Here is a 72,089-nt window from a genome sequence, read left to right on the forward strand (position 1 = left end):
AGAATCACACTAGAAAACCTTAATTCTATAACAAAAGGCCAGATACGTATTACCAAAATTTCGGGAGAAAAAAAAAAAGAAACCATAAAAGACGAAGTTTGTTTCAGAATTTCATAAAGTTGACCCACAATCCAGTTCAAAAATAGACGTGTCCCCTTAAGATCTCAAATTCGACTACAATTTCGACAGATCAAACAACAAACAAAAACCCCCAAATTCAAAAACTCAAGAAAAAAGCCCTAACTTTTTATCACCAAAATTCCACAAAACCAAAAAATCGTAACTCAAATTCGCATAACCAAACCGAGAAGACATAAATCAATCCACAAAACAACAAACCCTAACGCGGCGATCCTTTAAAACCGAATTTTTAAAAAAAATAAGTAAATAAGAACCCTAATTGACCACACGTGCAGATTACAAATCAGACTGCTATAAATCAACCAAAAATGAACCAACAAAACTATTAAATAAATTAATTTCTAAAGAAGAAAGAAGAAGTACAACAGACCTCTCAAAAGAAGACCCTCTCTCTCTCTCAGAAGACCAAAGCTCTCTCTTTCTGTAAAATTTGGGCAATCAAATGGAAAATTTGCAAGTAGATGAGGTTAATGGGTATATATAGCTGATGAGGTGTCGGCTTTTGATGGGATTGGACGGTCCAGATTTATTGGACGTGTGCTTTTTTGGGTACGGTATCCGACGGTTAATAAAGGCGTCTGTTGTGTTTTCTGTGCTGAAGTTGACGGATCAGATTTGAAGTTTGAGGTGCAGGTCCGGATCGAGAAAGGGAAATTGTTGAGTCCTATTGGTTGAAATGGGTTTAAGTAGGATCGAGTTAAAGATCAAAAACTTGTTTTAGTAAGATTTGAATTTGATTTGTTCATTTTTACTTATTATGTAAAGAGCCCTTTGACTAGTTCGGAATTAGAATTGGGGTGTCATAATTTATGCCCAATTCACGGTAGGGCCAAAAAGTTGTAAATTTCTTATAACCTTAATAAAAGTTGTAGAAATATATTTTTTAGATATTCTGGTTAGTTTGATAGGTAAGAGTTGTTAAAGGAGAAACAAATAAAGATGGACCCGAAAAAAAAAACAAAAAAAATGGCTAGACGAGAAGCATGCAATGTTCAAGTAGTAGACTAGAAACTTATGTAATAATGGTGATCGATAATTTTTTTATTTCGTGTAACTTTGATTTATGATTGTTAGTATAAAAAAAAATTATTACATTATTAGTGTATAAAAAGTTAATTTATTATTTTATTTGGAAAGCCATTTTCTTCTAAAAATTTTTTAAATTTTTTATAAATAAATTTTTTAATGACCTTCCTATCTCTCACATGTATAAGTGAAAACTTACAAGGTTTCTTGGAGCTATCCTCAAGGACCACAAGATTGGTCTATATGGAGGAGCAAATTCCGACGACTAAGGTCCACAGGACCACCAGGCCCTTTGTTTAACCAAAAAAAAAAAGTGGACACTGCATCTGGTAGGCCTGGCCCAGTACTGACTGTTGACAGTAGCCCATCATTCGTAAGTCGCTGTTGTTGGAAATTGAAGGATTGGCCCAAGACATGTTCTTACCGCTAGTTGTGATTAATATTGATGATGTTATTAAACACTACTTATAAGACGATTCCTGCTGCACTTATAAGACGATTTCATGCATGCCCAACTACTAAAGCCGGGAAAGTTGGCATTAGGCGCCCCGTGACCAATTGTGTCCACGCCTTTCGGGCACTCAACCATAAATAATGTCACAGGGATCAAAGATTTGATGGCTTTAGACCCCAGATCAGTTCATAACCACAAAATCATGCCAGCGGAGATTGCCATTGCAATGAATTATGAACAGCGTGAATGAGTTCTTGTGTGGTGTGGATGGTTTTCTGGATGTAGTCAGTCATCGAAGAGCCAAATTATGAAATATGTTGCCAATATCTGAAGATACAGAACAGATCCAGAAAATTTTAACGAATCGTAGCTCAAAAATCATCCAACAAGACAAAAGGGTCTTTTGGAAATACTCTATTTTCATGTACAACTGCTTACCATGTGAACTTCATATGTATTGAATGGGAAAATGAAAGAATTTAAACACCCCACCTCCCCCCCCAAAAAAAAACCTATTAACTCTCTGCCTGCTACTATTTTACAAGATATTTGAATAAATTCGCCACTGTATGAAAACTCTACACCCCCCCCCCCGCGGTAATACCGCTAGCTACTGTACCACTGTGCTTAACAATGAACACTTAAAAAACTCCCATCAACAAACGGAACCCAACAGCGACATCAACAATGAAATCCAGAATATTTTTGCACATGGCGTATAGATCATATCCATAGCACAAGCAAAAACAATTAACCCCACAATCTTTCTTGGCCAAATCTGACCAATGGTGCCATCTCCCTTCAGCCCATCACAAAAAAGCCAACACTGCAAACTTTCGAGAGCCATTGTAAGACACCGAAGTAGGGCAAGTCTCCACGCTAATAGACAGTGCAGGTATACCTTTCGTACATTCTTGGATTTGACAATTTCGGTCCTTAACTTGTACCGTGGAAATTAAAACACCTTTCAACCTTGAGGTGTTTTGCAATTCGAAAGACAGCTGATAACACCACCTCAGAGGAGGGAGAGAGAGAGGTGGGAAATTCAGGTAAGCAAACGGGCAAATACTGGTCGCTCATCTCCCGTAAGCAAAAGAATGTCAGCACAGCCCTGCAGAAAATAAATCTGCCAAGCAGATATTGAACCTTATATCAGTCATAATCCACATTCAAACAATGATCAAATAAAAAATCAGTCCATCTCACAAGCTCAAATAAAGTACAAAAGTATTAACCCCAAGCATTTTCTCATTCTCTCCATAAGCCACCCCTTCTTTGAACCATTCAGCTACAAACTGGGATTTCTCGTGAAAACCAGTTACAGCTGTTAATGCATGTCAATAGTGTACTGGTATTTTCCATCTAATTACTCTTTTTTTGATTTTGTGGGGTAAATGCTTCCAAGTACTTGTCAATTGAATGATTGTTCCAAGATATCTTGTGAAATTGGTTAAATGTTGGTTAGGGAGAAGATATTAATTGACGCAACAATCTCATCAAGTGGATGAGATCCAAAGACAACCAAATCAATAATTTCAGATAATTACTAGTAAACAATTTTATGGAGCCATAGAAGAATGGTAAGAATTCTACTCATTAACCAAAATATCTACTGAAATCTCACAATTTTTTTGTGGAGGAGAACTGGAAAGCGTGACTGATTACACAGGAAAGTTGCACTTTCTTCACAAGTAACCAACAAACAAAGATTCTCAAGCACAGCCGTATATATATACCGACCTAAGAATTAGACGCCGAAGCAAATGATCAGACAGAACTTGAGCCCAGACCAGATGTAGGCTTGTTGATGTGCAAAGGATTACCTCCCACTCAGAGAATGCAGTGGAGATTATGTTGTCAGCATCAGTACGGACATCCTAAAAGAGGAAACAAGAAATTAATGCACAAAAAACCAAAAACAGAAACAAGAAATGAATGCAGAAAACTAGTAAGCCACAATATAGAGGTTCCATTTCTGTATCTCACCCACCACATCATCATCTGATAAGGTGAACCCAACTAATTGGCAGAAAGCCTGAAAAGGAGCAGTTAGAAACAAGGTGAACTGGCTTCCAAAATGCATTGTGTCACTGTCAGCTGGGTTCTTAAATGATGGTCTCAGGGGAGAAAGGAATAAAGCAGGTGTTTCTCCTCTTTCTGCTCCATGTAGAACCTGAGAGCAATTGGTATGTCAGCAATTTAAAAAGGCGGAACAGAAAATAAGTATATCTCACTCCAACTCCAAACTAGCAGTCAAATGAGAATATAAAGCAGTACAATGTAATAGCATTTCAATTTAAGAGCACCTTCAGTTGATAACAAGCCTTTAAAAGAAAAACAAAACCAGCACAACAGTAATGAGCAGCTAACAAGTAGCTTAGGCTCAATTTGGCTCAAAGCTCATATCTGCTCGATTATAGTCAAGCTTGAGTTCAGTTCAGGCACACAAATGATCAATCCAATTGAGTAGTCAAGTCAAGCAGTAACAAAATGTATCAGGAGCACAGCTCAAGCCGGAAGCTAACAAGGCTCAAGTCAAGTTTGACTTTAGGTACTTCTAGTGGAGCTAGTGCTAGATAACCTGGATGTTTTGACTTGACAGCAACATACAAGGGAGGAAAAGGAAGGGGGATATGGTGGTTTCTGAAAAAGTGCAAAAATATACGGAATAGGAAAGCACTCAAATACAACACCCTGTCAAGTATATACTGAAATGTTACACACTTTAAGCCTCCTACAAGGTCAGAGATAATTAAGGAGTCTTTTGGGCCATTGGGAGTAGGGGTGGCAACAAATTGAGCTGCTAGATCAAAAGCTCGACTCTAGCTTGGTCAATTTTGAGCTCGACCGGGCTCGAGTCAAGCTCAAGCTACTTGAGTCCATTATCTAGTGGAACTCGAGCCCTCAAATATTCTGCTCAAAAGCTCAGGGCTTTTTGAGCATCGTGTGTGTGTATATATATAATTTTTTATAATTATTAAATTACCTAAAAACCTACACTCCTAAAAACAAATCACATGTCTTACCATTTTCAAGCTCAACCTCAATTTGCTCCTCAAGTGAGCTTGAGCTCCTTATATTTTACACGAGTCAAGCTCGAGCTTCAAATTTAAAGTTCATCAAGCTTGAGCTCGAGCTCAGGAAGTTTACTTTGAGCTCAAGCTCGAGTACACCAGCATTCGAGCTCAACTCAGCTCATTGCCACCCCTACTTGGGAGAAAGGATTAATGTAGACATCAAAGATTAAAAATCCTGAAAGATCAAAAGGAGCAGTGCAAATGAAGATCTGGGTGCAAATGAAGATCTAAACCAGATGCTAACATCTGAAATATCCCATACTTCTCCGGCGAGTCACTTAGACAAACTAAACGATCTGAACCGGATTCCACAGGTCAACGTTAAGCCAGATGAGTTGAACAAGTAACAGACAAAGTTTTGACAAACCTGCCTTGAATGCATGGCTGTTGTCACTATCTACGATCAAGAAAATAGGCCTTCTTGTAAAAGGAATTATATCACCAGGATACAGGTTATTTGGACCTGAAAACAAAACAAGCATTAGTAAAAGTGAATGATACGAAAATAATTGGATCTATTGCTACAGATTTTTAAAAGCAAGCAAATAGGATTTTGCCATTAAAACCCACCTCCATCTCTGCTAGGACCTAACCACAAACAACTTTCAAAAAAGTGACTTGAGTCGCCCATGCCATTAATATGGTTATCTCGCAGATAGCTACTCTTTTCATGGTAACCGTGGTTAGACTTTGAAGATTTCCTTGAACTTCCTGAGCTTTCGCTGGATGAAGCACTACCATGACCTGCATTCCCTGAAATGATCACAAACACCATACTTCAAAATATTAGTGCATGTTTTTCTTGTATCAAGTAAAAAAGTATGAATCAAAGTTTACCTGTAGCTGACAGGTACAATAGCATGACACTATCTGGTGGTAGCTCTTCACAAATGGTAGCAATAACCTGGAAGGTTCCAAAATACAAAGTAGAACACCTGTAACTAGAAGTTTAATTGGAAAAGTAGAAAAGTAATGCATTTATTGTACTTAAACATGAGAATATGCAGTGGGTGACACGTTTTTACTTATGTCAAGGGCTTACTAGATCAGCTTTTGGTCCTTATTAGCAAGGTTAAGAACTTAGACCTAGAGATTTCATTGTACTAGCATTCATTATAAAGTGTAAATCGCAAGGATTTTGCTCAGTAGACTACGGAACAAGGGAATGCTATGCAGAGGGGTAAAGTGAAAGAAGCCCAAAAGCAAGAGTTTCACAAGGGCTGAGGGGGACTAGCCAACCTTAGATATCTTCTGCACCCCACATTAGACTGAGAACCAGCAAAGGTCAGTAGCCCTTGGCTGACAAGGGTCAATGGTACAAGTGAATGCAAAAGTAACTTAAAATTTAGTTACCTATGAATCTAAGACAGGCAGCCTTAAATTGGTCAAGCGAAGCACATTAACATATGGCTAAGGGCCTTCAACAGTAATTACGGAAAATACAAAGCTAAACTTTTTCTTTGGTAACTAGAAAAGGAACTACTTAGATAATCAGATACTCCCAACAGACTCTTTCAAAGGATCCATCGACAGGTTGCGAACCACAAATTGCAAAAATATTAATAGGTTGTTGAATAGTTTTCAGCACTTACTGCTATCAATTGTGTGACAGAAGAGCGGTGAAGTATAGACTTCTTCGGGTTTGGTGGCAATGATGGATCCGTCATATCAGCAGCCAGGTTTATATTGATGAGTCCTGAAGCAGCAGAGTGATCAGCCAAAGCACCGTTCTCTTGTGATTCAACTTGATGCTTCTCATAGAAAGACCCACTAGGTTCCCATTCCAAACACTGAAGCATTCTAAAAGTGTCCAGAGTAAGTTCTGCAAATTTGACCTATAAGAGAACAGAAGAGAGTTAATAATTCCATGTATCAAGTTGGATACACCCAAGTATATCAAGAAGAAACTACCTCATGTTTGTGATAGCTTGTTAGTAGAGCTTCTCGAAACTTTAATACCTTCTTAGCATGAAAGCGGGCAACATAAGGAAGAGAGGATGGATATGAATCAAATAAGGAACAGAACCGTAAAGGTCGAACATTTATGAGGGATGTATCAGCTTTGGTAAATCGAAGAATCTCTTGCAAAACCAGCTTCCATTCTTTGAAGTTCGTAGTATCCTGTGATCAAAGGAAAGTAGATTGGTCAAGAAGTTCCTCCATTTCTGTAAGCCCAATACTAGGGAGGAATTTTCAAAATCATGTGTATGCACACACTGAAGAGAAACAGCATCAGCCCAATGTCCAACAGACATCAAGTGGAGCACAAACATCCCACCATTTCTGAGATGATAATTTCCGTATAGACAGTTATGGAAGAAATGTGATTCATCTTTGAATTCACATTCCCTGCATTAGTCTATCATTGCTTGTAGCATGAGCATTGTTGGAAAAATGCACCAAGAGACACAACTACAGGTAATGTCATTTAATCCCATTAATCTTGCTACAAAAGTAAGGACATCTCTTGCAGATTAAACTTCCCTATAAAAGGCCAATCATGCCATTGTTCGAGCAGACTAAACTTCCTCCTAAATTAGTCATCATTGCTGTTGCAAAAAGTTCCGCTAGAACTGCATGAATCTATACCCAAAGAAAAATGAACTTTACCCGGATCGTAATTATCACCTATCACAATTTCTTGGTTAAACAGATTAAGCAAATAACTATTGGGCTTGAGATTTCAGCCATGCAAGCTAACATTTTTAATTCAACTACACCAAAAAAGTACGAAAGCTAGCATACACAAACGAAATCTTAAGCTCAAAGGAAACAGTGAAATTAGAAGTTATGAAAGGTACGGTACATTCATACGCGCCGAAAACATTTAAACTAATTAGAGGGGATTCAAAAAAAGAAAGAAAAGAAAAGAAACAACAATTCATACCGGAAAAGTGGATCTACTATCATCGACAAGAGCTTTAAACTTATCAACAAGCAATTTAACCATTTCCGTCCGGTTCAAAATCAACGAAACCATCAAAAACCTCGCATAAAACCTCAACTCCTTAAATCTAACTCCTTTATCCTTCTTGGAACCTTCATCGAAGTACTTCCGATGCAAAATCGCCTCGTAAAACACGTACGCCTCGATCAAAAACCTCGCTTCACTCGTTCTCATGTACTGATTAAAATACAATTGGCCGATCCGAGACGCAATCTCCCCGATCTCCCACCTCTGGAGCCCCGACCCGATTAGCTCCGCCCGGTTCTCCTGCTGGTACTTCCATAACCTCATGTACGACTTAAACACACTGTGGAAGTAGTGACTATACGGCCCACGCGCGTACGTCGGAGCGTCGCGCACACGCGCGAATTTTCTCTCGGCATTTTCAACTAATGCTTTGAACGTCCTCGCGACGGTATTACCTCCTGATGAAGACTCCCCTGCCATCGCTCTTTCCTCAATAGAACTATTCACCCCAGCATTTCTTCTTCCTCTTTCTCCAAGTATATACCTTACCCCCAACCTTTCACATCACCTCAGCAGCAGAAGGTCGTTGCCTCTATCTGTTTCTTCGACCGTAACATTACTTCACCAGAATTTACAGCGGGCAGCCAGCAGCGGTTCTTTATAAATTCACCAACGGAATTTCAGAGGTCAGTAGCTGAAGGCCGTTTCTCCCAAAAAGCGGAAAGAACCAGAGTATTTAAGCAGCAGAGGGTGAGGGAGTGGACATCGAGATGCTCTTTGTTTTTCCTTTTTGTTTTGTTTTGTTATTAATATATTTACGGACCTTTTTGGGGTCAGAGCTTTTACAGTGGCGGCGTGGGTGGGTGGGTGGGTTCGGATTCTGGTTATGGTGGGACTGGGTGGGGCGGCGGAGACAGGGTGGAAGAATCGTTGAAGTCCGGTGGGGAAGCGGGAGCTGATGAGTTTCTGAGGAATTTTTAGTGTGTGAGTGCGTGTTTTGGTATCTGTCAGAAGGTGTTCAGAAGCAAGGGTGGCAAAATGACTGTGTGTGTGTGTGTGTGAAAACTGAAAATGCGGGTTGAGTTGGGGATTGTTGTGGTAGCGGAGAATTGGAGGACTGGGACGGGTCAATGGGGGATAGAAAGGGGCCCAATATTATCTGGGTGGTTGGTTTGACTGCTAAGCGTGGCCCACTGGCCCGTGCGTTTGGATGGTTTCTATTTTCCCGTGTTTTATTATACTTTATTCCTCTGTATTTTACATTCAGGCCAAATTTATCCAGGAATATATTGATAATGAAAAATTGAAAATGATTTCTTTCCATTCCTTTTAGATGTATGAAATTTTGTTTATTAGCATTCTGAGGCTCCTCTTGGGTGACTTTAAAGAAAATGTCTCATGCTCTGGGCACTTTATGATCTTTTTATTGATACTGCATCGTCTTTTTTGGGGGTGCTAGCAAGTCAAGCTACTCGCGAGCGCTTGATCAAAAGCTTGACTCGAGCTCGGTAAAATCGAGCTCGAGTTCGAGCTCGAGCTACTCGTTAAATTTAACGAGTCGAGTTCGAGCTCAAGAAATAAGTACTTGAATGTTCGCCGAGCTTAATCGAGTTTTCATATTTTATTTTTATTATATATTTTTATTATATATTTTTTAAAAAAATTATAGATTTATTTCAAAACTCGAGCTCGAGCCGAGTAGCTCGGGCTTGATATTTACTCGAGCTCAAACGAGTCGAGCTCGAGCTCGAGTAGCCCAAATTTTGATCGAGCTCGTGCTCGAGTATGGTGCTACTCGAGCTCGACTCGGCTCGATAGTACCTCTACGTCTTTACATGCTTTTAGAAAAATTATTAGTCAGATAGAGTGCTATTAAACGATACTCTTTTAGAATATGCAAGCATAGGGGTCGAAATCAAGAAAGAAGTGGTATATACATTAGTATGAGTAATTTCAACTGATCAGTGCAAAAAATATTAAAGAATGAGCGAATATGAGATTAATCTATGAGGAGGCTTAACATTTAAGATAGTCTTGGTTTTGACTAGCACTGAGAAAAGAAAAAACATTTAAGGCCCGTTTGGACAGTCATTTTTCGTCGGAAAATTGCGTCGTTTTCTGTGATCACAATTTTCTATTACCTTTTTTCTTCACATACATCAAATTGCTACAGTAATTTTCCTACAAAAAATCCGAGAAAATGCAATCCAAACAAGGCCTAAAGAAGGGGTTTAAGCCCTCCAAAGATGAGATTTTGGAACTTGTCAGTGTTAGAATTTTTTTAGTTGTTGTAAAATGAATATGTCGTGAACAATATCATGTGATTAGTGGGGCTACAAGAAAAGGAGAAATTGAATATCATTTCTTTAATTTCCTCTCTTTTTTTTTTTGTTTGATGGGGGATGGGGGTTTGGAAGGGTGTGGGGGGGGGGGTTTAAAGAATCAAAAAAAGGGTAACAGGCAAAATGTCCAAATTGTGGTTGATATTAGGTGCACAAAGCCAAATGAGTAGCTGTAAAAGGAACCAAATGCAGCACAATTCTTTGTTTAATGGTGAGTTGGTATTGCATTTGGTTCGTTTACCATTATCGATGAGAAAGTCGCCAGTTTTCAGTTGAAACTTTAAAGTGGAGAATAACATCTTCCAAGCCGATGCAAGTCAAGTTCAAATGTTGAAGGCCTAAAGCTGGTCTCTCTCTGTCATCAAATTAGAATAATCAATAAATTAGAATACGCTGGTCTCTCTGTCAAGAAATTAGAATAATCTGAGAATTTTCAACTGTATTAATTTCTTGCCATATGGTCAATTCTTTGGACTTCTTAAGTGAAATTCATGACACCAATATAAATATATATTCAGTTAGTCAAATGTAGCACCAGATCCCAGCCACTATTGGAAGCACCCCAACAGACCCTTTATTTTTCTTTAGATTTCAGAAGTTTAATCAAGAATGGAGACCTAATGGCAAAGGTAAAACCACACTGGATTTATTTGCATATGTTTTGGTTGAATTGGAGTCACAAAATCTGATTGCAGGTATATTCATCAAATCAAACTTTTTGAGATGGATACCTACTTCTTTTGCCACTGGGCAAATTTTTTGTGACAGCCCTTTTGCAAAACAGATGCATACAAATTACAAGCATGTGGGCATGGATCTCAGTCGTTGAAGATTGTTCATCAGCAGATCACAACAGTATAAGCTTGGGTCCCTTCAACTGAGCTGTTTCCCTGCCAAGACACCCCAAGTTTTCAATGTGCAGGCTAGGGAACAGGGATCAGGAATTGTTGTTGGTGTCTGGCTTTAAGAAAAACAACAATCACGCAAAATTATTGTTCACGTTTGATTCATAATATAAGAATTCAAGCTTTCGTTCAATGGTAGTAAATAACTGAGAATTTCAGGTCGATTTTGAGCTCAAGTTTGAGTATCTTGCATGGGGTAATTAGTCATCTTTCTTTAGCAAACTGAAATTCAAATTTTGTAATAAGCTCTCACATAGTTGGTGTACCGTTTCTTATAATGCGATGTACGTGAAATACAAAAAAATTGATTAAAATATAAAAATATGGTTAAAAAATAGTGTTTATGATGCAGACAGAATAATATTTAAGAAAAATGTGTAATCAAATATAGTCAATATATTTCAAAGCCCATAAAATCCTTAATGTAAGTTATTCATGGACTATAATCAAACCAAGTTAAAAATAATAATAATAATAATAATAATAATAATATCAAATTAACTTTCTGAATGGTGAGCTAAGTTTGGCTTATTTAGTGATGATAACGATCAAAGCAATTCATTCAATTTGAATAACGAGTTTGAGCTAAAAGAACAAGTTACGTCAGGAAATATAGCAATGGTGACTTTTTAACTTGACCAAGTCATTCATGAAATTTTATTCAAATATGGTTATAAACTATTGTCACTTCCATGATGCCGTTTTTCATGTCACCTTTACGTCTGTTAATTGTTTTCCCCATTTTTTTTTTTTATACAAAAAAGTTTTAGTGGATTAGATTTTAGTCATCACTACGGATCAGGTTATGCCATCGTGATCATAGGATTTTTATAAATCGTTAATCAACACAGTTGTCACATTGATAGTGAGATTCAAACATACGACTTTTTATGAAAAAATGATCTGTTCTTACCAATTTAAGTCAACTTGTAGTGGTCATTATGTTGCTGTTACTTGGCATAGAAATTCTAACGAATACAGGTTGTACATTAATCCACTTCTTGACGTAAAAGCCCAATTTTGCCAAGTCTCGGAGCTTTTCTTTTATAGGTATCTTATCCCAAGAGGGAATTGCATTGTAAGATCCGTAGTCAGTGCAGTTTAATAATTTAAACTTAATAGATTTAGATCTTAATATATTCAGATCGTTTGATAACTAAAAATTGAACATATAAATTAATTAAGTGGCATTGAATTTTCTAAACGAAACGCATTTTCAAAATTAAGTGATAAACTATTCATTTATTATTGAATGTGATATGCACTCAAATATATTAAATTTAATATTTAACAATTCAATAACTTAATGGATTCAAACTTCACATTTCAGATTTTATACTTCAATTTTCAAATTTCAATTTTATCAAATGCACTCTAAGTCCCAATTAGACCAACCAAAAAGCCTTAAAATGAAAGCTGAACCATTATTCTTATATTTCTTGGAAGAAAGAATCCAAAGCAGTTGGATACCAAGGCCAAGAAAAGTTTACCCGAGAAGGTAATAAGAAATCAATTCACCAAACCTATACAAAAGTTACATCTTCGATTGCTAGTCTTTTCCCACCTCGGCGAAGCTTTATTCCTTTTCCAATAATTACTCTCTCGAGTTGATGATCCAACAACATTTTCCAACGGATATTGTACCTTCTTATTTTATTTTTTTCTCCTAAGAGGAAAAGGATTTGCCAGTTTTTTGAGAACAATCAAAATAAGAAAACAGTTCCCTGAGATTTGTAATAGAATGATTAATGTTCACCACATGCAAAAGGGGATATCGGAATCGTTCATGGTCCAGCATGTTGAATCTGCACCACATTAATATGATCCAGCATTGTCACTTTCAACTGGCAATGAAAGCATACTTTTTACATAAAAACAAAAGAGAAACACATGATTGACACCGTATTAAGGTCTGGATTAACAAAAACTTTTGGATTTCACATTTTATTTCTATATTCACACCTTAACAATTAAAACACAAATTGATATACCGGATCAATCAATTATTCTCTTTTTCCAAGTAGAATTGGACAAAATAGAGATGGACTTTTCGGCTTAAGAAGTAATTAATCAAGAACAGTTGATTTTGGTGGCATAGAAGTCAAGTGTGGGCTCTCTCTCTTTCTTTCTTTCTTTTTTTTTTTCTTTTCTTTCATGTGTCAATCAACAATGGCGTAAACAAACATAGGCCTCGTTTGGCAAGTGAGTTTTTTTTGTGTTTGTCTATAATTTTACTGTAACTTATTGTAGAAGTTTTTTAAAAAATTTTTGAAGTGTATTTTTTTAATATCTTGAAATATATAGTTTAAAAATTTTGATAAGTTTTTTGAAATTACTATAACTAAGTTTTTAAAAAACTTGTAGCAAATAAACTTAACAAAAAACTTGTCTGGCAAACAAGACCATAAACTTGTGACATTATATTCAACAAAAGCAACCTCGAAAAGTTGTACAACCAAACATCTGGAAAGCAATACTTGTAACATAACATCATCTGAGAAATATTTAGACATTATTATTTTTCTTAGAGCAAATTATTCGGTTGGCCACTAAACTTTTGCGATTGTCGAGTTTTGGTCACTCAACTATTAAAAAATTTGTTTTTACCATTAAAATGTATAAAAGTAAGACGCGAGGTCATTCTGTTAGATTTAGCCGTTAAGTAGACAAATGCTGTAAGTGCGCCCAATTTCCAATACAAATGGCAGGGTCAATTTAGAAAATTGAAAATAGATCTTCTTCTTGGCATTGATCCGACCTTTTCTGAATATGTTAACTCTCGTTTCCCTGCCCTTTTTTGTTGACGAGCCCCTTGGTTACTCCTTGACACCTCATAGCCTTAGACCGCCATCTTTCACTTCTTTTTCTTCCTCCTCCTCCTATGAAGATGATTCAATTCTTCCATCTATCTTTTTGACTGTTAACATCCTCAACACAACAAATGCACATCTACTAGTTATCATCAACCCTTTTTTTTTTTACTTATTCTTGGGGTAACTAATCGCAGCAACCTTCATTACACAGAACCAACTCTTTTTTACTGCAAAACGCAATACAGGTAAAGCACAACCAGGGGATCTTTATCCTAAAAAAACCAATTCCAATTGGACCAAAACCAAACCAGCTCTAACCTCCTACATAAATAGCATGCCAGCCAAAAAATTGGCTTTTCTTTCTCAGTACACTATTACAAATGAGAAACCCATAAATACTATTTAAAAAAAAGAAAAAAAATTGAATTCCTCCATCTTCAGAAGCAAATCCACAACTAGGAAGCCCTACCAGCTTAGTATCTTTTCCCAATAATGATACCAATAATCACTGAAACCAGTGCCACACCCAAGATGAATTTGAAGGCCATAAAAGGAGATCCCTCTGCAGATTGAGCGTTTGTATCTGAGAACAATGTCGTTTGAGTGGAAGAGGCTTCCAACTTCTTCTTACTCTTCAATTTTGATGGGGTTGAGATGCTGGTTCCCAGATCCCTGGATTCCACACTAATGCCTCCAGCCTCCTGCAAACATTATTTGAATCAAAGAAAACGTTCGTCTTAAATAGCTCCCTCGGATATTACTACTAATAATTTAAATACAAACCTCGTGGAGTTTGATTGTCGCGTTTCTAAGCTGTTCAGGGAAAAGCAAAATTGACCCTGCCAAAAAGAAGATCTATTTTCAAACTTCCTAAATTGACCCTATCTTTTTTTTTAATAAATCGTGCGGACAGACATCATTTGTCTACTTAACGGCTAAATCTAACAGAATGGCCTCGCGTCTTACTTTTATACATTTTAGTGGCCAAAACTAGCATTTTAATAGTTGAGTGACCAAAATTTAACGATCGCAAAAGTTTAGTGGCCAACAAGATAATTTGCTCTTTTTCTTATGATGATCCTCAGAAGTGATTTTTCCAATAAGAAGTGAAACAATTTTGAAGGTATTCAAGTTTTCATTTTGAAGCCCCTCACAAGGCAGCTCGTTTGGTCACGGTTGCTTCCTTAAGGCTGTTGTCCAGTCACCCGCAAGGGTTCGAGTCCCGTGGTTAACGTGTTCGGGGGATGAAGCCTCTCCTCTCGGGCCAGAGTGGGATTAGTCGAGCCCCGTAAGGATTGACCCGGATACCCACTCCGTCAGAAAAAAAAATCATTTTGAAATATGTGCATATTAACCACCGACAACTTTAGGCCATCCAGGGAAGATATCAAGAAAAAAAAAGATCTGTAGATGTAGTGTCAATGAACTATCTAATCACTCCATTATTATATGCCTTTCTCTATAATTTTGTTGTAGAGTTGACTACCTCTAAGGCCAAAAAATTGCCATAATTATCTTAAAAGTAATGCATGATTTGTACCATGATGTCTCAAGTATCCTATTCGTGACAATAATTTCATGGTAACTTTTGGGCGGCCTATGATTGTTGATAATACACAATTATCTTTTTCTCTTACCTGCTTTTTACATTAATTGAGTGATCAAGGCCGTGATCAGTTGAGTCTAACTTTCTTGTTTTAGACACCGTTCTAGTACTAATTTTCTGCCGTTGTGACAAAAGACAAAATAAAAAGAATTAATCTTTCCTGTATCCAATTTTGGTACATCAAAACAATATTTTTATAAATTAATTTGGATATAATTGTGAATTTTACATCAGCGCAGTTATAATTTATGTTTATGCAAAAATGTATCAATTTAGTCGGCTAGACAGGATGAAACTAGAAAGGCCATGTTTCCCTAAAAAAGTTTGGAGTGGTTAAATGTCAATTGTCAAAAGCTTTGGATTGTGTGATTTCGTATACTCAAATGAATTAGTAAATTATTTCTTCTAGTTAATAGTAAATCTATTTACCATTTAATTATAATTACGAAATGCATAAAGGAAAAGCTGGCATGTCCGCTACTTCTTGAAACTCAGCTTTATGCCTCCATTTGCTTTCCCAGTTCTCAATGGAAGTCCTTTTCTTTTGCTTTATTAGGTGAAAACCCCTGTTTCCCCGTTTAAATCCTAGTAGATTGGCTTATCTAGGCTACCCAAAGGCAAGATCTTAGAGACGCGTTGATTTTTCAAAACGCACGACACGTGTCCTTTTCGATTTGATGCATTGCGAGGGGAGACTAGCCAACCGCCTTGTTAACTGTATATTTTCAGTGTCAATTACAGTTGGAATCACAATAATCACTGCACGAGTTTTTCCTAATTACTCCACGAGTTAAACTTAATGGATTCAAATCGTAACATGTTTGTATATATTTGATAACAAAAAATTAAATATTTAAATTAATTAAATGACAATGAATTTCTTAAGCAAAACTTACTCTAAAAAATAAGTGATGAACTATTAAATTATTACTTAATATGATATATATTCAAATATACCATGTTTAATATTAATAACTGAATAGATTAAAAATTCATATTTAAGTTTTCAGATTTTAATTTAATCAAATGCGTTCTTCAATTCATAACCATAGCATTAACATCATCTCAAAATATGCTTTCAAGTCTCCAAAATTATCAGCAACGGATCTGAAAAATGCAAGAAATTTCACAATTGTTTTTTATTAGATTAATCACTAAAGCATGGGAATATGGATCGAGTATCCATGTATACATATCTAATCCGTACTTAATGCGTAATTTACACAAGTTGGACAAATTTCCCATAATTTCATGCCATTAATTACTTAGGGGGCAAGCAACTAAGACAGGATAGGGGCCAGCTAGCAAGATTTGTTGGAGAAATCTTAGCCACGTGTGGCGCGGTCACCACCAATCAGAACATGGATTATGGCAAACACATATTGATTGATTATTTCTATTATTATGATTAGTATTATATTGTCTTTGGAAAAGGTGGCTGAAAATAGAGGCAGGGGCGTACATGAATGAGAAAAAGGTAACAAGAAATTAAAGACGAAGATAGAAAGACAAAAGGAAATCCAATAACTTCTAAAAGAAGTGCGAAGCGTTTTGGTAAAACACCGGGAATCTTCTAAAGCATCCGCATTAATATCAGAGAGTCAATGGTGGGAGGGATAAAACGATCATACGACATGAAGAAAGGCAAACGTAATGATGATAAAGAAGAAAGAAGAAAAGCTCCCAAATCTGACACTTTCGTTACGTTCAATCTAAAGGGGTGTGCTTTCAAGTTTTTTTTCTTGTTTTTTTAATCTGGAATAGTTCGACTTTGACCGTCGTTACAGTTTAAAACATATTTCCGAGACCATAAGTAGGTTACAGATATTCTTACACACCACTCATCACTATAGTTCTCATATATTATGAACACATGACATTTTATAAGAAAATGAGCTGTTTTTACCAATTAAATAAACTTGTGTTAGAGAAATCAACACGAGCAGGCTCGAAGTCCTATCTTCATAGCCCATGTTGCGTTAGCTTGGATCTCGAATACATAACATATTAGGGTCCATTTACATTTACAACTTTTCATAAAATACATGGAATATGTTAGTAAATTATTATTTTTATCTCATATATAACGCTACATGATGTCTATTGTATATGTTAATTTTCAAATTTGTTTGTATTTTATCATGTGTTTGATTAATTTCTACCATGAAAATTTCTTGCAGTGAAATTACGCTGTCCATTGGAAAAAATATATTAAAATTTGTGTTTGAAGAAAAACTTCAACAAATAAAATTCGAATGGAGCAGTTGCCAATCATAAATAAAAAATTGTTTTATTAAAGAAAAAGTACCACATTCTACTAAACACCCCCTTTCTTTTAAGCCGACTAGATGATGGATGATGCATCCAACTTTATTTTTATTAAAGTCGGCTTCTCGCTTTAGAGAAACCAATCGACAAATCTACAAAAGTATGACACCCAAATTGAGCAGATGGCTCAACAACGTAGGTTGGAATTGTGGTCTGCTAAATTTGACATTTGAATTAGTTTAGTGCTTTAATCATAGTACTTAGCATCTAAGTTGAGTCTATAATCATCAGTTAGGCATTAATTTGACTTCAAATTATGTACTGCATCAAGTTCTTAACTCTTAAGTAGAGAGAGAAGAATTTGGATAGCCATGTCAAACCCAAATGCAATGGGTGGGTAGCCCACGGAGAAAATCCTTGTAGTGTACTATAGACCAACGGGCTTTCTTACGTTCTTAAAGATACGGTGCTAACAAAATTGGCCCAATAAACTTAGACCCGGTTCCAATGTAACCTTTAAGTTATTTCTGAAATCGCGTTGGACCAATTGATTGAACCAGCTCAATCAAACGTAAATCAGCTGGTTGGTCCGATTTCATAAGGTTAACTTATGGAAACTAGGAGTGGAAACTAGGGGTGGGAAAAATTACCCGCCATATCCGATCTGATCTGAAATTTAGGATACCTAAGTTGTATTATTTAATCTGATCAAAAGAAGGTCGAATACCCGATTAGACACGGGGCGGGTTAGGATTACACAATTAAAATTATATATATTTTTTAAAATTTTTTTATTTTTATGCACATACTATAAAATAATATTTTTAGAACTAAATAAATAATTCTATTGAACAAATTGTATTATAAATATGAGAAACTATAGTTTATTTACAAGATTCATTTATAGAGATTATGACCTTATGGTTTATAGAAAACAGTTTAATTAACGTGAAATGTATATTTAAAAAAATGTGCTATTTATTCCAAACTTTTTATTGATTTTGAATTCTTTTAATTTGTTTTTTGTTTTTTTTTTTACTTTTTCTTGTATTCTCTTCGCATACTTGTTTCTTGATGGAAGACTTTTTTGAAAAAATCTTTATTAAATCTTAGATGAATGTGCAAAATACAAAATTAAATTAATATAATTTTTTTAAAAAAAATTTAATGGGTAAAATACAAAAAAGTCCCTTGTGATAAACCTAATACACAGAAAAACCCCCTATAATTTCAAAATATACAACATGACACCCCGTACTTTGAACTAAATTGTAAAAGTGACGGAATCCGTTAAACTTAACGGAAATGATTTATTGGAACTTAAAAAAAAATTTTATACCTAATTTTTAACAAATATACATGTTCTACCTCTTAATGCTCAATTCTCTCTATCTAGAGAATAAAACAAACGATTTTTTTGAGCTGTCTTTTGCTTAATTATATCAGGGCATTATGGTCATTTCGTCCAATTCCGTTAAGTTTAACGGATTCCGTCACCTTTACAATTTAGTTCAAAGTACGGGGTGTCGTGTTGTATATTTTGAAATCACGGGGAACTTTTCTGTATATTAGGTTTAACACATGAATTTTTTTGTTTTTTATCCAAAATTAAATGATAAGTAGGGTAGAACGGATACCTGTTGACTCGATCCTATTTCAACGGATACTCTATAATCGGGTACCGCTGATATGCGGAACGGATAAGGGTTAGAAAATTGTTGACCCGCACGGTGCTGGTCGGATCAACCAAATCGAGTACGCTTCGCGCGAGGTTGCCCGAACAGGGATGTTGATTGGCGATATATATACATATAGGAAATAAACAAATTTTATAGGAGAGCAGGAATAACAGAGATTTAAAGAAACAATCAGCAATATCTAATAAGAGTAGGAGCCAGAATGGGAATCAAAGCTGAAACAATAGGCAGACATAAGACAGATGATATTAACTAATAAAAGGCAACTCTGGTCTGCTTATTGGACCAGCAAGAAATCAAGGCAACCAAAACTCATGGTTCAAACTTATTAGTAAACCCTGATGATACAAATTGAAATAAGTAAAAAGACTAATAGCAGTATCTGTAACTAACACTTCTAGGCTAACTTGTGAATGAAACTATCAATGCAACTAACATCAATGTTCAATAGGTTAATTGTATTGACTAGTGCATCGATGAACAAGTAACTAAACTTGTCATATATGGACATCATTTGTTGGGTAAACATGTTCATGGAACCAATAACAAGAAACCAATTTTCTTAGGCAAGTTTGGCAGTCTACAAACGAGTCAAATTTGAAAGAATTAAAGGGAAAACAGAAAGGAAAAACTAAAGGCCAGTGCAGCAGAGCAAAGTATGAAACGAATGGCAAAAAAAGGCTCAAGATCGACCAGCTCAAAGCCTTTGATTAGCTTTATTAAAGAAGGAAAAGACGAGCTTTCCAATCAGCTACAAGGAAATCGTGTGTAATTTATTGCATTGTGAACAAGGGCATACATAGAAGGAACAGAGGGTCCTACTGTCAAATAACACTCGGAAGTCAGGACATAATAAGGGACCATGAATCAGTACTCATAAATCCCACTCCCCCTTCTTTTTCCTAGGGATGAGTAGAGATAACGTTTACAACTTTTCTGTTTGGCGTACCAGACAAAAGTCTAAATCCTTAGTTACTTAACTATACTAATCATATGAATACATCCTCTGTAATACATTGTCCGGAAGAACATACTGCTGGTTCAGATCACGCATCTCATATTTCATGGTTTCCAGCCGAAGATGATTCCACAGTTTTCTGCACACCTGGGCTGGCAGAAGAACGATTTGGAGCATCAGGATCCAAATCCAATCAGTCATGTCTCAGAATTCTTGATCCCCCCTCCTTTACTCCTGAAATTTTTACGTACATATATATACACATTAGCTCCCAAAAGCCAAAACCAGATGATAAAGGTACCACAACATTTCTGACATCAGTTAAGGTTCAGCAGCTAACGTGGTTGTGAATTTTGATTGCAAGTCAATATTGGTTACATCCATGCACGTATACTTGTTCTTTTTTCTAGTCAATGAATGACAGAAAACTAGGAAAATAATACAATCTTTTTATAAACACGAGTCACATAAAGAAGTAGAGAAGGGCAAGAGAGATTTGAACCAGAAATCTTAACCCCAGGAAATGAGCGAGTCTTACTTATATCTATAATCAAATACGTGCATGCCGGAAATGATTGGTAATTAATGAAGAAGTTTTGGATTGTGATTGATGAATTTAGAGAGAGTACATACCAGTTATAAGGATTGTAAAAACTCAATGATGAAGTCCAAAATGTAGAATGGAATACAACTCACAGCTGAACTTTTGCTGTGCGTCTAAACTGTGCTTCGGATCATAGTGCCTTTTATAGGCCTCTGAGTGGACTTCAAAGTCCGGATTTCATCTGAACTATATACCAACAACACCAATTATGTAGCACAACAATATAATAGTTTGGATAGCGATTTTATTTATGAAATAGACCAGTTTCCCGTGTGGATATGTGGACAGTATTAAAGGGCTCGTCCCTGTCGTGCTTCTTGGCTTATCTGCATTTACAATGATGAGTTGGTGAATTTCCTCCCACTCAAATATATACAGAGGAGGGAAAAAAAAGGCAGTGATTCCTAATATATTCAAGTTTTAAGTTTCTTAATCTCTCTGACATAATGTCCTCTAATTTTTTCTGATCCGCAAAGTCCGATTCTTTATTCTACGCAAAATTTCGCGTTTATCCGGTCCTGTGAATTCTTGTTGCGTCCATTTTAGTCCATCCAACATTTTTTAATTGAAACCGATATTAAAAATTTTTAACAAAAACAAAGTTAAATGAACAACAAAGATGAAGCAAAAAAGAACATCATTACGAGTTAATTCATTAATGTAGAAACTATTAATTTGAGGACGAGAGCTAATTCATGTTTTCGAGCTTTCATTACGAATCTGTCGGTTTCGAAAGGACAGCTTAAATCATCAGACCACTGGGCCCGCTTGATAAGAGATCTGAATTTTGAAATATTAAAATGAAGTGCGGAAGATATTAAGTTATTGAATTGATTAAGTTATAGAGTATCTGTTTAATAGCTAACTGAATTATAGTGTTGAATTGAATTATTGCAAAAATATTGTATTTTTGTCTTAAAAAATTACATTTATTTGTGCATTTAGAGAGAAAGAAATGTGTGTATGCTCGTGTTTGAGAGAAATAGAAAATAATGAAATAATTTAGATGTGGTATTTAAGTGTGAATTTTTATGCATGTGAACAAAAAAAAGAGCAAATGTGTATTTTGTATGAGAGCATATACGAGAACGTGTTATATATGCAAAAGTTATAGTATGCATAATTAATTCAAAAAAATTAGCGAAAATTTTCATTTAAAAAAGAAAGCTATGTTGTAAATTTATTATTGTGGAGCCTATCTATTTTGTTTAACTCAAAAATGCATGATCCCAGATTACGTTGCATGACATACTTTTATGGGCGTCTGTCACGTACCATATTATAGGACCATATTTTAAAAGGGTAGGTGTTGAAATTGAATGTAAACAAACTTTTGAGTCTGGGACAGATTAAAAAGGGAAGCATGACAACTTGGTTGAATGGGGTGGAGAGAGTTAGCTAGTTTGTGAGTTGAGGATAGAAAAGAAAAGATATATTATGTACATTACATTATAATAAATACATTATTAATGTACCTTCATTATTATGTACATTATTGTGTATAATAATGTATAATAATGTTATGTATAATATATAATATACATAATATGTAATAATGTATAAATGTATATTATGTATAATATATTATATTATGTATAATATATTATATATATACAATATTATATATATTATACAAATTGAAAATTTTATATTATATATTATATAAATATTTATATAATGAAATATACAATAAACATTACAAATTGAAATATTATATAAACACCATATTTATAATATTATAATATTTATAATTAATATTAATTATATTAAATATTTATTTATTTATTTATTCATATTATAAATATTTTATTTTATTTAAAATATATTTTTAATATATTTATATAAATATTATATATTATATAAATTATATATTATATATATTATACATTTATATAAATGTAAATTTATACATAATATATATATTTATGTATATTTATAATATACATTTATATTATGTATTATATATAATATAATACATTTATACATTTATACATTTAAATTAATATACATAATATTAATATATATTTATAATATATTAATTTATACATTTATATAATATTCATTTATAATTTATACATTCATAATAATATACACTTATACATTTATAAATATATTTATATTATGTATTATATATAATATAATACATTTATAATACATTTATATATTTTTATATTTTTATATAAATATACATTTATGCATTTATAATAAATATATTTATATAAATATATTTATTTATAAATATTTATAAATGTATTATAAATGCATAAATGTATATTTATATAAAAATATAAAAATATAATTTATACATTTATACATTTATATAATCATTTATAATAATATACATTTATACATTTATAAATATATTTATATTATGTATTATATATAATATAATACATTTATATATTTATATATAAATATATAAATATATTTATTTATAAATATTTATAAATGTATTATAAATGCATAAAAAATATAAAAATTATAAATTATAAAAATACTCAAAAAATATGTTTTAAAAATACCTCTAAAAATAATCCAAAAAAATCTACAGTAAAAGTTTTTCATATAATTTTTGAAAAACAACCCCAAAAACAACTAATCCAAACGGACTTGTATTTCAAAAACAAAATGCTATAGCATTATTTTTTAAAAACAACCCCAAAAACAACTAATTCAAACGGACTTGTATTTCAAAAACAAAATGCTACAGTATTATTTTTTAAAAACAACCCCAAAAACCGCTAATCCAAACGGATCCTTCATTTCTTTATAAATCTTTATTGCAATGACTAGTCAATTCTTTTTAAATCCAAAAGGGCCGAAAAAATCCTGTAGCTCCCAAACGTGGATCACGGGATTCCTCACTGTGGTACTTAGAAAAGTAACACGGTAACGTCTGAGAATTTAACTCCAGCGTTGTGCGACGAAGAATAAACAAATTCTTCTCTCGACTTTATTTGTTACTAGTTGATAGGGCCTCGCGCGTCGCGTGAGGTTGCCCAGGCAGTGTACTTTTATTGTATTCAATTTGTATATGTATGATAGCTGTTGGATAGAATTTTGGGAATTGGATAGAATTTGTTAGAGTGAAAGAGAGCATTAGAGAGAATAGGTGGTGAAAAAGGAAAAATCGAAGGATGTTCAGATACAAAATGATTCAGTTTTACATCTATTTCATATATTTATGTGTAGGATTGGAAACGAATTGAGTCGCTCGCGAGTAGTTCGAATTCGAACTCAGCTCAAGCTTGATCAAAATCGAGTCGAGATTGAGCTAATCAAGTCGAACTCAAATTCAAAATTACCAAATTCGTTAGCTTGACAGTTGACTTGATTATATATATATATATATATATATATATAATTTTAATAGTAAAATTACATATATATATTCCTAATATTTTATTATAAAAATAAAATAAAATATTTTTATTTTTTTAAAACTTGAATCGAGTACGAGGTTGAGTTTTATATTGAGAACTCGTCGAACTCGAGTTCAAATTCAAGTTTTGTAAAATTATGTCGAAACTCGACTCAATTCATTTGCATCCCTACTTATGCCAAAACAAACCAGCGATGGGACATGTGATTTAGAAATCATTTACTGCAATAGATGAAACTAATATAAAGGCCTTTTTCTCTACTAGAGTGAGCTGGTTTATTGTTGTTCCCCATGGATGCAAGGTGACCAGCACCATTGAATTCGTAGGGAACGCCTATTGGATATCCAATCTTTGCAATGCCTTCAGGAACATGGCTCAAATGACATTCCAGTGGTTCTTTGAGTTTGAGCAACTAGACTGATATTGAAAAGATAATAGATAGGTGGGCACTCGTAACTATCATTGATGGCTGTTCAATCAAGATGTTTTGCAGATATTTTTCCTTTCAATCTGAAAAATTGTTGCCACATTGTAAAGATACATGGGATTTCAATCTGTTGTCGGCAATGTCCAGAAAATTGGTTTACCATCGAATTTTTATGAACTGATTCTGCAACTTTAGGAGGAATTTCAATTGCATTTATTGGAATAGTGCACAGCCCATTGATGGAATTCCGCAGCAGAAGACAATGGCCAAATGCTGAAACACCGCTCTATTTCTTTTATGATTATTGGTGATGTGTAGGAAATTGAACCATGATTAAATCGAGCAGAAGGAGCCTGACAACCAACAAAGCACCACTGCCCCACGTCATTAGTTATTTTTTCTTTTTTGGAGAGGGCCGCACCATTAGTATCTGAGTCCCAATTGTCGAGTAATTAATGGGCTGAAATGACGAAAAAGACAATAACTCGTACCGTGTTGGCATTCCTCTTGAAGAGGCAAAATAGGTACCAAGGGGTAGGATAGCAAAATGCTATCACAATAACAAATCCCAGCCGACCGATCCTTCATCAGCACCGCACCATCACTTCAGCCTTTGCTGTGAAATTCCAAAAATGGTCACACAGCCAAGGTGCCAATGAGGGACGAAAGTCACTGTTCCTAACTCCATTCCCGCTTTTATTCTTTTAGGATTTAGGATAGGATAGGATTTTATTACTAGTTTGTTGGGGCATCATGCGATACATGACGTTGCCCAGATGAAAGTCATAAAAAAATTTTTTTTTGTGCCTATAAAGAATGGAAGAGTATTCATCGATTAGTGATGCTTGTAATTTACTGCCCAAGTATCCATAAATTGGAGGGTTTATTTGAGTGCAAGATACTTACTTCTAACACATTACAGATTGCAAGTTGCAATCATCCAGGAGATGCAATCTCATAGTTGAGAAACCAATGGAACATTGAAAAGAGAAATTTAACAATACAAATTGACTTGAATAAGCTAAAACTTTTTAGCGATATACAAACATACACCAAACTTGTGCATATCCCATTTCGATTAATGTAATTTAATTTTGAATTGAAAGCAATTAAGATTAATGATCATTGATTTAGCAATATTAAAGTAGTGCAACTTCAAGTATTAAATCTATTCATCAATCAAACATAGCTACATATTAAATAGTACAATTTATGAAACTAAATTATTGCACTTATGCAGCTATTCTAAAGAGTATAAGTCTCTTTTTTTTTTTTGGGAAACTAAGGAATATAAGTTCAATTTATATATGTAACTAATGATAAGATCCATTTTTTTTATAATTAATCACTAAGATATTCAAAGCACTGACTTTTCTATGCTAAACTTTTAATTTAATACAAAAAATCAATTCAACCATCTATATTACTTCATGCAACTATTAAACAGTTGTAAAAAATATTAGGTTTAAGCACACCATTGGAGGTTTAAATCCAAAGGATTGAGGAAAATTAACTTGAAACTTGGAGCTTTTATGCATTTATTAATTGGTTATGTATTTAGAGAGATTTGAGTTAAGAGAATAAGTTTTTCTTGGGAGAACTAAATAATTACAAGATGAAGGTAAAAGTACGTTGTATGGGCTCACATTTGGATAGACCTGGTTTTTAAAAACTCAATGATTCAAATTGTGCTACATTATTTGATGATTATACCTTTTGTTTCTTCTATAATCTGTACTTATTGGGATGATATTTGATGAAGTTGTGTGGCACAATTTAGACTATTGAATTTTTGAAAATCGAGTCTACCCAAATTTTGGCCCACTAACATAACTATGGGCAGCCAACTTGGATAACACATACCAGAAAGAGAGCCTAGATTCAACTTAGTATATAATTATCAAAGACTCAAATATCATCCCAATAAGTACAGATTATAGAAGAAACAAAAGGTATAATTGACTTATAAGGTTAACGTAGTCACAAAAAATATTTGGACCATATTCTGTCTCACATGATCAGAGTTGAACAATTGAATTCACAAAATTGTCCATCCACTCAATATCATCCCAATCAGTACAGAGTGTAGAAGAAACAAAAGGTATAATTGACTTATAAGGTTAACGTAGTCACAAAAAATATTTGGACCATATTATGTCTCACATTATCAGAGTTGAAATTAACCTTGACCAATAGCATACACAATTGAATTCACAAATTGTCCACCCACTCAATATCATCCCAATCAGTACAGAGTGTAGTAGAAACAAAAGGTATAATTGACTTATAAGGTAAACATAGTCACAAAAAATATTTGGACCATATTATGTCTCACATTATCAGAGTTGAAACTAACCTTGACCAATAGCATACACAATTGAATTCATAAAATTGTCCATAGGGGACCAAAACCATTATCGCTAAACTAAACTCCCTCTTTTTATATGTAAGATTAGGATTTCTATTGACTTATATTTCATGAATAGAACTTGTAAAGCTTTTCTGGCAGCACATACTCGGGAGCCAGGCCTTCCATCTCATATTGGATAATCATCCGCTGAAATCGTCTCGACGCTTTTCTAAGTGCCAAAGCTGGGGTTGTTAGAATTATTTTCAATACAATTTGCCAAAGCCGAGGCATGATGTTTCAAAATGCTTGATCGGCTTCTTTACCTAATCGTTAATAAACACCACTTTATATAAGTAACTAATACAACAAAACATAACTGTACTGAAAAAAAATTATTATGAATGTGGAGATAACACGGCCATGGTTGATTGTTAGGAGAAATGAAACTTGTACGAAGATTCAAGCTCATCTCGAAATCATTACTAATTCTCATCCAAACGCAATTGGCTAGCTAAGAAAGAATGTAGAGAATTCATATATTGTTTTGAGCTTTAAATTCAAGTGCACTCTTGATATGCATAGTTTGTTGTCGGCCGTCTCAATAAAGAATGGCGTGAATTTTTCATTTTTTATTTGTTGAAATTTAGGAGCGAAGGGAAAGATGAGGATTGGATAGCAGGTACAAAAAATGATAAGAAAATTAAAAGTTAATGAATTGTCAGTACGTTTACTCTATCCTAATCTAGGAGGGAGGGGAGCCTAAGGAGGCTGTGATAGGGGGTTAGTGGGTATACAGACCCAACTAAATCAAAGAAGTGTTATGGCACAACCCTTAGATTTTTTTCACTGCAGGTGAGATTTGAACCCTCACCTACAACCCAAGGAGAGACTTAAGCCTCTCCTGATGGCCACTAAGCCATTGGCCCAGTGGTTAAATTGTCAGTACGTTACTATAAACTCTCTTGTTTAAAACGCAAGGGGAGAGAGGTAACAGGCAAGGGGGGAGGAAAGGGGGAGAGGAGAAAAGGGAAAAAAAAAATTGTCGCTGCCATTGTCAGCGTCGGAAGCTTTGCTCGGTGAAGGAGAAGGAGAGGAGAGAAAAGAAAAGAAAAGAAAAAAGGTTTTATGATTTAAAAATTTTTTTCTAAAACTTCTATGAAAAAGGAAAAAGAAACTGTCGCTGCTGCTGTCAATGCCGGAACATCTGCTGGGTGAATTGTGAGGTGAGGGAGAAGAAAAATGAGAGAAAAGAAAAGAAAAAAAGTTTTATAACTTAAAATTTTTTAAAAATTTTTTTACAATAAGCTAGATAAAATTTTAAATAAATATCCAAAAACATCCATTGGACAAACGTGGCCAAAATTTGATCAAGCATATCTAAGTGGTAGTTTTTTTTTTTCCAAACGAATCTAAGTAGTAAGTTGTACAACTAAATATTAATTGTGACGTCCATTGAGTTTAGAAAGGAATCATACCTGCAAGGGCCAGGTGTAGGTAACGACAGTCTTTGAAATGAACGGAGTGCAAGTTTAGAGAGACAGGTTTGAATCGACACGGTTGCTCTTCTGGGCAGAAACTGTTATGAGAGAACAGTAAGGGAGCCAGCGGGGAAAAGGATCATCCAACTATATGCAGACATGTAGCCGCAATCGGTACGGAGCTATTATAAACTTCTCAGCGGACTCCAAATTCCGGACTTCACCCTAAGTTTTAACTGCATTTTCTTGATTTGGCTTTTGCATCAATGATCCATAAGTGCCGGGACCTAATCCTTGTCCTGTAGCTTTTAAGCAGTTGGGACACAGTTAGAAAGAGACTGGGAGATGAACGCCGCGTGATGCACGGTGGGATTATATGAGCTTGGCATGCCCCGCCGAATGAAATTTTTGCAACTTGAAATCATCGTGATTAAATGGAGAAAATATCTTGTTTAAATTGTGGCTCATTTTGGATCCATCAATTTTTCAAAAACTCATTTTTTAAATATTATAAAAAATTTTTAAAAATATGCTAAAAAGTAGTATAAAATTTTTTAAATTTTTAAAAAATATTTCAAAATATATTCTAAAAACTCTATTACAGTAAAATTTTTCAAGAACATTTCAAAAAAACAGCTAATTCAAACGGATTAGAACATTTTGTTAAAAAATATATCGTAATAGTTTAATATATATAAGACAAAAAAAGTAATTGAGAAATATGTCGACAAAAAATGTAAAAATTTTTCTTCAAAAAATCACAGTCCAAACAAACAATTGAAAGGCTCAATTCAACGTGCTGGTTTCTTTTTTTTTCTTTAGAATTATTTATTGAGATAAATGACCAATTTAATCCTCAAACTTTTTTATTTAAACCAATTTCATCCTTCATTTTTTATATAGATGTTTTTAGTCTTTCAACTTTTCATGGTGTTGACTACTAATTTTCAAAATTGCAAAAGGATGAAATTGACTACTAATTTTAAGTTAAAAGGACTAAAATTACCTAAATAACAGATGAAGGATGAAATCGCCTTGAGAGTTAAAATGTCGGAGGACTAAATTGACCATTTCCCCTTCTTCTTTATTGCAATGAGTAGACAATTTTGTCTTAAACCCAAAAAGAAAAATGGTGTTGCTGCCGAACGCGGATCACGGGAATCCACCCATACAGTAGCACTATAGTAGCTAGAAAAGACACATAACTCTGTCTGAGAATTAAACTCCATTAATGCTGTACAACGAAGAAGAAGAAGAAGAAACAAATTCTTCTTGGCGTTATTTATCATTTCTATTGACTTTTATTTCATGCATAGAACTTGCCAAGCTTTTCTGGCAGAACATACTCGGGATTCAGGCCATCCATCTCATATTGGAGAATCATCAGCTGTAGTCGTCTCGCAGCTCTTCTAAACGCCCAAGCTGGAGGTCCTAGAATTTTTTGCAATACAATTTGCCAAAGCCGAGCCATGAGATGTTTCTAGACGCTTGATCGCCTTCTTTACCTAATCGTTAACAAACACCACTTCACATAAGCAGTAACTAATACAACAAAACATAACTGTACCCAAAAAATAAAAATTTATTATGAATGTCCATTACATAAAAAGAAATTTCCAAGTTAACGAATTGTCATTACATTAACATAAACTCTGTCAGAATGAAATTTGATCAAGCATATTTAAGTAGTAGTTTATTACTACACCTAAACCTAAATTTTGTGATGTCCATTGAGTTTAGAAAAGGAAGCATACCTGCAAGGACCAGTTGTGGTGTGGAGGGAGACAGCAACAGTTTTGAAATGAACGGACTGCAAATGATGGGGAAAGGATGATGTGCCCATATATATATATGGCCCACTCGTATACCTACCATCGGACTCCAAATTCCGGACTTCACCTTAAGTTTTAAGTTTTAACAGCGCATTTGCTTGGTTGCCGAGACCCAACCCTTTTCCCCAGAAGCTTTTAGTTATTGAATGGAAAACACTTTTCACGTTGATGATCCCATAAAACGCTTAACGGTGTGGATACGGTCAAATGAAAGGGGTTGTCGTCTTCCCATTTACTAGATCTCGATTCTGCCTGTCTCGAATCGGATCCATCAAACTATTTCGAATACGATTAGGGATTTAATTTCGATAAATTATTTCGGATACGAATAGGGATTTAATTTCGTTATCGGGATCCGGACCAGATCCATTTTGTCAAACTAAAAAAGGGTCGGATATGAAATATAGTATTTCGATCCAGATTCGAATATAAATGGATTAATCATTTAAAAAATATATATTTATCAATATAATTTGATTAGGGTGATGTATTTGAATAAAGTCAATTTGATTTCTTTTCTTATTTAGTTTTTTTTTTGTATTAGTTATAAATTAGTTTACAAATGTATTTTTTCTCATTTTTGTTGCAGAAAATTGCGAAACTTGAAATGATGTATTTGATATTTAATATTTGAATGAACCTTTTAGAAGTTGTAATTTGTTGGATTTCATATTGACTTTGTCGTTTTGGAATGACTTTTGTAGATAGATTTGTGGTTCACTTTGAAATGACTATTGTGAGTGATTTGTGATTTAACTTTGTAATTTGTGACTTAGATTTGTGATTGACTTTGAATGTCTCTGTAATTTGCTGCAAAACATGCTTCGTTTTAAATTCTTGGCAAAATAAGTTTCATTTTTAAATTGTTGCAAAACAAGTTTTGATAGATTTTTTTCCGAATAGACCCGACGCGGATCTGAGACCTGTCAGATCCGGATCCGAAACCCGTCAGATCCGGATCCGAAACATATAGTAGAAGACCCGCTGAATAAGCGGACCGAATCCATATTCAATATAGTAGGCCGGGTCCGGGTTTGAAATAATGAATTTTGGTCCGGACCCGACCCGTTGACAAGTTTACTCAGGTGCTCCCGCACTATTTGACTATATGAAGTTGTTCCTCTTTTTTTTTTTAAAGAAAAAAAAGATACAAAAGTTTTTAAAATTGTTTTCATAGTTTAGTAGTATGAATGTGAAAAACAAAAATAATTTTTAAAAAAATGTTAAATCCAAACAGAGCCTGTACATTCTTAAAGTTGGACTATAATTATGTGGGAGCCCAACCTTTTCCAAGTCCAATTGAATGGGAAAAAAAGAGGCCAGCTACACAACTCCAATAAATAAATGGGCATGAAAACGAAAAAGCAATTCTGCAATAGCCCAAATATGAAAACTCTACATGTTTGTGCGCATACGAATAATCAAAGATTCATGTTCGTTGGTAACGTGGTATAGCAACCGATTCGTGTTCAGCTAGACCAATATCTGAATGCCAAATATACAAATTTTAAGAGCAATATAAATTGAACCAGGTTAAGTAAATAAAATTGTTAAAGATATACAGCCATGGATATAGTACCAACACCCAATGTTGGTCACAATTGTCAATTTTAATCAAATGGATAGCCAGTACAAAAATCTAGTATTGTTTGGATTCCAAACTTTTCATAAAAAATTTGTATGCTTTTCGTGAATAAATTTTCTAATTATTTTTTTAACTCACATACATTAAATTAATACGAAAAATGTATTTTCTGTAAAAACTCGAAAAAACAACAATCCACAAAGGGTTCTGATGCAGTTTGGATTGTAGTTTTTTAGAATTTTTTATAGAAAAAGATACTATAACAATGTGTTATTTATAGAAAAATATACTATAACAATATGATACACGTGAAGCAACAAAGTGAATGAAAAACGCGTCAAAAGATTGCTCCTAAAATTTTTCTACGAAAGCAAAGGTGATGACTTCATGCATTTGGAAGGAATAAATATGTTGACTTTGAAAAGTCAACTTCTTACATGTACTTGGTCGGCGTTAAATTAATTTTAACTTGCTTTTTTTAAAAACACAACTATGATTGACGTTATTATCGGGTTTGTTTGGATTATAAGTTATTTGAGATATTTTTAATGTAGCACTTTTTGTGATGTAATGTATGTGAGATGAAAAGATAATTAGGAAGGTAAAAAGGTGTATTGAAATTTGTAATGATGATGTAAGCAAATATATTTGAAAAAATAAAGGCCAATCCAAACAAACCCGATCATCTACACGATATTGACACAAATCTAAAACTTAATTTGACTTGTTCGAATCTGAAATATGCAACTCATTGACAAATGGGGTGTATGAAGAATTCATTGCCCACATGATATTGACACAAATCTAAACTTAGAGCCCGTTTAGATTGTATTTTTTTTAAAAAAATTTTTGGGGAAAATTTACTGTAATAATTGTTCAGAATACGGTATATACGAAGTAAAATGATAATTTAAAAATGTGTAGAAGGAATATTTACATAAAACATTCCTCTAAAAAATGGCGGCCAAATAAGGCTCTACCTTTTGAGAAGATGTTTGGTATAATCAAGCACTTAACTTATCATAATTAGTTTGTATGAGAGTAAATATGAAAATACATAAAGTGGGAATAAAATGTTTATACTAAACCCTCTCCACTCCCTTTCTTTATATATAGTAAGTATAGATATTTCTTCACCTGTAATTAAGGGGTTCTTTTCCCCTTTTTTTTTTAAAAAATTAAAAAGTTAATTTGATCACATTAGGATACAAACCCACGGCTAACATTTACTTGCTACTGAAGTTGTCATAAACTCGTGTGGACGCTGCCGCTTTACTTTTTGCAATAAAGTCGTTCAAGCGTCTGCACGACTTAAAGGAAACTAGCATTCCCGGTTGGGATTCTTAAAATCCCAGTAAAGTCCCAGGAACGTGGAGTGTGGGAGACGCGTAGACTGCGCACCAGGCGCCCTGTAGACGAAATAGAGTAGCAACGGAGGCGCAGGATTGCGTCCGCCGTCGGCGACACGGCACACATTAGCTAAACTCAGCTGCACCGGAAATTCACAGTGATCACCGACAAATTCAAGCAGAAAACACGATTTTAAACTCTAATTTTGACCTCCAAATTTGTAAAAAGCCAGTTCAATTTCAGGATCATTGTTAGAAAAAGAAGTAGAAAAATGTGGGTATTCTATTTGATCTCCTTGCCGCTAACCCTAGGCATGGTGATTTTAACACTAAGATATTTCGCCGGTCCAGACGTGCCCCGATACGTGTACTTTACAGTAGCGTACACCTGGTTTTGCTCAATTTCCATCATCATCCTCGTCCCAGCCGATATTTGGACGGTAAATTTTTGTGCCCTATTCTGATTTGGAAAATTTGCGTTCTTTTCTTGCTTTTCTGTACGGAAATTTAGCTTATGTTATCGATCATGTCAATTAGGGATCAGTTACTTGTTAGAAACATGTTATTCTAGCTCGAATTGCATGTAGTATTTACGAGGAAGGTTTTTGTTTTTCTTCCTTATTTTTTATTTAGTTTTTTTTTTGTGTTATTCATCTTCCCTAATTTCTTGCCTGTCTCAGCTGGAGCATTTAGCTTTCTGGTTTCTCACTCTTCTTTTCACTCACCATTATAGAATTTAGCAACGCTTTTTGGTTATTGCGTGGTCGGTCTAGTTTTATTAATCTTGTTTCTTTTTTCTTTTTTTTTTTTTCCCGTACAGACTATTATTGGTCATTATAATGGAGGAATCTCTTTCTTTTGGAGTTGGTCATACTGGAGTACATTCTTACTCACTTGGTATGCCACTTTGAAGTGTTACAGCCTTGTTACATTGGCTCTCTCTTTCGCAGATGGTTTGGAGCAAAAACTTAATTTTGATTTGTAGTGTATAACTGTTGAATAATTCTGATTTTGATTTATAGTCCAATTCTGGAGCTATTACCTTTTTAGTATAGTGCAAATTGTTGAGTTAGTTTCCTGGCCCAAGAAAAAAGAAGTGCAACTAGCAAATAGCGGAAAAAAGATATCTTGGGGTTATCAGCAATCTTCCCTTTCACTTTTACATAATTTTGATACTAATTACCAAAGACTTCTGGTTCGGCATAACTATGCATCATTTTTTGAGAAGTAGGAAAGATGTTTATTGAAGCACCTCATCTTTCTTTACTTGTTGAAATCCTGACTTCTTAATTCAATTGTATGTCTTTCTAAATCTTTGTCTGAAGTGATTTCTACAATTTGTTGTTGAAGCAGGATTTGAGCTCCGATCTAACCGATCATTTAATGTTGACATGCATTTAGCTAAATGCCTTGGGGACCAAAATTGTAGTGGTTTAGTTTTATTGATGAATAGGTTTTCTCTTCTCCATTTTAATAGTCTATACTTTGTTCCGCTGACTCTTTTTGATTTGTCTGTCTAACTTGATCATGTTCTTTTATATCACTGAGTAGGATTGCAGTGCCCCTTATTCAGGGTTTTGAGGATGCTGGGGACTTTACAGTTACAGAAAGATTGAAGACCAGCATTCATGTAAACTTAGTGTTCTATTTAATAGTGGGGTCCATTGGCCTTCTTGGGCTTATTCTTCTTGTTACTATGAGCAAAAATTGGTACGTTCTTCCTCTTGAATATCCCATTTGTTTTTTCGTCTACATTCTCTCCTTTGTCTTGCTTTAGGCGTGTGTCCTGTTGTTTAACAATCTAGGTCTATAAAAGGTTCAGTTTCTTGGAAAATTACCCATGGATATGCCAGCCAAAGCCTTGGGAAAGAAATTGTGTATCTCTTTCTACCACGTGTTAGTATATAAAATTCTTGTGTTCTATATGCTTTTCTATTGCCTACTTCAGGAAGTTATGAGGAGGAAATGACCAAGCTTGCATATTATGTAGTTTCATTGTCTGAGACAATGAGTATGGTTACTTAGTAGAGCATTTCCAGTTTGGGTGGGTTCAATGACATAATTGATTAATAGTAATCTTTTTAGTGGTTATTATGTTTCTATTACTTAATTTCCTTGGATTAAAAACTTGGTTCAAGCATCTTTGTTTAGGCCCTTAATTTTAGTGACATGCTATTGATTTTACTTACAATTGGTCCTGGCTCTTGTGCTCTTGAATGTTTCTTAACAATACTTTCACTGATAGGGACCGAGACTTGCTAGGTTTTGCCATGGCATGCTCGAATACATTTGGGCTTGTAACTGGTGCTTTTCTTCTTGGTTTTGGTTTGAGTGAGATTCCAAAGGGCATTTGGAGAAATGCTGATTGGACAACTCGCCAAAAGGTTCTGTCCCATAAAATTGCCAAAATGGCTGTGAAACTTGATGATGCTCATAAAGAGTTATCAAATGCGATAGTGGTAAGTGTTTTAGTACCAGTTGTGTGTATATAATTTCAATTAAGCTTTGTATTTCTGTGGCATTTCTATTGGATGGTACAATGTTTATAAATGATACTCAAGATTCTGACCCTTGAGCAGCTGCAAACCATGTGTTCTGGTTGTACTGTAGAAATTCTATAGCAGCTTGACTCATACACAATTGTGAAAATGTTGGGGAGTAGTATACTAGTGTAAGTGACTAATTGAGGAGAAAATGAAAAACTTAGACAGAATTGCGAGTTCTGTTGCTGTGGCTACCCTTTCTGAGAACTAAGCACATAGAAATACACTCACATAGCACATATGGGCTAGTAGAGAAACAAGGTTAACTTCCTTCTTCTGCTTTTTATGGGAAGCAAGTAGCAAATCATATATAAAGTTATATCATGGTAAAACATTTTTAAAATTTATCAGAAGTGTTTTGAATTTATGAAAACGGATTAAATTTCTAATTAAGATCTGTTGTTGTTGATGGCATATTTACCAAATTTCTTGTGAATGGTCGTTTCATTAGGTTGCTCAGGCAACATCAAAACAGATGTCCAAGCGTGATCCCCTCAGACGTTACATGGATGTTATCGATAATATGTTGGTGCAGATGGTATTTCTTCTCCTCTACTTTCCCACCTAATGAAGTTATTGTGCAGATTTTTTCTTTCAGTTTTTACATATTTGATATTTCAGTTTAGGGAAGACCCATCCTTCAAACCACAAGGTGGTAGACTGGGTGAAAATGACATGGATTATGATACAGATGAAAAATCAATGGCAACATTAAGGTGTCATCTTCGGGGGGCTAGAGAGGAGTATTATCGGTGCAAAAGGTAAAGTAAATACTTTGTTTGCTCAGTGAACATCCTGGCGTTGTCTTCTTGCATATTTTTCCCTGCTTTATTACCTCTTGCTCTGTCACTCTTTCTGTTTGCCACATGATTGCCTGCTTGTTGCAGTCCCTGTGGCTATGTTTTGAGTTCTTAAGAAGCTCAACTTATGTGAGGATGAGATTAGATGGAACGACAAAGAATACTTCAGGAAACATTATAGAAGTCACAAATGAACCTCTTCGTAACACATCTGCATATTTGTTTTATAAGCCAATCTATGCAGAAAACCGGAATTATATTTATCAGATCTCTTTCAGAAAAAGATAAAGCAACGGAGGAAGGAAAGGAGACTGTTTCCGAAATTTGAAGTTTCAGCCAAAAAATTTGAGGATTGGGGGATATGTGCGCATTACTGAGAACCACATAATTTGGGGAATAACATCATACTGGAAATGGAAACAAATCAATTTAAAAATTAGTTGAAGATGTGGAAAAAATAAAAAAGTAAGACAGCTCGGAGGTGGAATTTTGAACTCCCATGTTGATTAAGAAACAACAGAGTAACATTCAGCCAATGAGGCACGATACATTTTAATTCTACCAAACCAAACAAGTTAAGATGATGTTTAGAAGATGTGTCTAAATTTATTGGTTCAATGAGGATTGGAATCAGTCATTGGTAGATAGTTAGCTGTAATTTCTTCAAAAATTGGGATTATGGAGTTAGAAAATAGCAGTCAAAGTCCCTTGAAGCAAAATGGTGGAAAATGAAGTGAAGATACCAAGAGAGATCACAATGTGTTAAATTAAAAGTTTTCGTGTTCAAGATGAGTGCTTCTGTTAATTGTGCAATAACAAATTCTTTATTCTGGCAAATGGAGAAAAGAAGATGTAGGAGATGCAACATCACAATCCAGCTCTCGCACCTGGTTTCTCTCTCCCCCACCCCACCCTTCCGTTATTCTGGTCCTTCTCCTCTGGTTGGCATTTTAAAAGTGTCAGATAGAGCTTTTCACAAGGATCCTATGATGTTTAATTTCTCATTGTCTAATGTTGGAAGGAGCCCTTAACTGTTTTTTGTGACTTTTTAGGATATTTATCTCTTGACCTAACAGGACAATCATTTTGATTTGAAGCTTGATTTACTTTAACTCTGAATATTCAGATGAAACATTTAACTCCATATTGGTTACTCAAGTGAACTAAAATTATGCTATTTTTCTCCTGTTCCTTCTCTGATCCCATTTCCTTTTTCTGTATCAATTGGCAATATCAGAACCATTTCCGTTCTGTTGTTATCATGACATGAGGTATTGACTGTTGGCATATCACCTAGTTGAATTGGAATGAATTTTTTATTCTTGTGTTGCAGTGAGTACATGACTTTTGTCTTGAAGGCTCTTGAATTGGAAGATACCACAAAGAATTATGATCAACGGAGTGCAACTGGATGGTTTGTCCTACTCCTCCTTTTTTAACTTAATGAATTACGTATACGTTTGTGTCTAAAATTACTTACGGGTTATATTGTGCAAAATTGAACTCCAAGAAGAACAAGGGTTCACAGACTGAGACGTTATTGTGTGTATATGCATTTGTCTAAATGTATCCGTACAGACGTGTGTATTTATCCAAGTAATTTAAAGTATCTACGCGACATGAATATGTGTAGATGCTTTGATTTTGGTTCCTTATTCAAGCGTTTCCATCAAAGCTCTTAGGCTTTGTTGTGCTTTTTCACTTAATATAGTTGGTTGCAAATTCACAATCAGCTGAGCAAGTAATATTGGACTGCTTTTTTATGTACTGACTGCAATGGCTTCTTGTCTACATTTTTAATTACTAATTAACATAGATAAGTTCGGTGAGTGTGCATGACTGGCTCTGAAAATAGCTTTAGATATTCTTTGCAGGATTTATTATCTTGGACTGTGGTACTTCTTTTGTCCATGGAATGGCTTGCTTGACTATCATAAGGATTCTTTTTATCAAGCTTTGATTATACTAGAATGTTGAGCTTCAGTAAATAAGCCATGCAGATTCCTGGGAGGGTTAGGTTATCATACTGTTAGCTCTGCACTAGAGAGATTTCTGTGTGGTAAACCTGATTTCCAACCATGCCTTTGGATCTTTCATGTGAGGTGCTTTTGGTTTTATGTTGGACATAGTGTCTGCACTCTAGCACTGGTATGCAAAAGCATGCCAAACTTTTTATCCCCAAGAAGAAGAAGAAGAAGAAGGAGAACACGACAGCCCACTTGTCTGACCTGATAGTATATTGGATACTTGGACTAATTTTTGGATGATTGAGAAGATTGTACTCATTCTTATGCTAATAAGTGAGAATATGACAGCCTGTTGTGACATCTGTTTAGAAATTTTGTTATTACATTATTTTGTGAAAAAGGTTTCTGCTTGCAACTTACTATACTATTTGACATGCTTCCCTGTTATTCCAGGTCATTTATCGGATTAAGCTACGTACTTCCTTTTGATGAATCCAGATAATCTTAGATTAATCAATATATAATTTGATATTTTAGATTGGGTGTATTTAAGTTTCTGAATCTCGTATTGCTTAATGAGAAATGGTTAGTATTCTGATGCCTTTAATTGTTGATTTTCTTTATTTTTATAATACATATGCAGTTGATTTGAATGAAAATATAGCTCTCATTGTGATTTGGCTCTAATCTCCTTATTGAGTTTAGCAAGATATGTCTCTTTTGCATTCCTTGCTGAAATGTCTCGTCTTGCAAGGTGAAATTACCCGTTTTTCTTGTCTTGCTAGTGCTAGTGTTTTTTTCTTTTGCATTATATTTATGGCAAGTGTTATTGTGCATGTTTAAAATCACATGTTATCTTTGTATTTTGTTATCAATTTTATATACTTCTAAGTGGTTCATATTTATGTCTGTAAAGCTGAAATGTGAGCACCGGTTGTTTGTTGTTGTTGCAGGAAGTATGTCTCCAGCCTCAGACCTGAGCGGAATGGGTCATTTGGATCCTTTCTGGATGCCTTGGGTAATTGTCATGAAAGTTCAGTTTGTCTTTTGAATTTGCTCTTATACCCAGTTACTGAAAGAAATCAACGAAAAATAGCATTTGGGAATTGGTGTTCCATTTCTAGGACAGTAAGGATTAGTTTTGAGGTGCATTTGTTATTGCTTTTAAGATTTGTTGTTAAACTTCATGTAATGTGTTTGAGAAATTTTCATTTAACATTAATGGAATAAAAGCATTCTTTTATTAGAATAAGGAGTTGAATGAGATTTACTTGTGTATACAAAATGAGCAAATGATTGAAGGAGTGTATTCATATAATGGGAGTGAGGGATATTTGAACCACTTCACTGATAAAATATCTTTCATAAAAGGTGAAAATCGAATTGACAAATATATCTAACGAGTATCATTTTGTGATGATCCAAATTATGCTTGGTAGAAATTTAATTTTTTGTTCTTTTCTTAATATTTATTGAGTCTTTATTTCTTCTAATTGGAGTGTTATACTGTTTGCAAAGTGACCTTGTAACAGGTGCATTCTTACCTCTGGATTTTGAAATTAAAACCACTTATGAGGTTGACAGAATTGGAAAGCATGGAGATTAAATTGTTAACAATTTAACCAATCTTCTTTGGAAATAAGATTCTTTGAACATGTATAAAGATATGATAAAATGGATTCACAATCTGCCTTTATAATAAATCAAATGATTTTATCATTCGATAGTATTTTGATCTACAATAGGCACAGAGAGTTGAGAATCATTAGGAATTTCAATCTGGCAGGAAATTAGGCAAAAGAAAACCTAGAAATTGAAAGTCCTGACAATTTCCAAATTCATATTTGAACTCCGCACAGAGACGGACTATTGGAGTTGGTATTTCTGTTTGTTGGTTACACCTTGTTGTTAGTGTTAGGTTGAAACCTTGACCATGTTTTTGCAGAATTTATCTGGCGGTGCATCCTGGAAAAGCAATTTGAGAAAGTTTTGGCTGTCATTCTTGGTTGCATGTCTGCTGCTATTCTTTTGGCAGAGGCAACCATGTTGATTGGAGGAGTAGATTTATCTCTATTCTCAATACTGATAAAGTCTGCAGGAAATCAAGAGGTTCTTGTGCAGGTGCCAATTTGATTTTCTATATTGTTCTCTAATTGCACCAAAAGTGTTCAAAATAGTCTCAGGGGGATTCCTTCTAATAGCATCAGATCCTAACTAACAGCTGCGCTTTTAGTCTGCTTAACTTCTTACTAAAGAAATATTGTAGAATCATTTGTAGCATGAGGTTGTGAGCAGCTGTCATAGTAGCAATATCTTCAACTAGCTTGCATTCTCTGAAGCACAATTTCATGATTTTTTTTCCCTGCCAATTGGTAGTGTTGATTCCTTGTGTGCCTGTGCATGCATGTCACACCTGATTTTGTTCAGATTGAGCATAGGATTTTCCCTCCTGCCCCAGCCCTCCATGGCCCCTGGCCACCAAAGAAAGTAAATTGCCACCTGAATGCATGGTCTTCACATGAACTGTAGTCTAATTCTTTCTTCTCCATCATCAGGTCTTTGCATTTGTTCCTTTGATGTATATGTGCATTTGCACTTACTATTCACTATTTAAAGTTGGGAGGCTGATGTTCTATTCATTCACACCAAGGCAAACAAGCTCAGTCAGCTTGCTAATGATATGCTCGTAAGTTTTCTTGTGGCAATACTAGAATAATCATGCTTGACTAATACCCTTAAAAAAGTTGTTCCTAACAAGACTTCCTTGCATGTCTCTCAGGATGGTTGCTCGATATGCGCCTCCGATCTCGTATAATTTTCTCAATCTCATTAGTCTTCACGGGGATAAAAAAACTATATTTGAGACGGTGAGCTTCCTTGTAGCCAGTAAACCTTTTTCAACATATATTTGCCTTTTGTTTTTGTATATGATCAGATTTTTCAGACAACAAACTGTGTGCGATACTATTTTGTTGTTCAATCTTGCCTGCAGAAATGTTTATTTATTTATTTATTTATTTGCCTGCAGCAATGTTTAATTCCTTTTATATACATTAGAAAGCCTCGAAGTAAATTAGTTTGAGGCATGGTCAAAAGTTGTGATGAAGAAGCTTTATTTTATTTTAATGTGCTATTTTCTATTTCTTCAGTTCCTGAATTGTCAAATTGGTTTTGCTTATAGATGATAAATTCAACGTGCAGGGAGCTCACTCATTTTTGTAAATCTTCTTTGCCATCCATTCTTTCACTTTAGTTATCGTACAAGGTCTGTTTCTAGAAATCAAAATTAACAATAATGGGAATTAATTAACACCCTTGGGCTTCGTCCCCTTTCCAAGAGAGGTGGAATGGTTTGCCTTTTGATATGTTGATGTGATATTAATGTAACATATTCTTTATTAGCCTCTTTCATGGTCTCTGCATCACTGGGTATTTACCCCTTTTGTTTCTTCCTTGAGTTCATGAATAATGGCATATCCCATAGCAATGTCAAATTTGGTTTTGATATGATCTAAATCTCCATCACTGTTGAATAGTTTGTTGACATGGAACAAATTTCTGATTGCAGCGGATGGGAACCATTGACAGTGCTGTCCCATTCTTTGGTAAAGGATTTAACAATATATATCCTCTTATCATGGTTATATACACGCTGTTGGTTGCTAGCAATTTCTTTAACCGTGTCATCGCTTTCTTTGGGAGCTGGAAGAGACTTAGACTTCAGACTGAAGAAGATGATGTGGATGGTTTTGACCCATCAGGATTGCTTATACTGCAAAGAGGTGAACAGAGTTCATATGCATTTATTTCAACTGCTGGATATCAAAATCAGATTCTTGTCTATTTTCTGTAGAATTGCCTCTCCCTCTCTCTCTCTCCCCTTCTCTCACTCAGATACAATACAGCTTATTGTTTCTTTCCGAATGGAATTACCCTGTGTACACCAATTTAACTTCCTACTTTTACAGAACGAACTTGGCTTGAACAAGGCCGCAAAGTTGGTGAGCATGTTATTCCTTTGGCCAGGAACTTCAATGGCATGAGCACGGATTTGGAGTCCGGCAGCCATGACATGGTATGTTGTCTTCCCTGGTATAGTGGCTTTTGTGGGTCACTTCTTCAGGATAACCTCCACTATATGTCTTTTAATATAGAAGATGAATGTGAATCTGATGAATTTGGATATCGAATTGCTCCAACTTGTAAAGTTTCTCACTTCAGAACCAGCATAGTCAATATGTCCTATCAGTAAATCTTGTCTGCTCTCCTGCTAGGACTACTTGGTTGTATCTAACTAAGAGCTAATGCAAACTAAAATGTTCCAGGACAGGAGTACTGTTGAAATGAAGGTTACGACAGATGTGATCGAGGATGATCTGAAGGGAAGTTCATCAAAACCTTTGAAGGAGGAGGCCCGTAGTAAGTATGGGGGGAGCAAAGAAGCCATTAGCAGCAAATATGCTTCCATGAGGGAACAGAGCAAACAAATACCTAACCAGAAGCTAGCAGAGAATATGGCATCTGCAAAGGTCTCTTTGCTTGATGCCGGAAGCTCGAAATCTGGGGGCTCAAGTGGTATTAAGTCCGGTTTAACCTCGAGGTGGGCATCTATGAAGGCAGGTTTTCAAACTTTTAAAGCAAACATGGAATCAAAAAAATTTCTGCCTTTGCGTCAAGTTCAAGAGACCCAAATTTTATCTCGTGCATCCTCGTCAGAATCTCTTGATGACATATTCCAAAGACTGAAGCGACCTTCTGCTGAACATGGAAATCATAGCGATGAAGATGAAGCTGGAATGGAGATCAGAGTTGATGGTCCTACAAGATAACATTGTTGGTTGTCCCAGTATCCGGGGTACATATTATACTCATTGACGTTGTAAATGAAGACACCAAAGGAACCAACATGATGTACAGGTTGGGAAAATGTTTGACCAAGTTCTTTTCCATTGTTGTAGAATTCAACAGAAGTGGCTGTGCAAGAGGAAAGTTGAAGAGGGTGGTAGCGTTAAGCAATATAAATGTCCAACAGCTGATGGCAGAATTGTGGGCCTGCAATCCGATACCTGACATGTATTTTCCACTAGGTGCAGAACATGGATGCAGAATGTACCCTTTTTTTGTTTTTTCTTTGGTACTAAATTGATGTTCTGGCATATTTAGTGACGTACCTCACAAGCTCAATGCCAACGTACCTTTTCTTGGTTGAATATAGAATTCGAGGGTTTTATATCTAACATCTATGTAATAATATACATTGTAAAAAAGAATTACGGCTTCGGGTAAAAAAAAAAAAAAAAAAAGATGTGTTGATTTTGTGGTATCCCATGAGGAGATGATAAAAACTAAGGAGGCAGAGGTTTAGGTATATCAATATGAACAGATAAATGAATTACAATCTTTTAGTATATGATTACTATAACATATTACACGTATGGTCGACCAGTTACTAGTCTTGATTTCTCCGCTTAAAGAAGGAATTTGGTATTCACTCGTCACCCTCTTCCTGATTCTTCCTTGATGCCCTTTGCTTTTGAATAGCAATCAGACGATAGAGTAGCTTGTTTGTTGCATGTGGAATAAGTACCAACTACATTAGAGGTCCACCAAACGGAGGCTTAATTAAGTGAAAGCAACATCAACGACTTTCAGATTGACATTGAATAAAAACATGCATATGCCCATTGGAGTAGTCTAGCAGCCACAATCTACTTTACAAGCCACGTTTATGTTGCTTTCGATCGCTAGGTCAAGGGTCAGATTGCTAACGTGCCTCGACTAAACTGTGAATCTTCTCTACCTCAAATACTAATTCCATCAAACGTATCCTGATGGAACTTCGTTTTCTATAACAGAAAATTTTAGGGTCAATTGCCGAGGGAGGGTTTTATTCTGTAATTAGTATACTTTTATCTTTGTTGCAAAATGGACTAATGTAAAGTCTCTCTTTTTTTTTTTTTGAAATAATTAGAAGATCTTGAATTCAGAACCTTTTATCTACAATTCTTCCCATCTTATTATCCAATTCAGCCTTCCCTCAGCCTAACGTAAACTTGGCACGGTATATTTCTGACTCACAATTCTAAAATATATAGGCCTCTTCCCTCAGTAGTCACAACTACTTGTATAAGACAATGTCTAGTGATGTATGCACGGACTAAAGCATGGAAGTATGAACTTCAAGATTCAATCGATGAAACCCTTTTACACTCTTGAGTATTTTCAAAGTATCAAACACGCGTGAGATGATCAAAATCTAGGAATTCAACTAAATAAACGAAAACAACAGAATTTAAATGATGAATTAACAATAAGTAAAGAAAAGAATAAGTTGGCCTGTGATAATTTCCCAAAATTCTCATCTTATTTAAGATGTCAAAGATACGATATACACTAGAATAAGGATCTCCATTTCTATTTGAAGCTTTGTTCTGTGATTTTTGCTTATAAACACAGGTTAGATCCTCAGTTTGAGCCCCGAAAATAGAAAGGTAAAACTAGAAAATACAAGTCTTCTTTCTCCCTCATATGATATCCCATCACTAATGCTCAAATCTTTCTTTACCAGTCTTGGAACGCACTAAAACCCCTTTAGTCTTCACACTTGTGGATCGAATCAACTTGGACCAAAACCCTTCTTTCTTCTTTCCATCCAAGCCACTTCTAGCTCGTCTTCTCGCAACATAAGCTATTGATTTGCTCTTTCTCATCAACCCATGTTTGCCATGAATCATAAAGGGATTAAGCCCTGTTGAAGTGGTTCGATGGTGATGATTTGCACGATGATGAGTTGGGGATGTACATGTGGATGAAGATGCAGAAGAATTGAAGGCAGGTGATGAAGAAAGTGAAGAAGAAGAACGTGAAGGAGCCATGGAAAATGTAAAGGATGGCAGCTTGGCAAGTCTTTCGTTTAAACAAGATGAGCAAAATCCGGGCTGTTGCCTTTGATTTGGATGCTTCTCGCACATAATTTCCGGTTCACACCAAGCCATTTTTTGAGCAACAAACCCACAAAAAATTTGGAGAATTTTGTACTAGAAATGCAACTGATGCATGCAACAGAAAATGGATGAATAAAGAGCAGTATACCTATATATATACTAGGTACATGGGATGTGCATAGATAAACACAAAACCACGAAAATACGTGTTTCCACGATCGTTCATTGGCTAATGTGAATTTTAGAAAATTTATAAGTGGACAATTGGGGCCACGTGCGGCAGCAGGCGCCTTGTCCAAATCCAAGAACTGGACAACTCTTACCACCCTAAGGGCCAAAACCCCTTGAGAAGAAGGTTGTATAAATCTTGAATGGAATTTCAATAGATGGGTGCCAAATGGGATTTGTTAATGGTCGTGATTTTGTGACACCAACCAAAAGATTTAATTATGGTTCAAGAGGTGACATTTAATTAATTGGTTGACTAATAATCAGTTTAGCAACAGAATACAAGTCAAAGAAACAAAACTATCCGGCACACACGGCCTGGTTTTTGGTTTTGTTTTCCAGTACGGGTTTCACATTTCACAATCGTGTAGTGAGAATGATGCCAGTCGATTAGCCAACAATACAAACGATTGCCGTCTATGTGATGATGGTGATTGAACATTTGTGTTTGGATGGTCGAATGGGAGCAGAGGGTGGAAAACAAGGGAAATATAGATTATTTTCCAAGTTGGTAGTTTCAATATTATGATGAGCTAGATATCCTTTAGCATATTAACTAGTATTGGGAAAGAAAATATATGCGATCTCGTTGGATATACCTCAGAAGTTTAGTAGCATAATTGATATCCAGCACAGTTTTTTGCTTAATAAAAGAAACACCCAGTACAGTTCACTTATAATTCTTTTTGGATTTAGCTATACATGGTGGATTAATATAGTGAAGACAATTAGCATAATCCCTTTTGTATTAAGTAGTTAAGGTGATAGGTGCATCCAGTCTTTAGCATGTCGGTCCATAACATCTACAGATGTAGTTGTTGCAACTTGCAACGCGTTTTTCTAGTAATTGTTGTTGATTAGTTGGGAAGCATTCCGTTTGGTTTGCAATTAAATTTGTGGCGCACAGAACACACATCAATATTAAGATATTATATATTCAAGATATTGATTATCTTTGCAGACTTAATAGACTTGAACTGTAATAAAGGTGCAATGGAAGTCCTACGCATGCAGTTCAATATTCCCTCTACAAATGTTAAGTTATCCAGCTATATATATATATATATATATTTCAATTCTTGTAGTCACTAGAAAATTTAATGAACTGTTTCAAAATTGTTATCTTGGCATTTTCATCTTCCGCGGGTTAATACCAATTTTGATGCCCACTACTTACTTAGGTTCGGTTTGATAAAACTGAATCTGAATTCTAAAGTCTGAATTTTGAAATCTGAATACTGAAACAATTAATTTGCTAAATTTTAAGCACTGAAAAGAAATATATAAATGTCTGAATTTTAATACTAAACCTATTTATACTGTTTGATAAATATTTATAACTGAATGCTTAATAAGTTAAATTTGATAATTTTGCCCTTATATCTTTTCATCCAAAAAAGAAATAGAACCTATGATTTAATTAGTTTAACATTGTTAGGTATGAAAATGACAATATTTATTTTTAAATCAAATTAATATAAAAGATGAAATATATTATATGAAGAGTATGGAAAAAATATGAAAGTCATTAAAAAGGGAGAAAAGAGAAATAGAAAATCCTTAGATAGAGAATATCAGGTTGTTTAATTAGATAAGAATTTTGAACATAATTAACAAACAATGGTAGATTTGGTAAATAAGATAAGATAGTTGAAATAATTCTATTAATTCTTATCAGAATTAAGCATTCAACTATGATTCTTGTGTTGAAAAAAATACACACAACTTCAGCACTGCTTAACAAGTTCAGCAGATGAATTTTCATTTATCAAACATTCAAAATATCTGAATGTCTGATAAAGTTTAGTTTCAGCACTTTTTAATGTTATCAAATAGCCCCTTAGAAATATCTTATTTTGCTCCCAAGTGACAAGTGTGGTCTGAGGAGATCCTGGTTGTAGCTAGTTTTCCCTCTTTGGCAGTATATTTCGTATTTTTCTTTATACTTATGCCCAATGAAGTGCATGCAAAGATATAAGACGGTAGCAACACTTTTGTGGTGAGGTTTCCGAGTGCCTTGGGGGTTAGTACACTTTTAGTAGCAGAGGCCTCCCTGGCCTTGCCACAAGAATCCCACATCGATCAAAGGGAGGGTTAAGAGTTAGGTTATTAGTTCCCTGGGTGGCCTCAAGAGTTGCCGGCTTTTGAGGTTTACCCAGGATTTAGGGTTAATAATTTAATTCTGATTTCTTCGTTGAAAGGTAGCAACACTTTTGTTAGGCCCAAAGACAGCAGCAAGATTTACTAGAACGAATTATTTAATAAAAAAAACAGATTTGCTGTCATTGGAATGATATAAGAAGCAGTACAAGAACGAATTTGCTGAGAATCTTCGCTGAACTCGAAATAGATGCTTGGCCTAGTATTGATAAGTTGATATTTTGGGTGATAATTGATGAGACAAAATTTAGTGGTAAGCCGATTTTGATATCACCTATGTTTTGACTTCGATTGTTGATAGTCCAAATTATGGAAACAAACTACCAAAAAAAAAAAAAGAGGAAAAACTTGAAATAAAGAAAAAAGAACTTCTCATAAGGCAAGAGAAGATTTGATAACTTATGATTGAAATTAATCAGAATATTATCTTGATTCTAGAACAAATGACAAAATCCGTTGTCTATGATTCTTGAGAACATTAAATATCGTGACAATATATATATAAATATCATTCACAATAAAATATTGGAATGATAAATCAAAAGTGGAATGGTTGAATGATCAAGAACATTCATTAACTTAGAAGTCTAGCATAATTGTCAAACACATGGTTCATCTAGAGGTTTCAACATTCATGTTCATGAATCATGACTTGAATTTGGCTGCCGCTCGAATTCTGTATTATAATATTTAGGAAGACAAGACATGCAATTCAATGGAGAAATGCATTAAATCTAAGATGTGATCATATGCAAAAATCAGCCTACGGCCGCACGGGGGGTTGTCTTATGAACCAGCGACCGTGGGAATGATGGAAGATCATATTGAATTATTGATTGTTGTTGGTGATGGTTCAAACAGTGTGGAAATTAATACAAATTGTTGTAATCTCAGAAACCGTGCTAAATGCTAAGTACCTCTTCATCAGTTTGTCCTTTCTTCACTCTTTTTTTCTTCTTCATTATTATTTTTTTGTTTTTTGGTAAGTTTTTTCATTTTTTGTATTATTCGAAGAAAAAATGGATTTGAGAAAAGAAGAAGCAAGAAAGGAAGATTAAACAATTATCTGGTTAATGGTTCTATCCATATAACCTAATTGATGCTCCTATCTATCGAACTGCCTTTTAAGGGACATAGTATGAATATTTTGGTATAACTTGAACATAAAATTTCGAATCCGTTACCTTTTTATTCTAGGCAGAATTTAAAAAAAAATATGGAAAACACATAAAACTAAGCAATTATTTGGTCCAAGATTTCGTGAAGCTTCAGTTTTCATCTTTTATTTTGTTTTATTTTTTTGGTTGTTGTTGTTTTTAAAAAGGATTTTGACCGTGGTTCAATGCACATTGGGACTCGTGTATGGTGGCACAATGCGGGACCTCCATGGTTGATGGCGCCAATTTCATATTCCTAATTCTTGGTGTTTTATTGAGGATCAGAAAAATACCAGGTCGGAATTTAATTTAGTTGCATCCCTGCTGTTTTAATGGGGTTTTGATACTGATAGACTACCAATCCTCATTTTATTTTGCTCTTTTTTTTTTTTTTTGCTTGGGAATATTCTTTGCAGTTTGCACCCTCAGTTTTTGGTTTGTTTGTTTGATTAATTTTAAAAGAAGATGCTGTATAAGCCAAAAGTTTTTGTTTTAATAAAAAAGATCATTTCATCCAATAAATCAGTAATAATAGAAAACATATTGAGATTAAAAAACTAGTTCAAGTTCAAAGAGAAATTTAGATCCAGCAATAATGGAGAATTGCATATTTCAGAAATTTATAGATCTACAAAATCTCAAAATTTCCAAAAAATGATAAAAAAAAAACTCTCCCAAAGAAAACCTAAGGAGATAATAAAACTCTCGCTAAGAAATTTTAGGAGAGAAGATCTCTCACTAGGAAACTTTAGCAGAGTATTTATTCAAATAAAAGAAACTAAAAATTAAAGAAAGACTAGATTGTCTCTTTCCCATGGGAAAGATGACTGAGTGGTTGCTTGGAAGAATTCTACGTTGGAGGAAGAGAAGGATCCTAGAGAGGAGGAGGAGAAGATAATTCTGCAAGAACCAGAACAATCCAAAAATTGTTAGGTGCACATCTCTCTCAAGGGTGGATTAGTCAATAATTTCGGTGCTTTGATTGTGAACCATTAACGAGTAATAAAACTGTTTGATAATCTTCTTAAGCGGCTAAACCCTACGGCTTCTGCTTGGATTCGAGTTTGGCGTGTACAATAACAAACTTTAAAAAAATACTCCTTAAAACAACTCCATATGCATAGAAGAGAATTTCGTCGTCTTGGTCCCTAAACATTTTCACTGAAACCAATTTCGTCTTCAATGAATTATTTTAACCAATTCACCTTACCCAAATTTCAAGTAATTGATTGGTTTAGAAAAACAAGAAAAAAAATAATTGAATAGAGAAGAAGAAGAATGGTATTGCTATTTCTTCTTCTTCTTCTTCTTCTGAAATTGCATTTCTTTCTGCCGTGTTATACATGTTTATTGGACACAAAAGTGATCATTATCAGACTAATTTGACTTTGAATTTTGAAACTGTCAGATTTGCATCAATATAGACTCCAATAATCTATCTGCAGCTTCCAACAACTTGCCTCAAATACGTAAACAGAGGATGCAGTAAACCAAACCATGCACGTGTATTGACTAGACCTTGAAGTGGACATCATTAACATTTGGCTGTGAAAATCATCTGGTCTCTTTGTCAGAACACCAACTTAGCATGTATACGTCTTGGGAATCCAGTCAAACTGAATCCTGTATTGAGGTTCTTCTCTTCTCAAGTTCGCACCTTTTTTTTTCTTTTCATATCTCATACTACTTCCTATGATTTTGTTACAAACTTTTCAGAAAGAACGTAAATAACCAACTCAGCTAAATTAGCTGGCTACCGGGGACTTGAGTGTAGGTAAGGGGTTTCAAACCTCTTACCTGCGTTTTCTGTCTAGGATTTCCTGAAACGTTTTTGAAAATAGTTTAGTTTCTTCGGAATATTTGATACCATAGTTCGGTCCATTCCCCTCTCTCCCTCCTCCCCTCCCCTAGTATATGTAGGACCAATTATAAAAACATTGTACTAAAAAGAAAAGACACAAACAGAATCATGTTCAAACAATCATGTGAATAAGTTTCAATTTCAACAACTTGTCCAAGAATCTTAATTCGATTTATGTTACCAAAGAAAAGCTATTAACCAAATAAATGAACTTGGCTCCATCTATATGTTTTTTAATACAATATAGGGAAAATCGCCAATTTAGTCCCTAAACTTTTTTTTTCTGTCGATTTAGTCCCTATACATTATTTATAGCCAATTTAATCCCTAAACTTATATTTCGGTTCCAATCAAGGAGTTTCGCGGTGGCGCCACCGCATAATTTCCGTCAGCTTCCCAATCCAGCAACAAGAAGGGGTATTTTAGGAACTTCCATTCTAAAGCCTTAACCAAAATTAAAAAAAGGTGCAAACTCCACTGAAGCATTCCGCCTACAAAATTAAAAAAAGGTGCAATCTCCACTGAAGCAATCTGCCTGCAAAACAAATCATTTGCCACTAAAGCATTGCTCCCACTCCACCGTGAAACTGCAACATGACGGGCAATTTTCGACAATTTTTGTTTCTAGGATAATATCCTCTGTAAACCCCCACTATCCAATTTCAAATTGACATCGTCATTGCTACAACCATAGCTATTTCTCCAATGATTCTGATTCCGGATGGTCACGGTCGGCGTCGTGGTAGTGACTCCATTGGCAGAGCCATAGCTGTTCCGCCGGAGAAGAAGTTGGTTTGGATCGGACCTGGGATCAAAATAATCGAATGGTTGAATATCCTTAGCCCTTGATTTGATGGATTGGGACATGAAAGCGGAATCATGGCAGGAGTCAAGAATTCCTGGGTGGCAACTCCGTCGGTGAAGGAAGGATTGGCGGCGGCGATGGACTCCTCACGAGGACGAGAGGTGACTCCAAAGGATGAGCTGAGGCCATCATCGGCTTGAGGGTTTTGCATTTGGTTCTGCTGCATTGGTCCTTGCTTTGAAAATCCACTGCATAATTCACCCGCATTGGGTTTTGCAGGAGATTTGGATTTTGGGTGGGTATTTCTCCATTGAATTGGGTTTTGGGTCTTTTGGGAGATTTGCATTTGGTTCTGCGGCATAATTTCCTTCGCCAATTCTTTTGGGAGATTATGCTGCATTTGAAAAGCAAGGACCAAATTCAGACTCATTGGATTTTGATGGAAACTCAATTGGAACTCAATTAAATTTGGTTTGAACTCAATTCAGAATCTGATGGAAACTCAATTGGATTGAATTGAGCTGACTAGATTCGAAACTCCAATTCACAACATCCAAGTGAAGTCAAGAATTGAATCTTGAGTTATGAGAAACGGCAAGATTGCACCTTTTTTTAATTTTGGTTAAGGCTTTAGAATGGAAGTTCCTAAAATACCCCTTCTTGTTGCTCGATTGGGAAGCTGACAGAAATTATGCGGTGGCGCCGCCGCAAAACTCCTTGATTGGAACCGAAATATAAGTTTAGGGATTAAATTGGCTATAAATAATGTATAGGAACTAAATCGACAGAAAAAAAAAGTTTAGGGACTAAATTGGCGATTTTCCCTACAATATATATACATAAAACTATCGTATTCATTGCAATCCTCACATAAATGGAGACTGAAAATAGAGAGGGAAGCATCTGTGTAGGTTTTCTCTCATACTTTGGTGCTCGTTGTAATTCATGATTTGTAATCAATCATCATTGGATTTGAGCCCTTTATTTATGCTGACATTAGGAGTTAACTGGTATAGACCCAGTTAACATTACATGTAAATATATACTATTATAGATAGCTCTTAATCTTACCCCAAAAAAAAAAAAGAAAGGAAAATCAGACTATTGGGTTCACACATATTAAAAACAATAGACATACTAAATCTCGGCATCGCGAACAATGCATTTATCTAAATTGCCCTTTGGTTGCTCAATCTCAAAAAGAAAAGACATTATCATCAACATTACAAAAATTCGTGCTAATTAATGACTTTGCTAATTTCATATTATGTGATGATTCACCAGAGTAAAAAAAAAAATCTCCTTTTTGTTTGGTTTCCAATACATACAAAGAAGAAGGCTTATCATTATTTATTGGCGTAGCGTAAATGCAAGGTTCCCCCAAGTCGATTCATACTTCATACATGTAATCGCTTTTAATCAAAACAAATCTGCTCATCTATATTCTCTATATTATCAAGTGCAATATCAAACCATGCTTTGCATGTTTGCTATATCTTCTAGCGATTAAGGTAGCAAGAGTGTAAAACAATGTTTTCAATAGGATTTAAATACAGTATCATTGTTTTCTGGATTTGTCTAGCCCCAAGTGTAGTATTTGTAGTATGTGTATAAAAATTTATAAAAAAAATCGTAAGTGTGTGTGTGTGTATTTTGGGGGGAGGGGGAGGTTAGGTCGAGTACCCCGTCGGTTATTAATATTGTGATGCTAATCCGCCCTACATATAAGTAGGTACACAACTCTTTTTTGATTTGATTAAATAATGCGGATCAAACACCCTATATTTTGGATCGGATCGAATAGGATATGGCATCTTTTCGAGTTAACGAGTATTTTTGTTCACCCCTACTGTTAACGTTATTTCCTTTTTGTGGCTAAGCTAGTAGAGTATCATTGAATTGAGAAGGTCAATCAACCCCGAAACGCAAAGGAATCTACTCCAAACATTATTGAAATAATTCTTCATATAGCTGGAGAGAATCCAAATGCTTTAGATTAAAGTTAAACATGTGTAATTAATGCATTTAGATTTTGGATTAATCTTTTTATACATTATGCATTGGATGAATGATAATTAATCTAAATTTAAACTTGAAATTGAATTCTTGGATATATGTCATGTGTATAACTAGAGATGGCAATTTGTCCCAAGTCCCAATGGGTTACCCATGCCCATGGGGACTTTGGGCGGGATGTGTATTGGATTTTGATATTGGGTTTAAAATGGGACAAATCCCAATTGTACCCATTAATTGATGGGAATATTTGGGAAATACTTGGGTACCCATTGGGCTCAAATAACAAGGGCTCTGTTTGGTTTAGCTATTTTTGGGGGGTATTTTTGAAATATTTTATTATAGCAGTGTATATGAAAAATTTTTACTATAAAATTTTTTTGAAATATTTGATATACTAATATGGATGGGATGTTTTTTGAGTTATTGTATATTACTGTAACATTGTATTTGAAAAACTTATTTTTTGAAAAAATAACCAATCCAAACGGAGTCTTAGATTCAAAAATTATCTTTAACAATTTTTATAGTCATACTAGAGAATATAATCTTATAGTTTTCCTATAAGATTCAAAAGGGCTCTGTTTGGTTTAGCTATTTTTGGGGGGTATTTTTGAAATATTTTATTATAGCAGTGTATATGAAAAATTTTTACTATAAAATTTTTTTGAAATATTTGATATACTAATATGGATGGGATGTTTTTTGAGTTATTGTATATTACTGTAACATTGTATTTGAAAAACTTATTTTTTGAAAAAATAACCAATCCAAACGGAGTCTTAGATTCAAAAATTATCTTTAACAATTTTTATAGTCATACTAGAGAATATAATCTTATAGTTTTCCTAGTCATTATCCACAAGAATTTTCAACATTTCAGTCAATTTAGACCTGCCATCTTTGGACAATGATAAGGATAAATATTCAACACCTTAAGTACTTTGGCCATCTTGATATATGTTGGAATATGGCTGTATATATATTTTTTCCTTTATTTGTTAATCCAATTTTTGATGGGAATCCTGAGTATAAAGCACTTGCATGTTTATTTAATAAAACTAAAAAAAAATTTAATAAATCAAAAATATTAAAATTATATAAAAAATAAAAAATGAATTAAAGGAAAAAAAATATGTAGAAAATAGATTTGGGTATTGGGCGGGATCAATCTAAACCCATCCCAAAGTGATCCCGGCCAAGTTAGTCCCAAAACACATATGGGTAAGATTGGGCCCAAACCCATATGACTCGGTTCCATCACAAACCCAAGCAAATCCCGCCCATTTTGCCACCTCTATGTATAACGGTGATAATATATACGCTATCAATGCATATAAAATTTACTCGTCCTACAAATTTCTATCCAAAAAAAAAAGACCAAATAATTTTGTACACATGGACTTGCTTGAGAAGCATCACTTCGGCCCTTTCTAATGAGACGGGCCTTTTCTTACAAACAGGGCAATAGAACCGATAAGTCTAGTCCTTGTCTCTACCAAAGATAGAGTGAGACTCCCAATTAATTGGCCCCTTGGATTTGCTGGTCGTCTGTCGGTCACTTGGATTTGGGCTTCTCTTGTGCGGCCAGGTCTTAGCTCAAAATTGTATACGGATTTGGGCTGGAAATCCTCACGGCAATAGGTACATTTCCTGCATAGTTTGGCTTTGCCTTCCAATAAAAAAAAAAATGGTAACTCCGAATTACACCATAGTTTTTTTTGGTGCATTTAGTTGAGCTAAATTTTGTGTTTAATGTTTCCAATGAAGCAGTAAAAATTATATCAGTACACTAACACCAGGATTTGTAAAGGGCCAAACATTTTGTAATTTCATTGAACATACAAGGAAATCAAGTTTTGGTATCAAAATTAAATGGAATACATGATTATCCTTAACAAGATATGTAAAGCTAGAAATTACTAGCTAGATTGGAATTAATGATAGAATTGTAATTGTGGACATGCATTTGATGACAGATTCACTGAACCAATTGTGAAGTTAATTTTGACCGCAATTTTTTTTTTTTGGGTGTAAATTTAGTGGTCTATCACTTCAGCTTGGTGCATTCAAAGTAGGGTTGCAAACGAGCCGAGCCGAGTCAAGTTTTGGCCTAATCGAGCCGAGTCTCGACATAATTTCATTGAACTCGAACTCGAGCTCGAGCTCGACGAGCTGACAATTTCAAGCTCGAGCTCGAAAAAAATAAAAAATAATTATTTTATTTTTTTTTAAAAAATAAATCAAATAATATTTTTTTCTTAATAAATAATAAAATATTAAGGATATATATGTAATTTTACTATTAAAATAAAAAATATATATATACTTAAAATAAAAAAAATAAAAGATATATATATATACTCGACTTGCGAGCTAACGAGCTTAATATTTTGAGCTCGAGTTCGAGCTCGATTTCGACTCGCGAGCGGCTCGATTCGTTTGCAGCCCTAATTCAAAGTCTGAGTTTTCATTTTGGAGATATGGTTGTTGAATTTGGACTTTGAACCATTTAAGAACAGCTATCTTTGTCAATATCGAATTGCTTTTACTGGCATTTTGGACCACTAGCTTTGTATGTTATGTTTTTCACCTAGCGAATTTTATGAACGAAATTATTGAAAATCATCCGGTATGATTTGATTTACATTATACTAGAAGGCTACACCAATACCACGGTAAACATGTACTTAATAATCCAATTTTTACAGCATATTCCGTGAATTACACTTTTACAAATCATCTGGGGATGCACAACAACTACTGCATGGAAATTTTAAAGGTAATTATGAACAGAGTAAATTCTGGTTTCTTCCATTCTCAATTTCTGGAAGGAAGGAGATCAGACCATTGGTCTCAGGTGGATATTAACGTCGACTACCTAAATATCAGGCTGAAATTAATTGAGTTGGTTATGCCTTGTATCAATTAGTATCTCTTTCACTTGATTAAACTTTACAAATCTTGTGCAATTCCAAAGAGTTAATGCAACATAAATCGTCAACTTTTTTGCAGTTAAACTAAGTCAGCAGTGCCACAAATTTCAGTCGTGTGTTTTTCAGGCATTGATCTTGTCGGATGATACCTAAAGTCACAAAAATATATGGGACCGCTTCTCTGCCTCTAAATAAATTTTTAGAGCTACTTAAAAGTAACCCAAAAAAGGAAAAAAAAAATATGCTTAAAAGATTGAAACATTTTTGTGTTCTGAAGAGTTGGACATTGTTTTGGCTTAAACCATTTCAGAATGATAATTAGAATTTGGGAAGTTACTATGTATTTATATTAATGGTTCTCCAAATTATTTGAAAAGTCCGTTTGGATTGACCATTTTTTCAAAAACAAGTTTTTAAAATACAATACTACAGTAATACACAAATAAAAATAACTCAAAAAACATCTCATCCATACAATATATCAAATATTTCAAAAAATATTTATAGTAAAAGTTTTTCATATACACTGCTATACTAAAATTTTTCAAAAACACCTCCAAAAACAGCTAATTCAAATAGATTTTTTTATGCACCTACTCTATTTAAGGTAAACTTTACAATTTAGAAAAAAAAAAAGTGATCTTTAATCAAGGATGCACTAATACAAAGAATTCAGGCACAAAATATAAACATTAATACAATGAATATGGACACAACATAGATATCAACAGACATGAGACATTCATTTTCTGTTTGTAATCTATTTTCTTAGCTTGAAAATAAGCTTAACGCAGAATTCAAAATAAAAGAAGAAGACATTATATACCCATTTAACTTCAAATTGAAGAAAGAAGGGCCATGCTCGCAAAATACCCATGCACTAGGTATAAATGAGGTAGCTCCAATGTCCTGTCAATGGAGAATTATCAAGAACCAAGTTGTGGCACTGGTGCCCCCACCCTTCCTTGTTGAGTCCGTGTTCAATCAAGAAGAAGGGCCTCTGCAATGCAATGGGGCTTTCGTCTACAACTACATTTTCTTCAGTGGATGGACATCTGTTGAATTGGGGACGTCAAAGTACTGTTTCAGCAGCGACCTCAAGAAACAGGCGCCCCAAGTTACATCCCAATGTCTATTCCCAGCAGCTGCATGGTGCTGCTGCCAAGTGATGTTAACCTCAACTGGTGTCACAAATCCCTAAAGTAGCTAGCCTAGCTGGTCCAATGACTCCATCAATTCCCAACTTGTATGGCCAACAAAAAGCGACGAAATTGAATCCAAATATAGTCATTAGTGAATGACTAACCAACAAAAGAATAAAAGATAAGGGCAAGCGAAATTTGGCCTCTTTTTAAACAAAAGATTATGCTCGCTCTAGGTAGGAGTGGCTAGGGACCATTAATTTCCTCCTGGATTTTATAAAACTCAGTACGAATTTATTGCATCATCATCTAATACTGCCAAGTCTACATCAGTCCAATCTGGTGGGCACAAATTGAATTAGTAATAGTGTTCATAATTCATAGTGTTGCTACCTCCAAATAAATGTGAAATCTAACTTTCACCGTTTCGCTTCTTCTTCTTTTAATTCCACATTTGTCTCTTGTAGCCATTTCATAACGAGTTGCAAAAGTCGGAAAAAAGTTGCTTCAAAAGCATAATGGTTTTGCCTCGTGAGACCATGAGGTCCATGACTCTTGGCCAACGCTTCGACATCATACGTGCATGATGCATGTCAAAAGGGTTGTAGTTTCCGCATCCTTTCGCCGGGCTGCTGCGCAAATTAATTCTTATACGTCCTTTTATAACAAGACAGATGTAAATTTATGACAAGTACGAAATTTACGTGTTAGTTACTAGTTGATTGTAGCAGTCGGATTTCCTTAATCCTCCGTTGTTGAGAAAAAAGAGAGCGAAATTCTTTTTCTATCCTGCATTCTGCAAAAAGCGGGGGGGAAGGTAAATTGAGAGATTGAATCTAACAGTAAGAAGAATGCCAAGTTGACTGCAACTCATTGTGCAGCCAAATTACCCATCAAACACTAGGAAAGCAAACGGAATTGGTCCGTTAATGGTTAACGTCTGATACAAGTATACTATGTAGCTTAAGCCAAGAAGAATTACGAACTCCAAGGTTCACACTTCCATATATGTCAGTCTCAGAAGTAGAAGAACTCCAGTCCACCCAAGAACTCATACATGCATTTCATGCGGGGAAAATACTTGTTCTTTTACTTTTCTATAAAAAACTATTAGGCAAATTGGGCATGTGGGAAGATTTGATTCTTCAAAATTCAGCCATTGCTGCTGTCTAATGCGCAGACGGCTGGTCAATGGATGCTGTTGTCACTTGTCAGTCTGCGAGAAAAAGCTTTCTTCCAGTAGTTGCATTTTAGTCGCACTAGTCTATTCTAACATGGTTGCTTTCCCACCAATGGTCCCAAAAATTTCTGGAAAGAAACAGTATCTTAGCCGTTTCTCTTCTGCTTCTTAAAGGGCCTTCGTATCCGCGTTTGGCTTATGGCATAAGCGATAAAGAAACTGCTGTGCCCTCTCGCAGACACAGACCAGACACATTTTTCCATCTCTAGGAAAAATGCACGTTGGTGTTATAGGCAAGTCAAATTTGGCATGAACAAATTAATTAACCAGTGTCCTTTCTTGCAACGTCAGGAACCAGGGGAAATGAGAACCGATTGAATACTAAACGGCTTGTATATGTATGATGTTCAAGAGAAATCGTGTGTAAACTATGAAGTTCAGTAGCCGGGTGTTTTACGACTCCTTATCAGTTCTTGAAGGAAATAGATGGATATTGTGGAACATGTCTTCCAATCTCAATCACAAAATTTTTCCACTATCTGGGGACATGAAATGGTAGACCCAAGTCGTTAAAAATCATGGCTAAACGGGAGCAAACGAATCATAGCCTAGAAAATAGACAATAACTCCTCAATAATTTTTAAAAAGAAGATCAGGAATCAATTAGACAATTGAATTAATGTAGACCACAAACTTAAAAAGAGTATGCTTCGACTAGAAAGTTCGACTTAGGCTGAGACGAGGTTAATCAAGTTCTAGAATTTTTTTTCCTATTTTTCTTACTAAAGAACCAAATAAATAAATAAATTAAAAGTGTTACCCTTTATAGGGGCCTATTTTTTATTGTTCAAGGATAAAGACTTTTTGTGCCAATTAACCCCTCTATTGGTTCGAACTGTAAGCCAATGAAAGCAAAAATAAAATAAAATCATGCATGATAAGGAAAACCGAAGAACATGAGCTTAGAATGATGCAGCTGGGTAGACCCTGATTAAATAGCAAGACGAATTTAAAATTTCACACAAAGCCAGGCCCTAGTATGCAAGTCCAAACAAAGGGTAGCCCAATTCATTCATAGTTCAATCCAACAATTAGCAGGATAAATGGAACTAGTCAGTTTTTTTCTTTGGGTTGTGTTGGGGTGTGTGTGTGTGTGTGTTAATGTGAAAAATGTCCAGCTATGGAATTTTAACTGATAAACATCGGCAAATACCTGTGCAGGTTCCGGGAAACTTACATCCCATATTCTAACCTAAAATAGGCGCATCAATTCTCTTGTATCGTCATATACCATAACTTATCTTCACATTTTTTTAGTATAATCATACATCTTATCTGGCTACTGTATATATTAAATGATCTACTCGGATACCTACAAAAATTAATTTCCGTAATGGTACAACAAGAAGGGATACATTTTTTCTTTTGGAGTGAAACGGTTGCATTTAGATTGCTAGAGTTTCTGTAGAACAATATAATATATTGTAGCAATTTGATGTATGTGAAGTAAAAATGTGATCATAGAAAAGATAAACTCACAATCCAAACAAGGCCAAATCAACAAAAGTGATCCGTCCCACATCGGTTAGATGTGGGTTGTTCAACTTAGGTTTAAGATCCATGGGAGCCCTCTCCTGTCATCAATTGGCTGGATGTGAGTTCCTTGTGGGTTCCCTTTAGATTTACTCCTTGTGAGTCCTCTAATTATTAACCCCCGAATGTTTCTTAACTTTGTGAGTGTGTGTGTTTCTCTCTACTGAAAGAAAAATACCATTTATTTGGTGAGGGTGTGCTCGGGGGAGGGGGATGGGGGATGGGCTTCCGTCCCACATCGGTTAGATGTGGATTCTTCAACTTAGGTTTAAGGTCTATGGGAGCCCTTTCCTGTCACCAATTGGTTGGATGTGGGTTTTTTGCGAGTCCCCCTTAGATGTACTCCTTATGAGTCCTCTAACTGTTAACCCTCGCTTGGATTGGCTTATTTTTAAAAAATAAATCTTTTAAATGCAATATTATAATAATATATAAAAAAATAATTCAAAAAACATACTCCCTCCGTCCCACTTTGATAGTCATATTTTTCTTTTTTGTCTGTCCCAAATTGTAGTTCACTTTCCAATTGAAGAATGTAGTTGTATTTTAATTTTCCTAAAATGCCCTTATTCAATGTAAGTTGTTGTTACTATAAACCTACCCCATTTAATGAGAGTTGATTCTTTTTTTTACCATCAATTCAAGTTCCCATAAAGTTGTGCTCTATTTAATGTGAGGGTATTTTAGGAAAATAACAATCTAAATTTACTTTTCCAATAAAGTTAACTACTTTTTCTTAAACTGTGTGAAAAAAGAAACAAGACTATCAAAGTGGGACGGAGGGAGTATCATTCATACAATATATCAAATATTTCAAAAAAATATTTACAATTAAAAATTTTTTCATATACACTAATACAATAAAATATTTTAAAAACACAAAAAAAAAAAACACCGCCAATCCAATTCCAAGTGTTTTTACTATTGTTGGCACAATGGCTTGGCGGCTCAAGCTATATGGTCCAACAGTCACTGATGCGGCTAGTACGGGTGCTAAGATAGGCATCAGATTAAAATCAGAGAGGCACGGAAAACACGGAGATGGCTGAGACTGGATTATCATCATCATCATTCATTCATTCATGGGGATCTGAGCTCGTTACAGACTGCAGATAGAGACAGGCAACTGTGGAGACAGAGTGACTCATAGGGGGAGAAGAAGTTGTGGCCTCGGAGTCAAACAAGGGTGACGGACGCGACTGCTGACTAAGGACAGATCCATCCATCGATCAATGGATGGCTGTAGTGGGAAAGCAAAATGTAGGACCATTTCTTGAGACAGGAATTTTGGGCCCCAATTATCCCCTGCCTGCCTGCTTCACTTTTGTTGTATCCGTATCCTTTCGGCTTCAAATTTTTTTCTCAGTTCTTTGTAGTTGAGTGCTCCCGAGTCTTCCCACGGCTCCACTGAAAGCTCTGCTGCACTTGAACCTATATTACTACTCTATGGCATGCTGTAAAGTGCAAGTGCAAACCAGGCCAAAAAGCCCCATTTGCAGGACAGATACATAGATGAGATGAGATGAGAATGACTTGGCTTTCTATCTGTATCAATTTGTACTGTCTCTGTGTTCAACAATCAACAAAATCATCTTGCAAAATTGAATTTGTATAGATGCCCCTTAACTAGGCCTGTCAACGGGTCGGGTCTAGACCCGGATCCGGACCGGATCCGGGAAATTATTGCGGGTATGGGTAGGGATTTAATTCCGTTTCCCGGATCCGGATCCGGATCCGTTTTGTCAAACAAAAAAACGGGTCGGGTACGGAATATAGTATTCCGGCCCGTATTAGACCCGGATCCGGATATAAATGAATTAATAATTTTAAAAATATATATTTATCAATATAATTTGATTAGGGTGATGTATTTTAATAAAGTTAATTTGATTTCTTTTCTTATTTGGTTTTTTCTTTGCATTAGTTAGAAATTAGTTTACAAATATATTTTTTTCTCATTTTTATTAGAAATTATAAATTTTGGTAAATTTGTTCGGGTAGACCCGGATCCGGAACATAGAATAAAAGACCCGTCGGGTAAACGGGTCGGATCCGGATCCGGCATAGTAATTCGGGTCCGGGTCCGGAATAATGAATTCCGGCCCGGACCCGGCCCGTTGACAGCCCTACCCTTAACTGCCTTGTTTGGACTGTGATTCGACTCTATTGTGTTATTGCAATTTGTAACTTGTTTGGATTGTGATTTTTTATAGAAAAATTTTTACGTTTTTTGTGAATATATTTTTTAATCACTTTTTTAGTTTGCATACATCATCTTGCAAAATAAAAAAAAAAGTTAAATTTGTATAGATGCCCTGTAACTGCCTTGTTTGGATTGTGATTCGACTTCCATTGTGTTATTGCAATTTGTAACTTGTTTGGATTGTGATTTTTTGCAGAAAAATTTTTATGTCTTCTGTGAACATATTTTTCGATCACTTTTTTTATCTCGCATACATCAAATCATTACAATACAGTTTATACAAAAGCTCTGTTCTGTTTCTACTGTGTTGATAAGTGCTATTACAGTCATGAATCACGAGGAATGAACATTTAGGCATTACTAAAAGAATTACGGCTATATTACTTTACCATTTTAGATTTTATTGTTTCTTTATGTAGATCACGAGTCACTTAGACCAAGGTAGTTTGGGCCGCCGGGTGAGAAGGCTCCGCTCTCCGGGCAGCCAATACTTTAATGACATTTTCAAATGTATTTTTAATAATTGAATTTTATTCCTCAAGGGAAAATTAAACCAAAAAAAATGGTAGATTTTTATGGAATCTTGGGTCAATCACCATATTCACCAATTTCTCCTCTTTTTTTTTTTTGTTCTTTTCTTAGTAGTATTACAAACTATTAACTCCAATATTCCCGGAAAAGAAAGCAGAAAAAGAAAAGAAAAGAAAGAAAAGATGTATGAATCATCAATAAAATATACAATTTATTTTTGATAACGATGGGATTGGTGGATTTGGGGTTAATACACTTCCCACCAACCACGTTGTGTCACAGAGGGATCCCACACTAACATGATAAGTACGAGTAATGCTTTGCCTTTTCACTCTCGCCGCCATGCTCCTTGAAGTGTACTCTCCCCATCTCAGAATTCTTGAAGGCGTTTTAAGAAAATTAACCCTAGCAAGTTAATGCAACTATCACCAATTTTAACACACATTTAAGCATACTTTTCAATGGTTCAAAAGCATGTCTAATAGTAGCTTCTACATAAAGACAAAAAAAAAATTCATTTGACAAACTAAACCACTATAAATTATACACCAACTAAGAATAATTCTTGACTAAAGCAAGCATTGTTGATTGTTCTTATTCGACAATTTGCCCCCATCAAATTTGATTTAGGCTCTAAATTGACACTTTTTTTGGAACTATTTACTTATTTTGACGTATCATACCTGATATTGGACTATGAACTTGTACGTGCTAATGAGAAATTGTTATTTTCAGATGTCAATATACTTGTCATTTTGGTCGAAAATTTAAACGAATTAACACCAGAAGCTATATTTTCGAAATTTTAATGCTTAGCCTGATTCCTTTTTGCAACTAAAGACCTCAATCTTGACTACGTTACCAGCTTCATAAATTCACTTTCGAGCAAAGAAATGCCTCTTGCGTGAAAACGAAAATGGCAAAAATTTACTTGGTATAAAAGAGATTTAATATTCGGATGACGTGAACTGCAGTCGCTCAGATTGCGAGTGGCAGCTGCTCTTCTTGGCGGCCCCATAGCCGCTGTAGCCGTTTCTTTCATTGGGCCCTGTTGTCCGGGCACCTTGGGGTTTTTGGGCGTGTGTGCTGGTTGTAGGTCCCATGTAAAATGCTTCCTGTGCAATGGACCCACATAAAGCCTACTTTTCTTCTATATGAACTGGTGGCCCATATCTGGCCCAGCCCAAGGAATCCTTGGGTCCCTGTCATCCAAACGGCCATCACTACATGCTGCCAAAGCTGTCAACCATTTGGCCCTTTCTACTTTTTCTTCCTTTCCTCACGTTCTCTTCTCTATATTTTCCCATACTTATCTTTTCCATCACTTGAGGCGACTTCTAGAGATTAAATCTTTAGGTAAAATTGTACTACCTAACGGCCTAAACGATAATCTTCTAAGATTCCTATCAATCTAGTTTTGTTGAAATCATCAAATATACACAAACATAAGCATATATGAGATCAATTTTTTATTTCGTTAATAGTTCTTACTGTATAATTAATCTGGTAAAGAAACTCAATCGATTCAAGACACTTGAAGTATGTGCAATTTATTGAGTAGAATTTGTTCAAATATAAACCAATTGATCATTAAATTGCATTCTAGTTCAACTTATATACGTTTAATAATCTTATCCTCTATTGCATGAAAAAAAGGGAAATAGTCTTGTCCTAAGTTGTTTAGAACTTTGTATAGCCAACGAGTGATCATCACACGGACAACATCTATGCACGGACAGTATATACGTTTAAAGTGCATCTTACATGTACAGATGACAGTATATATATAGGATTATAATTAGATGCATGATACACATGTAAAATTTGAAATTAAAATTAGATGGCATGTATTCAAACTTGACGGTGCCTATAATATTTATCCAATAACTTGCATTGGTTTTGAAGAGGTGGATTGGAATTGGAAGGACAAGAGGAAGATGAGAACCCTTAGCCATCTGTAGCTTAACGTCAGGATCTACTTTATCTACTTACATTGGCATATAGACCAACGTTATTGCCCTCACATGCAATTTGCAATTTGCAATTTGCTGATGGATGCATATTTGTATGACCGTCAATCTTTCTCATACTTGTGTGGTTATATTGCTTGCGCATTTTTGTGAAAGAAACCAAACCAAAAGGCACTTGTCATATTGCGTACGTACTTTCACAAGAGAAGCAAATAACAAAAAGTGCCAAGCGAATTTGTTGAATTCATGTTGTCAGCTTTTGTTTATAACTTTGAAGCAACAAATAGCCCCTATTTGACAGCATTAAAAAAATAAGCACATTGCTCAAGGTTGCTCTTCTTGCTAGGCTTACCTAAGTTGTCTCTTCTTAAGATCGAGATTTGAAATGGGAATTTTCAAATATATTTATTGGGAATCCAATGTTCTTTCAAATAATTTAATAATAAAGTTTTAGTAAGAAAGAATAATTTAATAAATAGAGAGGACCTTAAAGGCAGGCTGGTTTAAAATTTGCAAATTTGGATGGAGTTCACATGGGCCACGGGACTATAAAATGTCGAGGAATGAACCTAGGATCAGTCTCACATCAGCCGCAGAATAACTCAATAAATACTTTTAAGAATTCAAGAGAAAATTGGAAATGAAAGCATTTCTCAACTTGCACTTTTATACTTGTTGGTCCATTCGATACATATATAGGATTGCTATTTGAGCAAATAGATTACCACTGGATTTATAGTTGTAGTATATGCCTTTATAGTATATATATATTTTAGGAAAAAAAAAACAAGCAAACATTTAACGCATCGTCTTTGTTTTGAGGTTTACTTAAGAGATTTTCTCACTTCTTCATCAACAAAATAAACATCACTTTCCCATCTATGTAGTTAGCCAATAATAAGATCAAAAGTTTGAGGCAACTTATTCATAGTCGTACATCAACCTAATAATATGAGCACGCACGGTAGTACATCAACAAATTTTTTTTTATATAAAAAGAGAATTTTCATTACTAAAATTGCTGGAAATCGTCCAACAACAAACGATTGACAAAAGTAAGTAGAGAATTCCTGATGGATTTAATAAAATCAGAAGATTTGACACAGTCGTACATCAACTTAATCATGTTGCTAATGATAAACCACAATAAATATTAGAAAATCCCATGATTAAACACCCAAATGCAAGGTACCTAGAAAAACTAAATTATTTTTGTCTAATTAAGCCCACAAGGGCCAATCACCGTGTCTTCGCATATTAGTAGAATTTTGCAATATAGCCAAGTTGTAAGTCACAGGTATGTTGGTTCCCCTGAAACATTTTTTATCCTTAGTCCAACAAGCAGAAACAGACCTCACATAAGAGCCACCATCCATCTTCTGTAGTCTGTGGAATATAACGCAAAAAAATTGACATCTAAAGGTTAATGTTCTTGCCTGAACATGCAATTGTCATAAAGAACAGGAAGCACCATCTGCTGTTAAGTAGAAGAGAAAGACATTAATTACATCCTTAGATGCTATAATATATTTCCAATCATTAGATCAATCTTAATATAAAATTATGTCCAAGTTAACGCAAAGCCTTGTTAGCAGCACCAAGATCCATTAGAGTGTCTGTTTCTTGTTTCTATTGAGGGCAACATGCTGATCTATGAGAAGATCTTTCTTATAGCTAGTAACATGTTACATATTAATATCCTCTATCTTCTTGCATGAAAACAAGGTACTCTTCATTAGGACTTCAATTAACATCATGAGAAATCTTTTATTTAGTCTTGATAGTGGATTTAAACTTGTACTTAATAAAGAATTAATCTTGATAATGCTTTAAACTTTGAATTCTTGTTTTAATTTATACCATGCTAGAGTGGCCATCGGGTATATGGCGGAGAGGAGAAACGATGGCACATGGCTTTTCGCCGTCAGCATTTTTTTTTTTTTTAATCTGAAGATGAACTAATATTCACGTTAATTGTTTCTATTTACCACTATTTGTATGAAGAATCTAGGACATTATGCACCAGATTAGATCCGAAAATAAACAAATCATCTTGTTCTCTCTCTCTCTTCTTTTTTCCTTTTTTTTTTTTTTCCCTTTTTGGTTTTATGTTCGATTTGACAAAAAGCTTTTATACACCCACTGTCGGGGAGGGAAGTTGAACTCTATGAACTTAGCTTGGCTTGTTTGTTTGTGGTTGTGCATCATGTGAAGGAAACTGACGTTGCATTTGGATTTGGATTGAGGGATTTGATTAAAATTTTGAAATTCTGTCAAACAGGGCCTTAGAAGGTATTTAAATTTGTCAATCATCAATTATTCTAGTGTTTAAAATATATTTTCATATTTAGTAAATTACAAATCAAAATATCTCCTAAATAATCCAAACAATTAGACTAATTTGAGTAAATTTCAAATCTTTCGTCCAATTCCGTAATCCAAACGAAGCTTAACAGCCATTGAATCTCGACGAATTAGTCATGTTGATAACTTCATACTCATAAATCTGAGTTCCCTTTTGACCGCAAAGAAGGAAAAAAAAATATTTCCAATTTTGGCTTGGCAGCAATTATCATTTGTGCGAAAAGAAGGTTGAGACTTGAATGACTTGAGTCTAATCTTCCCTAAAAGTGAAGCATGAGTGACCATTGCAGGGAACTAGTGGGAGAAGAAATTGAGTGGACATACGTATATATACTCATACAAAAAGCCAAAAAAATAAAAATAAAATAGTCTGCAAAAGTAGGAAACCACATAAAAATCTCGTACTACAAAAATGATTTGTACAACAATTTTAATGCTTGAAAACAAAAGAAAACATCTGAGAAGTTTCCCTTGGATCTCTACCATCAATTGACACATTTCTTTTCTTTTTTTTTCTATAGGTAATTCCTAAAATTTTATTAAATGGTGAAATATGATTGGCATGATTTAGACGTATACAATCATCACTCCCTTAATTTATAAGCTTTATTGACATGTTATGCCATTAGCCCTAACAATCCACAGCAAAACCCCCAAAACTGGAAGCCCCCAAAGAAATCATGAAAAACCCACCAAAGAAAAGAAAAAAAAAAAAAGAAAAAGAGACAACAAAAAAAAAAATTTTTTTTTTTGAAGTTGTAGAAAGTTAGTGGCTACAGGATGGCCAGTGATAGTAACTGATAAGTGCAATGTCTTGTGATCACCATATAGAGTATAATTCTAGAACCTAAAAGCCGGCTTAATCTTGATTTTGGTCAAGCTGAGCTCATGGCTAAGCTGATTTACATGCTTCATGACAGCATTGATGGAGACCTTAGTGTACCTTTCACCTTTAGCTAGCAAATTTCTCAATTACTGTTGAAGATTAACAAATATAATATACTTTATTAGTAGTAATGCTAAGAATTTCATTGTCACGTCCCCACTTTGCCATATCGTGCAGCAATATAATCAAACTGAAACTTATAAAAAGAAAAACTGATAGGGATAGGCAGTTTATAAAATTGCAAATGGAAGGGAATCCTCATAGGATTATCCCACTGCAAATACTGTTCCAGGATGGGAAACCAGACCAAGCTCCAATTAAAACCTATAAATTTGGCTTCATTTTGCAGTTTCTAAGTATGGCAATTACGTTAATGGTTTCTGTTGTGACTTAGATATTCCTACATTTTCAATTGCAAGTTGACAGTTTCATCATTTCATGCAGAAAAGTGATTTTCTGAAATCGAGGGAGCACTAATTCATGCTCCAAAAAGGAAATGAAGTAGTAATTTAACGTCCTTTTTATGAATATCAAAAGTCACGGTGTAGGAAAGCTATATATTCACATCAAGCTGCTCAATTTCCTAATTCAAACTAGCTGCAATAGTGGGAAAAAAAAAAGGACACTTCAATATGCTTTTGGCACTTTTGATTTTCTACAATTACATTTGTTGATTTTGCCCGCTTTGTCTTCTTGGCTGAATGACATTTCAACTGGGTTCGACTGTTTTATTAGATCTTATTAGAGATAAGCTATACAATGTCGAGAGCTCCCACAAACTTTTCACCAAGTTGCTTCATTACCGTGTCTTGGGTCAAAAAGAGAACACTTTAATCAGGAATCATTTGAAAATGTAACAGAAAAACAACAACAATTGGAAAGTGACTATGCATATAAACTTTTCAACTGGTTTCATTTGGTTTCATTTGAATCGAGAGATTTGACGAAAGATTTGAAATTCACTCAGATCGTTCTAGTTGTTTGAATTATTTAAGAGACATTTAAATTTATGATTCACCAATTATCAAAATATATTTTAAACACTATAATAATTTGTGATTTGCAAATTCAAATACCTTCTAAATAATGAAAACAATTAGAGGGATTTGAGATGATTTCAAATTCTTTATCAAATTCTTCAATCCAAACAAAGCCTCGCCCCAATTTGGCTAAAAAAAAAAAAAAAGATGAAAGTCAAATAAAATTCTTCAAAATCTACATACTACGAGTAGAAGAAATTCTCAGCATCTCGTAGAAAAAAGTATAAATAACCAACTCAAGTTTAGAAATTCATTTCGGCCGATTGAGCCCTCTCGGACTATTTCTTTTTAAGAATCAAAAAGATTTGTGCCACAATATCAGATGCCAAAAAAGGTTTGGACACGTAATGGATATTGAAGTACTGTTTCTCCATCTCCCTGACCAAATCCACCCACATTGACGCGTGGGATTCAAAAATTTTTGAGTTGAGCTTCACCTTCTTGGAAAAATTATATTGGGTAGCCGGGATACGCAAAAGGTTACTGGAAGTTCAAACATTGACATCGGACAACCATACATGTTTCCCATTGTCTTCATAATCTCTTAGGATGCCAATCTTCAAATTTCAACTCTTAAAAGTTGGTGTCAAGAAACTATTTGCCGATCGCTATCCTTGAATTTGCTTCTGCTATGAGGACAAAAATGAAGAAAATGATCTCTATTTTAGCTCCTTCTCTTTGTTGTAATTCTTCAGCTTTTAATCCTCAAAATTGTCTATCTTACTCTCACACCATGTTGAATTTTGGTACGCATTCAAGGCTGCCTTTGGATTTCCTTTAAAATTGGAACACAAGAACCGTTACCATGGAGCATTTTAGTTCTAAATCACTAGAATTTTATGATTTTGGGAAAGCCTACAATTGATAAGTAATATGTTTTGATTAGTTCACAGTACTTTGTCAACAAAATTAAATTGCTGAGAGTCTCTTATGTAACTAAATTTGAAAATTTTCTAATGTCCCCCACCCCCCAACTACAAAAAAAAAAAAAAAAAAAAACGAAGCCTAAGTGTACCAACTATTTTTTATCATTTTTTTTTGGTGTATTACGATCATTTGTGGAATTTAGGGGCCGGGTATGAGTTATAGAAATGCGAGGTTTCAGCAATTTGCTCAAATTTCTGTCGTGAACATTATAAGATACATCCTCCCTAAAGCTAGATTTTGTCCAGCACCAATGATACCCGGTGCAACTTGCTATTAAAATCTTACAAATAGGGTTGCGAATGCAAATTGCGAATTTCTACTACAAGACTTGATAAGTTGATACTGTTGAATTCGGAATAAGTATCATACTAGCATTCATCCATGCATTTCCGTTAGATTCATGATATAAATTGATAGTATATACTTGAATTCACAATATACGTGCAAAAATTGAAATTCAAATTCAAATTTTGAATAATTATTATTTATCCGTCACTGATGATGCATACACTAAGAAAATATTATTAATCCTTATACTAATCTCCAAAAGTGTGTTTAGTAAAGAAAATCTTATGTTAAGCGACAGAAACAAATTAATGAATAATCCATCTCTTTGATTTTAGAAATTTTCATATTTGTATTTATCGTTCAGAGATAGTATTGTGATTTAGAGTCCTTTTTTGTAGGTGGACTCTTTAGTAAATTTAGTTGGATAAAAAGAAAACTCTATAGTATGTTCCTATACATTTCAGTTTTGTTGAAGACCTCTTTAAGTCAATTTGGATTGCATATTTTGGTAGAATTTCTACTGTAACACATTTTACGATGTGGTGTATTGGAGGTGTAAAAAAACTCAGATATTCGTTTAAGAAGAAGTGTTTCTACATTGTCAATTTTTTTGGAGTAATTTTCTTGGAATAATTTTTTTCTTTTTGATTTTAAGACCTAAATACAAATCGGTGAATTTGCCGACATGGAACGGCTAGATGCTTGATCTTCTTGTGTTCGGTCCCACGTAGAAGTTGTTGAAGTTGTTTCAAGACGGGGCTTGAGTGGGTCCCACTTAAAAAAGAAAAATTTTTGAATATTGAACACTTTCACAAACTACAAAAATTGAAACAGTTTTTCCAAGTATACACGGCAACTTTATAAAAAGACGAAAAAAAATTAAATAATCCTGTGTATCCCTTTCATCCTTTGTCTGGAGCGGCGACGTCGTTTTCCTGCTTTGGAATATGTCAGCTTTACTGTCGCTATCAAGCGTTGTACGTCCTTCCACGCCACTATGGCGGAAAAACTGACCGTTGATTCGTTTTATTCTTGTTTCCTTGCGTTTACCTGTTGACTCCTACATTTCTCCTCCTTTGCCTTCTTTCTAATTTTCCTATTGTCTCCAATGTTCCATTTCCAACTAATTTAAGGAAAATTTTGTATAGATAAAATGCTACTAATAACTAATTATATGGAAACAGTACTTTTTCCTTTCATTTTTTCTTAAAAGAAGTTTCAGTTGGCAAAAAATAAAATAAAAGAGCTATTGCCTTGACAATTAAGAAATAGGTACTGCAAAGTCTGTTTTTTTTTTTTAAAATTTTATTTGTTTTGGGGAGGCTATGGAAACGTGCAT

The 72,089-nt window shown here is 34.7% G+C and overlaps 4 protein-coding genes and 3 long non-coding RNA genes across 9 annotated transcripts in view; 1 reads left to right on the forward strand and 6 right to left on the reverse strand.

The window, feature by feature from the left end:
• Nucleotides 1-607, reverse strand: part of LOC113778409 (histone H3.3) — a 1,800-nt gene extending 1,193 nt beyond the window's left edge. The window contains exon 1 of the mRNA XM_027323814.1: nucleotides 512-607. The gene's annotated coding sequence lies outside the window, so the exon portion shown is untranslated. The remainder of the gene's footprint in view (nucleotides 1-511) is intronic.
• Nucleotides 608-2,009: 1,402 nt separating this feature from the next.
• LOC113778088 (protein SCAI homolog) lies at nucleotides 2,010-8,475 on the reverse strand. 3 transcript variants are annotated; one of them, XM_027323357.1, is made up of 9 exons: nucleotides 7,586-8,475; nucleotides 6,610-6,819; nucleotides 6,291-6,533; nucleotides 5,536-5,602; nucleotides 5,269-5,451; nucleotides 5,070-5,161; nucleotides 3,612-3,794; nucleotides 3,362-3,498; nucleotides 2,010-2,747 (listed from the first exon to the last, which is right to left on the reverse strand). In XM_027323357.1, the coding sequence occupies exons 1-9, from the start codon at nucleotides 8,090-8,092 to the stop codon at nucleotides 2,558-2,560; spliced, it is 1,812 nt and encodes a 603-aa protein (XP_027179158.1). In that variant the 5' UTR covers nucleotides 8,093-8,475; the 3' UTR covers nucleotides 2,010-2,557. The 3 variants fall into 3 exon arrangements, with proteins under 3 accessions (XP_027179158.1, XP_027179159.1, XP_027179160.1); XM_027323358.1 differs by lacking the exon at nucleotides 2,010-2,747 and having other exon boundaries at nucleotides 3,400-3,498; nucleotides 3,608-3,794; XM_027323359.1 differs by lacking the exons at nucleotides 2,010-2,747; nucleotides 3,362-3,498 and having other exon boundaries at nucleotides 3,630-3,794; nucleotides 5,066-5,161.
• An 11,458-nt stretch (nucleotides 8,476-19,933) lies between these two features.
• Nucleotides 19,934-20,942, reverse strand: LOC113777645. Its single transcript, XR_003469206.1, has 2 exons — nucleotides 20,835-20,942; nucleotides 19,934-20,435 (listed from the first exon to the last, which is right to left on the reverse strand). It is a non-coding gene; the product is annotated as an uncharacterized LOC113777645 (long non-coding RNA).
• Nucleotides 20,943-26,833: 5,891 nt separating this feature from the next.
• Nucleotides 26,834-28,800, reverse strand: LOC113777830. The gene is made up of 2 exons (XR_003469214.1): nucleotides 28,441-28,800; nucleotides 26,834-27,288 (listed from the first exon to the last, which is right to left on the reverse strand). It is a non-coding gene; the product is annotated as an uncharacterized LOC113777830 (long non-coding RNA).
• A 682-nt stretch (nucleotides 28,801-29,482) lies between these two features.
• Nucleotides 29,483-30,307, reverse strand: LOC113777829. Its single transcript, XR_003469213.1, has 2 exons — nucleotides 30,198-30,307; nucleotides 29,483-29,948 (listed from the first exon to the last, which is right to left on the reverse strand). It is a non-coding gene; the product is annotated as an uncharacterized LOC113777829 (long non-coding RNA).
• Nucleotides 30,308-33,252: 2,945 nt separating this feature from the next.
• LOC113777976 (LMBR1 domain-containing protein 2 homolog A) lies at nucleotides 33,253-43,758 on the forward strand. The gene is made up of 14 exons (XM_027323210.1): nucleotides 33,253-33,649; nucleotides 34,030-34,106; nucleotides 34,761-34,919; nucleotides 35,455-35,668; nucleotides 36,204-36,290; nucleotides 36,374-36,513; nucleotides 37,886-37,966; nucleotides 39,473-39,537; nucleotides 40,465-40,640; nucleotides 41,075-41,205; nucleotides 41,299-41,386; nucleotides 42,088-42,301; nucleotides 42,488-42,594; nucleotides 42,845-43,758. The coding sequence occupies exons 1-14, from the start codon at nucleotides 33,482-33,484 to the stop codon at nucleotides 43,346-43,348; spliced, it is 2,211 nt and encodes a 736-aa protein (XP_027179011.1). The 5' UTR covers nucleotides 33,253-33,481; the 3' UTR covers nucleotides 43,349-43,758.
• Nucleotides 43,759-45,061: 1,303 nt separating this feature from the next.
• On the reverse strand, nucleotides 45,062-45,514 carry LOC113776780. The gene has a single exon (XM_027321841.1). The coding sequence runs from the start codon at nucleotides 45,512-45,514 to the stop codon at nucleotides 45,062-45,064; it is 453 nt and encodes a 150-aa protein (XP_027177642.1).
• Between the last annotated feature and the right edge of the window lie 26,575 nt (nucleotides 45,515-72,089).

Source organism: Coffea eugenioides, chromosome 7 (assembly GCF_003713205.1).
Source record: "Coffea eugenioides isolate CCC68of chromosome 7, Ceug_1.0, whole genome shotgun sequence".
Lineage (NCBI taxonomy): Eukaryota > Viridiplantae > Streptophyta > Magnoliopsida > Gentianales > Rubiaceae > Coffea > Coffea eugenioides.

Excerpts from the sequence above, each read along its gene's own strand:
- LOC113778088 (XM_027323357.1), bottom strand. The coding sequence starts at position 8,092 with ATGGCAGGGGAGTCTTCATCAGGAGGTAATACCGTCGCGAGGACGTTC. Across the intron at positions 6,820-7,585 it reads ATAGTAGATCCACTTTTCCG|GATACTACGAACTTCAAAGA; the intron begins GTATGAATTGTT and ends CTTTGATCACAG. Across the intron at positions 6,534-6,609 it reads CAAGCTATCACAAACATGAG|GTCAAATTTGCAGAACTTAC; the intron begins GTAGTTTCTTCT and ends GTTCTCTTATAG.
- LOC113777976 (XM_027323210.1), top strand. The coding sequence starts at position 33,482 with ATGTGGGTATTCTATTTGATCTCCTTGCCGCTAACCCTAGGCATGGTG. Across the intron at positions 35,669-36,203 it reads AGTTATCAAATGCGATAGTG|GTTGCTCAGGCAACATCAAA; the intron begins GTAAGTGTTTTA and ends TCGTTTCATTAG. Across the intron at positions 40,641-41,074 it reads ATCAAGAGGTTCTTGTGCAG|GTCTTTGCATTTGTTCCTTT; the intron begins GTGCCAATTTGA and ends CTCCATCATCAG.
- LOC113776780 (XM_027321841.1), bottom strand. The coding sequence starts at position 45,514 with ATGGCTTGGTGTGAACCGGAAATTATGTGCGAGAAGCATCCAAATCAA.